This window comes from Podarcis gaigeae, assembly GCF_964106915.1.
Source record: "Podarcis gaigeae genome assembly, chromosome: 8".
Lineage (NCBI taxonomy): Eukaryota > Metazoa > Chordata > Lepidosauria > Squamata > Lacertidae > Podarcis > Podarcis gaigeae.
In genome coordinates, this window is record NC_139684.1 from 62,421,068 (window position 1) to 62,473,232 (window position 52,165).

The 52,165-nt window shown below is 44.3% G+C and overlaps 3 protein-coding genes across 7 annotated transcripts; all 3 read right to left on the reverse strand.

The window, feature by feature from the left end:
- Positions 1–908: 908 nt before the first annotated feature.
- On the reverse strand, positions 909–14,771 carry HMGCL (3-hydroxy-3-methylglutaryl-CoA lyase). 2 transcript variants are annotated; one of them, XM_083751241.1, is made up of 10 exons: positions 14,624–14,771; positions 11,714–11,797; positions 9,620–9,727; positions 9,108–9,203; positions 7,557–7,705; positions 6,975–7,038; positions 5,682–5,870; positions 4,650–4,775; positions 2,333–3,618; positions 909–2,187 (listed from the first exon to the last, which is right to left on the reverse strand). In XM_083751241.1, the coding sequence occupies exons 1-9, from the start codon at positions 14,657–14,659 to the stop codon at positions 3,517–3,519; spliced, it is 954 nt and encodes a 317-aa protein (XP_083607367.1). In that variant the 5' UTR covers positions 14,660–14,771; the 3' UTR covers positions 909–2,187; positions 2,333–3,516. The 2 variants fall into 2 exon arrangements, with proteins under 2 accessions (XP_083607367.1, XP_083607366.1); XM_083751240.1 differs by lacking the exon at positions 14,624–14,771 and adding an exon at positions 12,850–12,992.
- Positions 14,772–15,638: 867 nt separating this feature from the next.
- On the reverse strand, positions 15,639–31,229 carry FUCA1 (alpha-L-fucosidase 1). 2 transcript variants are annotated; one of them, XM_083751239.1, is made up of 8 exons: positions 30,798–31,229; positions 27,371–27,505; positions 27,102–27,239; positions 25,940–26,045; positions 24,262–24,462; positions 22,788–22,978; positions 21,436–21,535; positions 15,639–18,248 (listed from the first exon to the last, which is right to left on the reverse strand). In XM_083751239.1, exons 1-8 carry the CDS (start codon positions 31,166–31,168, stop codon positions 18,108–18,110), a joined length of 1,383 nt encoding a protein of 460 aa, XP_083607365.1. In that variant the 5' UTR covers positions 31,169–31,229; the 3' UTR covers positions 15,639–18,107. The 2 variants fall into 2 exon arrangements, 1 of the variants encoding a protein (XP_083607365.1); XR_014567230.1 differs by lacking the exon at positions 15,639–18,248 and adding an exon at positions 20,842–20,951 and having other exon boundaries at positions 21,327–21,535; positions 30,798–31,213.
- A 3,004-nt stretch (positions 31,230–34,233) lies between these two features.
- On the reverse strand, positions 34,234–47,966 carry CNR2 (cannabinoid receptor 2). 3 transcript variants are annotated; one of them, XM_083751834.1, is made up of 4 exons: positions 42,552–44,859; positions 40,993–42,383; positions 40,497–40,576; positions 34,234–36,170 (listed from the first exon to the last, which is right to left on the reverse strand). In XM_083751834.1, the coding sequence occupies exon 4, from the start codon at positions 36,096–36,098 to the stop codon at positions 35,058–35,060; it is 1,041 nt and encodes a 346-aa protein (XP_083607960.1). In that variant the 5' UTR covers positions 36,099–36,170; positions 40,497–40,576; positions 40,993–42,383; positions 42,552–44,859; the 3' UTR covers positions 34,234–35,057. The 3 variants fall into 3 exon arrangements, with proteins under 3 accessions (XP_083607960.1, XP_083607961.1, XP_083607959.1); XM_083751835.1 differs by lacking the exons at positions 40,993–42,383; positions 42,552–44,859 and adding an exon at positions 46,860–47,966; XM_083751833.1 differs by lacking the exons at positions 40,497–40,576; positions 40,993–42,383; positions 42,552–44,859 and adding an exon at positions 39,139–40,482.
- Between the last annotated feature and the right edge of the window lie 4,199 nt (positions 47,967–52,165).

Below are 52,165 nucleotides of genomic sequence, written 5' to 3' on the forward strand. Positions count from 1 at the left end.
TGAATCCGTTGGTTCAGCTCCTACCCCCTGGAGCAGCAGAAAACAAGCACTGCTCCATCTTCCATGTGACAGCCCTTTAGATATTTGAAGATGGCTATCATATCACTTCTCGGCCTTCAGGATAAACTTACTCAACTCCCTCAGCTGTTCTTCCTAATGCTTTATTTCCACTTGCAGGTGTCTGGCCTGCCCAGGCGAGTTCCAGTCTTATCATGCTTCTTCCCCTTTTATCTCTGACCAGGAACTGTGTGACTTTGGTGTCTCCATATCCTGTTCTCTGAAGCAGGTTGGCTCCCAGTCATGTAACTGCACACCCACAGGGTGTGACTGTGTTTCAACATAGTACCTGCGATGGGGCCAGAAAGTAGATTGAACTGGCATGGATCTTAATTCTCTTGTTCCCTGCAAAAGCAGCAATGTAGGAATTGAGCCACCAACATTTTTACTGCCCTGCTCCTGCAAAAAAACCTAGCAGGTGTAGCTTTTCCAGACATAAGGATATACACAGAGATGGGGAAATCTCTGTTACATTCTGCTTTTCAGGCTGTTGTTAAAGGTGCAGGGGAGCTGACCTTGAAAACATTTTTTAAAACTGTTCCTCATAAGGCTTGGTTTCCAGACTCTTGATAATCTCTGCACATGTTTCAGCTTGTCAATATCCTCCTTAAACTGTGGCGCCTAAAACTGGACACAGTATTCCAGGTGGGGTCTGACCAAGGCAGAATAGAGCGGCACTCTATTCCTTGATCTGGACAACTTCTGTTGATGCAGCCTTGAATTACATTAGCTTTTTTTGCTGCTGCATCACACAGTTGGCTCATGTTAAGCTTGTGCTCTTCATTAAGATCCTGATATGCCCTCCATTCCACTCCCCTTGCCCATCCACAGCAATTCCAAAAAAGAACAGATTTTATAACTAATACTTTATTTAAAACATTTCTATACCACCTCCCACATCATCTCAAGGTGGTGTACAACAATATTAAAATACATATCAAAACATTAAAATGTGGGAAGGAAACACAACTGAAAATCTAGGGTAGCTTTATTCTGAGACCAAACAGCACCAGAATCCTGGGGGCACAACGTGGTTTTAAGATGTGCAATGTAATGAGGTTTAGGTTTAATAGTGTGGGTACCACCACTGAAAAGACTCTCCCTCCAGTGGCTGCAAACTGTAGCTCCATAGGCTGCAGCCCAACAGGAAGAGCCTCAGGTATCCTGGTACCAAGTTGCTTAGGGCAGTAGAAGTAATTACCAAAATCCTTGAAAGCCTGGCCCAGCAGCTTGTTTGCAGTCAGTGCAACTCCTTGGATTAGTGTAACATGTGCATGTTGCCCCAGCCTGCAGCTGCATTTCATACCAGCTGAAGCTTCCAGAACAGCTCCACATAGTGTGTGTTACAACAGTCCAGTCTTAAGGTTACCTATGCAGGTGTCACAGTGGCCAAGCCAACTCTGCCCAGGACCAGGCACAACTTGCTTATTTACCTAATAATTCCCTTCCCTTTACCTTCTATATAGAAAACCAGAACAACCCCTTTCCATATATTCTATTTCAGCCCTCCCCCCTGGGGCCAACCGAGTGCCCTCCAGATGTGCTGGACTTCAGCTCCCATCAGCGCAAGCCAGCATGGGTATCAACACATGTGGCTGGCATATTGAACACCACATGTACCTCTAAGGCAAGCATGGCCAAACTTGGCCCTTGAGCTGTTTTGGGACTACAATTCCTATCATCCCTGACCACTGGTCCTCCTAGCTAGGGATGATGGGAGCTGTATTCCCAAAACAGCTGGAGGGCCAAGTCTGGCCATGCCTGCTGTAAGGCATGGGCTGTCTGGGGAGTCCCAGAACTGAAGGGCCACAGGTTTGCTACCTTTGCTCTAACCAGTTCTGAAGGATTTCCTCAGCAACAAGAAGCTAACAATCATTTGGCACCAATTCCTCCAGCACAGGTATGTTAGAATTGCCAGAAAGCTATCAAGCCCTGAAGCCTTTGCTGTTCCTCTTCTTCAGGAAGACTTAAGAGCCTATGAAAGGTAAAGGGAACTATAAGCAGTGAAGGAACCAGGAAGCAAAAGGGTGAGCGCCATACGGACATTAGGATGACACAGAATCATAGAATTGTAGAGTTGGGACCCTGAGGATCATCTAGTCCAACTCCCTGCAATGCAGGAATGTGCAGCTGTCCCATATGGGGATCAAACCTGCAACCTTGGCATTACCAGCTGTGTCACCCATGGTATCATTTATTTATGGCTGGAAGTAAACATAGCTGGTGCAGATTTGTACCAGGGAAGGAAGGGTGCTATTGCCATTCTGACACCAACTCTGAACTGGCATGGATACTGGCAGCAGGAGGAGCTTGTGATGGGCTTGTTCTACAAGAGGGAGTCTTCATGGGACAGGAGTTGGGGGGGTCAGACCAGAATCCCACCCTCTGAGGCCCAACAAGACGATTTCAGCAAAGGTTTCAGAGAGGCTACTTGCTTTTAGATATAGAAAGTAGCATATGGGTGGGGTATAAATAACAAAATATTTATTATTTATTTAATTGGTCAATTCTTTTTTTGCAAGTTGGGCAACCTTGGGATAGGTGCGGTGAACAGAAGGCAAAATCTACTGCCTGTTTTGGGTTGCCCACTTATATCCCCACAAGTTGACTGCGAAAGGCATCCTGGTTGGGGGGGGGGGGAGGGTACTCCACAGTGCACTGTTGACGCAACCACAACGCCGCATTAGGAGACTCCGAATGAGAGAAGAGGAAAATATAAATTATGGCCCAAGCAAATGCAGGGTCCAAAAATATAAATAGGGATAGAGGTATATAGGAACTCAGGATGCTCCCATGAAGATGAATGTTTTAAAAAGCTCCAATTGATGCTGGAAGATTCGAGACAGGAAAAAGGAAGTTATTCTTCACAAACTGCAGTTTTTAAACTAGGGCATTTGCTCCCAAAATATGTAGGGACGACCCCCAACTTGGTTGGCTTTAAAAGGCAAATTCATGGTAGATAAGGCTATGAACCACTATGGCTAGGTTCTCCCTCCCCTATCAGAAGCAGTATTCTTCTGAATATCATTTGGAGGGACCCCCAGGTGAGGAGGGCCCCACTGCACTCTGGTCCTGCTTGTGAGCTTCCCATAGGACTCTTGGTTAGCCACTGTGAGAACAAAGTGCTGGACTATGATAGGCCTTTGGCCCAACCCAGCAGGGCTCTTTTTATGACCCCTTGCAACAAATCTGTTCCTTGGAGGCAAGTTGTGACCAGTGGGAAGGACTCAAGTTCTTTGCGAAGCCCAAGATATCCAACCAAGTGCAAATACAGTGCTTTAGACTACTTTTTTTAATGTCTCTTTTCAGGGTAAAATTTGGCTGACTCATCTTCCTGCTGTCGAGTCCGGAGAGTGCTTAAATAAAGTTAGGAGAGGAGACCAAGTGCAAACATGGCAGATTCCAGAGTGTCGCTTGTAGTTTTGCATCCAACAAGTCCCGTAAAGGCGCTGCTCTGCTTCACAGTTTGCAGGAGGCCTGTGCCACTTTTGAATTGGTCCTCCTGTTCAGCGCCTTGCAAATAAAGGTTCCTGCGTCCAGAAGTTTTGTGAGCTCCACACCCTTCATAGGGAAGAAGAAGAGAGACACAGCTGCTTACTTGTACATTCAAAGCTGCATTAGATGACGTCAGATCATTTGTCCATCTAGTCTAGTACTGCCTGCTCTTTGGACTGTCAGCTGTTATCCAAAGATTCAAACACTGGTCTTTCCAGCCCAGTAAACTGAGGTCCTCCCACTTTCTTTCTTTCTTTTTTTTAAAAAAAGGGGAGATGCAGAGAATTGAACCAAAGACCTTCTACACCCAAAAACATGTGCTCTTACTCAGAGGTCACATCCACACCATTAATTTAAAGTACTCCTATACCATGTTAACAACGATGGCTTTCGTCAAAGTATCCAGGGAAATGTAGTTTGTTAACAGAGCCCATTAGGAGACCCCTATTTCCCCCAGCATGAGAAGAGAAGACTCTCTGGAAAAGACCCCAATGTTGGGAAAGATGGAGGGCACAAGGAGAAGGGGACGACAGAGGACGAAATGGTTGGACAGTGTTCTCGAAGCTACCAGCATGAGTTTGACCAAACTGCGGGAGGCAGTGGAAGACAGGAGTGCCTGGCGTCCAGGGGGTCACAAAGAGTCGGAAATGACTAAACAACTAAACAACAAATTTCCCCCACAAAGCTACACCTGACAACTATGCACACCCCTAACAAAATTCAGTTCTCAGGATTTGTTGGGGGTGGGGATAGACTTAAAAGTGGCATAGGAATGCTTTAAATGGATGGTATGAAGGTGACCAAAGATACATCTCTTACTCAGAAGAATATAATTTTGAGGCAAGTCATGCAGTGACCTCATGCAGTGGAAAACTTCAGACAACCTGTTTCCAACACATATACAACTTGACACACAGTGGCAGATAAAGCTCGGCTGGATGCTCTAGTTGGGAGAGACATCAAATACAATAGCAGCTAATCAGCCAACGAGGGCCACAGACACCCATCTCTACCAAAGCAAAATAAAGACAAACGTGCCTTGTACTAACTCCCAAACCCAAGACAAGTGTGTCCCCCTCCTATGACCAAGTACTTACAGTGTGGATGCCAAGACCGTTGAGCATGTACACCATGTCTTCTGTGGCCACATTCCCAGATGCTCCTTGGGCATAGGGGCAGCCACCAAGGCCAGCGACTGAGGAATCGACCACATTCACGCCCATCTGTGAACAGAAGCAGAGCCGTTCTAAGGAAACGTCCTGCCTGGTCCGTCCAGTGAAATAGCCAACTTATGGGCTGATTAACTAGACCAGGGATGTGGAACTGGTGGCCCTTTTGATGTGGGTCTCATTAGCCCCAGCTAATGAGCTCTCATTAGCCCCAGCTAGCATGGCCAATGGCCAGGGATGAGGGGAGCTGTGAGCCAACAACTGGGAAAGCCACAGGTTTCCCATCACTGAATTAAGACTGAAAATCCAGGTAAGGGGTTCTGCCTGCCTTTTCTTTTGCAAAAATAAAATAAAATAGATCACCTCCCTTTCTTCCAGGGTATCAGAAATTCTTGTATGATTTGGGGAAGGTGGATGTATGCTGGAAAGACTCTTAAGAGCATTCCTTCTGCGTGGATCCTGTTTTATATGTAGTCCGAATGCCTTTTGTGGGGCCAAAACATGCCCCAGGGACCCTTTTATCCATTCCAGGTCACTGAGCTCTTTGGAGAGTCACTGTTAGTGGTCCCCCATGGCTCAGATGCACAGCTTATATGTGCCAGGAGCTGTGCATTCAGAGGACCCGATTTTATAGAACTTCCTTCCAGCTGAGGTCAGACAGGTCCCCTCTTTGTTACTACTTACTACTGAAGACTGCTTTTCATTCCAGGAGGCATTTTAACAGAATTCTAATCTTTTGTTTGTTTCAATTGATTTTTATCTGCACTGTACTAAGTTTCTTGTACATGGCTTATAGGCAATTCCAATTAAGCAATACATAAACTGTCAAAATAAAAATAAAATCTCTATCCCAGGCAAGATTGGCCAATGACCAGGGCTTGTTCGTGGCTAGCATGTGGATTGGGCGCCACCCATTTTAGTGAATTATGTCTTGAGCTATGAAACCAGCGAGGAAGTCACCTGAAGCGCTACCAGCGTGTTGGCGAGTGCCTGCCCGTAAGTGTCATGGCAGTGAACAGCCAGGGCTCCAAGAGGCACCTCCTTCATGACAGCAGAGAGCATGTCCTTCATGTTGCCGGGGGTCCCAACGCCAATGGTATCACCAAGGGAAATCTCGTAGCACCCCATGGCATACATTTTCTTTGAAACCTGCAGCAGAGAACAGAACATTTACAGAATTTCCAACACACGAAGCTGCCTGACACCAACTCAGACCACCGGCCCGTCTAGCTCAGTGTTGTTTAGAGCAGTTTCCCAAACTTACGTCTCCAGCTGTTTTTGGACTACAACTCCCATCATCCCTGACCACGGGTCCTACTAGGTAGGGATGATGGGAGTTGTAGTCCAAAAACTGCTGGAGACCCACATTTGGGAAACCCTGGTTTAGAGTGAGTGGCAGTGGCTCTACGGGATCTCAGACAGGGTTGTCCCCATTTACAGATAGGTAGCCGTGTTGGTCTGCCATAGTCAAAACAAAAAAAAATCCTTCCAGTAGCACCTTAAAGACCAACTAAGTCAGTTCTTGGTATGAGCTTTCGTGTGCATGCACACTTCTTCAGATACACAGGGTTGTCCCCAGACCTACTTGGAGAGGGTAGGGACCGAATCTGTGACTTTCTGCGCAGCAAAGCATGTGCTCTACTACTGCGCTTCCCATGCAGACCTACCATTTAAAGTTTGAGCTACACAATGTAAAGAGCACAGGGACAATGCAAAAAGCGAGAGCCCCTGGCTGAGTTCCATCTTCCCGTTGCATAACATATACTTCCATTCACCCCATGTCCTATTACAGTGTGCGTTTTCCTGCTCTTCACATTGTTGGCTGCTGGTGGTGAGGATAAAATACATGCAGCTGCCTTTTACTAAGTCAACCCCTTCTTTCACCTGGCCCAGTACTGGGCTCTTCCCATCCCTGCACTGCTGTCAGAACACAGTGCAAGGTGAATGGGGTGTGTGTGTGTGTGTGCCTATATCACATATATACACACACCAACTTAATACAGGGCTGCCATTTGGGATGGCAGCCCTATGCTCTTTGCAAAGTGCAATTCCTTCTTGAAAAAGGCGCCTTTTGCTTTTTTCACCTTGCACTGAGAACTGAAACGACGGCAGCTGCAACACGCAGTGCTGATGTGTGACTGAGGTTACCAAGAATATCAAAGATAGAAGGCCACCACCGCCCACAAATGCCTTTCAGTATTGATGCTGGGTGCACAATGGATGCCACAACATCCAACTGCAACATATACTCACTTCTGCTACTTTAGCAGGAGAAATCTTGCCTTCATATGGGCAGCCAAGGACACAGGAGACATACCTGCATGCAGAGGGGAAAGAACAGGCAATATTATACCCAATACATGCAGGAGTTTCAAATGCCTTTTACACAACCAGAACGGCAGCCTCAGACCACCGGCCTCACACGTGACCTATAAATCATTTGCAGAATAAGAATAGCTCCTAGGGATTTACGGCGAAGCCTGTGGAATGAAAACCTCACCACAGCCTGTTATATACACCAGAATCCTCACTCCATCACATAAAATGTGAAGAGCTCCTTTGCTCACCTACTGGGGAGCGTCAGCTGTTTCCTCACGTACATGGAAGACAGCAACCGATGGCCACACCCCCAATTATGGCTTATCAGGACTGCATTATGGAAAGCTCCTTCAGGCCATCTCAGAGACGATCCAGTATTTTGGTTCTGAATCCCCTCTCCTCTCCCAAGCTTCACCAGCCCATTTGTAAATGTAACAATAATAAATAAATCACGGTAGATTAGCAGGTAGAGAGGAACGCTCAACACCTCAGTTAGCACATGGCCCTAAAGCTTACCCTCGGACGGGGATACTGGTTTCTTTAGCTGCACTCAGGACGTCACTGAATCTGTCCAGACTCTCCTCAATGGAACAGTTGATGTTCTTCTTTGTGAAAAGTTCTGATGCTGCCCCGAAGATTGACACCTCCTTAGCTCCTGCTGCCACCTGCCAATACAGGGAATATACCCTATATATCACTCCCTCTGATAAGTGAACGCAGGTGCTGGTGAGTGACAACAATTTAATTTTCAAACTCAGGTGGTGACTGCAAGCAATCTTGATTTTCTGCTTATCTTTTAACGCAGGGGTCGCCAACCTTTTTGGATTGGGGGCACTTTTTGAATGTTGAGAAGCGCTGTGGGGGGCCAGTCACAAAATGGCTAGGGGCGGCGTGGCATAACTCAAAATTAGTTACTGTACTTTTCCGTGTATAAGACTGTGTTTATTTCTTTAAAAATCATACTAAAAAGTGGGGGTTGTCTTATACATGGGTAGTGCATAGGGTGGATGTTTGATTGGTTGCTGCCGCGGCTGTCAGTCACTATTATGCATGTTATTGGTTGCTACTGTCAATGGGCAGTGTTGATTGGCTGATATCTTGGCAGCTGGGTGGGTGATTGGCAGCTTCTGCTGGTGATGGGACAAACGGGAGGCTGACTTCGCATCGCGTGTGGGTGAGCGAATTTTGGCAAAAAAAGCTCAACAACTCTGAGCAATCTACTCCCTTTTTCTAAAATGTGAGGGGTAGTTTTATACACGGGGGCGTCTTATAGAGGAAAAGTATGGTACCTCCCCAACAACCTTATGCTAACCATGGGACGTCAGCTATGTCCGGCTGCTCCTGGTTGTGGAAATCACATAATATTGATTCTACACGTATAAATGATGTTGCATTTCGCAGCACCAGGTGGCAACATCACACTCGCTCTCATTTCACAGAAATTGATTAGAAGGTACCTGAACATTTTGCCCCAAAACTTTCTTCCTATGAGGAATAGAGACTGGGTTGTTGTTGTTTTTTATAAAAAAACTTAGTCTCTGGGACACCTGCCTGGGGCAGCAGTGAAAGCCTTTGCAAGGTGCAGGGTAGGGGACCTCTGCCTTAGTGGGATGGATCTGATCTATTATACGTGTTATTGGCACAAGCACTTTACCTTTACCTATTCTTCTTTTCACTTGTTTTTAAAGTTCCTATTTGTAAGTCACCCTGAGTTCACCTTTCTGGAAAAAAACTGACTAATCAATACAATCAACAAATAAATAATGTACAAAAATTGTCCCAAAATGGGTCTAGTTGACTCGATTCAAGGCTACATTCAGCTAATTGAGATTCCTGTGATGCTGGAGAGGCTTTTCCCAGCATGGCCTACAGGTTTTTACATATACAAGCACCTTCACTGAGTTCAATTCGGGGGGGGGGGGGAGATGTGCCTCCTGTATTTAAATAAATGAGCTGCCTGTCCAGGTGCACCATACCTGGAACAGGATATGAAATTATAGTCATAGTTGTGTATTTCTCCCTACTAAAGCCATGACCTCAGAGCTCCTGCACTGCCATCTTCCTTACCGCTGCTTGGAAGCCTTTGAGGTTGGGAGTCAAAACAGGGTAGCTGATCCCAGGAACTTTCCGAATCCCTTGCATGACTTCAGTATGATCAGCCATCTAAGTTGCAAAACGAAGAACGTAAAAGACAGGATTTTAATTTTCCACTGTAAAAGAGGGGAGCACCTTAAAGCTTCCAAACCCTCGCAGATCAAAATGAGAAAAAGAAATAGGATTGTTAGGCGGCAAATGAAAAGTATTTTTAAACTGTTGACAAGACTTTCCTCAATGAAAAGCAGACTCCTCTTGCAAGCTCTGCTTCCATTATTAGCTGGTTTTTAAAGGGGGACTCTAGCTTTCTGAACAACGTTTTACAATAACAGGCGGCTTTGAGAACAATGCTCAAACTGAGACACAGTAATTTATCTAAGCCACCCAGCAAGGTTACGGGAGAAGCAGGGAGCCACTCTCTTTACTGCAACCCACTATGAGACTCACACGTCAGCAACGTGAATTTGAGGCTCACCCATACTGACCTGAGGAATCCATTTGGGAGACACAAAACTGGTAGCTTCTATGACCGAAAGACCCGTTTCCGACAGCATGTTGATTAAGTCAATTTTCACATGGGTGGGGACGATGTTCTACAAAAAGAGAGAAACACATTTCCCACTTGTAACAATTCCACAATCCCTTCCAGAAAGTATAATCAAACCCTTCCCTGAAGTAGAACAAAAGTGGCTTCGAAGGGTTAGGGAAGGCCACTGAGGTGGAGGATCACAAACTGGAAGGCAAGAAGGATGCCTCTTATTGGAGACAAGGGAGTGGAAATGGCTGGGATCCTTATACAATGATCTTCTTATTGTTTTTTATAGATAGGTGAATTACCACAACCTTTTTGCATTTCTTTAATTTTTATACTGCATCTGACCTTGAGCTTTTGAGAATGGAGAAGACTAAAAATCTCCTATTATAATAAACAATAAATACGTAAGAACCAGCTACACTGAACTCAGGGGAGCTGACATTGTTAGTCAATTTTGCATCACTGTGAGTATTGCGCACCACACAGCCTGCCAGAGGGACAAAGATTTCCTGTTTTGCAACGTGGTAACGCTGGACAGACTTTGCAATGGGTAAACATTCACGTCAAGCCTTAAACAAACTCCCTGGCTCTGACTTTGTGTATTGGGAGATATTTTCCCCTCTCTCTCCACAGTTACCGTAGGTCAGAACTTGTACTGTTTTACCTAGTTGGCTACCTGCAATGATTAAATAGCTTTAGAAGAGGATCGGAGAAATTCAGAGAGGAGAAGTGGTCTATCAATGGCTGCTAGTCAAGATGCCAATAGGCAACCTTCCAGTTTAGAAGCATTATGCCTCTGAATACCAGTTTCTGTGAAGCAAAAGCAGCAGGAGAGGCCCATTACTCCCCCGTGGGCTTCTCAGGGGCACTGTGTTGGCCACTTGGGAATCTGGGTATGGGGCTAGACAGACCACTGGTTGGTATTCCAACAGGATTTTTCATTATGCCTTTATGAAGTCAGTATCTCTATGGGGTGCAGGTAAGAATGCTAAAATCCCCCAATGGAACTTCCAAGATATGGTTCACAGGCATAAACAAAACCATACACATCCTACAAGCTGCAAAGGCTCCCACTGAAGCCAGAGGCAGACAGGACAATTCTGACTCCAGGCCGGGCTCTTGCAGCTTCTCCTCCTAGTACAGAAATTCTTCGATATTTCTGAATTGTGCCATTTCAAGGCAAGAGCTGGTAAAATGTAGTGGCTAAGGAGCTAAGCTTGCTATGACCCAGGAAGTGCCCAGTTCAAATCTTGCCTCTGCTATGGAAGTAGCCTTCGGCAAACTATTCTCTGAGCCTCAATCTCCCATTTGCAATATGGGTACAACACCACTGACCTACCTTACATGTTTGCTGTTTGAACAAAGATAAGGTATGCAAAAGCATTTTGAGCAAAGAAAGAGGGACATAAATACTAAATGTTATTGTCAGCACCACTCATTAGGGTGCCAATCTCCTGATCACAATGCCACCTTAAATCCTTAAAAACTGAAACTATCAAGGTCTGTGTAATGCGGAGTGCTTTTCAACCCAGAGCGTGCAAACATTATACATACTACTGTGCATGCTCATATGAATCTGATGAAATGCAACAAAGATCACAAAATGTTAGATTAGAGCATGTTATGAAATGTTATCTCTCCAGGTGCTCCTTATGATGGTCCATGGCATCTTTGCATCATCTGTGCAGTAGGATGTACCGGTACCCATTTCACAGACTGATTCAATTTATATAAGCTGCTGTATTGAAATGAACAAATGAGAAATTGAGCAGCAGAGACTGCAGTTTGCCCAGCCCTAAGTCTCTGAGGTGAGTCTAATGTGACCCACCAGCCTGGAGTGATGCATTTCTAGTGATCAATATACAGAAATTGCCAGAAACAGACAAAGTAGGATGAAAGGGTGAGGATGGAATTTTTGAGCTGTGACCCATGTTCTAGTTGGCAGCAAAATCAAAATAGCGCAGATGTTGAAAGAGCAGGTTCATGAGAACAAATTATTGTAGATTTCAGGAACAAGACAAATAGCTTATCAGGAGTCATTTACCTTTTCATTTTGCAAGCCATCTCTTGGACCGACCTCAACTATTTTCACATATTTGGGAAGTGTACCAGCTGCTGTTGAGCTGAGCTGTAGAGGGGGGAAAATGATAAATTTATTTATTTACAACTGGGATGAACAATACATTTTCACAATGTTCTTATCAGTCAACATGCCTAAGGAATAATTAATGAAAAGAGATATGAAGTCCATCTTGGTACAGTACATAGCTAAACTAAAGGATGTAGCGATGGTCCCCGATTTGGATGGCTTTAAATGGGGTTCAGGACAAATTCATAGAGATTAAAACCAATTCACGGAGGGCAAAAACCAAAATATAGAGTAGATTCAACTAAGCTTGACATCTTGCCCTTCTAGCATTTTTGGAAGGGTGGGAAGAATGTAGACAATGATCTACAGTACTGATAGATCTCTGACAGATTTATAGTAGATCAGCAAGGACTCCCAATTGTTTCAGAACAGCAACAACAAAATGCCATCCCTTACATCCTGGAGAGGGGCGGGAATCCTAATATGCTGAAATGAAGAAAGCTTAAAGTGGAATGGATTTGTGCGTGGAATGACTATAAGCCCACCTCGAAATGATTCCTCATGCCTCACAGCACTTTATTCATGTATTTCCCCAGAGAACCCTGGGTAAGTGCATCATTTTTTTAAAAAACCTATATTCCTGTACATACATACATCCGTAAAACATGTTCTTATTCAGTGATTCACAAGTTAGTAAAAACCTTTGGGACTGGTCTTTGGTTTTCTGGAGAACTTGCAAACGAAACGGACCTCTACCATTCTCCGGCAAAAGTGCAATTGTTGCTCTCGCCAGTCTCAATCTGCTGCGAGCCTTTGCAAGTGTTTATCTTGCACACCAGGCTGCAGCTGGTGGAGCTCGGGAGGTTGCAGCGCAACAACTAACCTGAAGCGTGCCCTCCCCACAGGCCCCACAAGCAGCCTGTCTGGGGACGATGTAGAAAACATCTGGAGGTAGTCCCTGTCGTTCGCAGGCCACCCCATAGCAGCTGCCAGGGCAGCTTAGGGACACGGCTCCCCACAACCGCAGCGCCCGAAGCAGCAACGTCCCACTTCCCAGCCTGGACCCGCCCCAGCTCTGCTCTCCCGCTCACCGGCCGCAGCGAAGCCACCAGCCGCGGGAGCGCACGCTTGGCCGCCACCATGTCGCCGCTTCTCCAGCGAGAGTCCGCGACTAGAAGCAGGTCACGTGACGGCGGGAGGGCTTTGTTCCTCCACGTGACCCGCTTCCCTCGATGCGCGTGCGGCGGAGTGGGCGGCGCTGGCGCGTTCGCCTTGCTAGCAATGCGGGCAGGGCTTCACCTGGTGAATCTCTGCCTGACAAGTGGCCGAGAATGGGAGACCCCGCCACGGGAGGGGGGCGGTTTGTTTTATGCCCTTTGCGCTTGCGCCTGAGCATGTGCAGAGTGCCTCCCTCGCCCTTGGCGGAGTAGCAGTGGCTGGCGCCGCCGCGCAGCTGGGAGTGCGGCATCCAGAACCAGAGCTTGAGAGGACAGCATAAGAAGTGCTTTGATGAATTAGGCGAAATGCCCTTCGTGGCAGACATCCTCTTGGCCAGGCATAGGCAAACTCCGGCCCTTCAGATGTTTGGGATTACAATTACCATGATCCCTAGCTAACAGGACCAGTGGTCAGGGATGATGGGAATTGTAGTCGCGAACATCTGGAGGGCCGGAGTTTGCCTATGCCTGCTCTTGGCATTAGTAGCTGCCGCCTCCAAGTAGGCGTTGGCCCTGGGAGGCTTTCAAGAAGGGAATAGGCGCTTCCTGTATTTTCTGACCGGCTACAACTGTTAGAGCTCTGTGCCGGATTTACCTATAAGCTAAACAAGCTATAGCTTAGGGCCCCATTCTCTTGGGCCCCCCAAAAAAACTAAAAGGAAAAAACCCGATGTACATTTCCGAAGCATAAGTTAAAAAACAAATAAAATAGAACCTATAGCAACAGTGTTTTGTTTTGTATAGGCTCCTATTATGTGCAAATGGCTTTAGATACCTGTTAGGTCCATAAATTACCATATAGCATATATTCAACACAAAACACAGTGACAATTTGTTGTTGACAAAGGACAGCTGGACATACAAAGGGCCCCATTACCTTCAGTAGCTTAGGGCCTCATCAAACCTAAATCCAGCTCTCTCTATGTATAAAATGTCACCAGACTCATACAAGCGTAACAAGGATTGTTTTTGACAAAGGTAAGCACGACACACAAGCAACATGGATAAGATACTGCGCCATAAAATAATTCCTCATCAGTTTCACTTTTTTGCATATTTGAGGTATGCTTGAACCTCAACATCTGAAGCAAATCCCTCACCTTCAAAGCTCTTCCTGATCAAGTCTGATTTCCTGTTATCTCTTTTTTTTAAAAACTTTATTAGATTTTACCTGTTATCTCTCTGCCCCATAACTTTTCCACCTCTTAGCATTAGTCACATGGCTACTATGAAGTTTCCTGCTAACAATCTGAGCTTATGCACAATAGGGATGGCAGCCCTACATGGCTTTTGACGACTCCCAACTGCTGCTGTTCGTACCTGAAAATCCTTTCCAAATACTTGATGCCACCTTTCTGCCCTGCTTTGTGTTCTTCACAACTTACTAAAAGGCTGAAGAAAGCAATGTAATGACACATAATCAATTACAACTCATTTTGCTTGCTACACTTATCAACCTAACATATTTATAGTGGCCTTCAAAAAAAAAAAAAAACCCAACCTATACAGCATGGTACTATGCATCCTTATTCAGGGTAACCCAAATTCTCAAGTGTGCATGGAAGATACAAGAGATAACCATGATTTTTTCTAATAGCTGAAACAACTCATTACACATACTATTTGCACCCATTTTTGAAAAGTATACCTGTCCCATCAGGCTTCCTCTTCGTAAAGGTCCCATTTTGCACTCTGGTGTCTCCTGCTCACACAGACAGGGGTTTGACTTAGCTTGGCCTGCACGGGTGACTTGCAGCACTGCCCTATGCGCATTTATACCACTAAAGTAACAGAAGCCTGTGGCTCTGAGATAAGAGCTATTTGTTTTGGCTCTAAAACTGCCAATTTTGTTTACTTAAGATATTCCTTTCACCCAAGGATCTATGGAATGAAGCAAAAAGGTGTGTTACTATTCTCCTCCCTCCCAGCAAAGTTCACAATGGTTGCAACCCAGTGCCAAGAGAGTTTGTATGCCCAGTATATACTCAGCATTTTATCATCATGGCATTTTCCTCAGTATGTTGCAAGGGATGATCAATGCCAAAGGCTATTTGCCAATGTCCCCAAGCCAGGAGACAGATGACATCAATTGCATTTTTTGGATCCCCCTAACTGGCACTGAGCTTGAGCTTTTGAGGTTGACTGTTACTTCACAGCACTGCAATTAATGATTGAACCAGGATGTTCATTGGAAACCACCTTTGGAACACGCATAGGTCTTTCCCCTTGAACGTGTTAAAAATCATTTTAGAAATGATTGAAGGTAACTAAAGGGTTGGGAGAGGATTTCCTTTGCCTCAGAGGTAATGGATACCTCTGAAAAGTATTGGAGTAAAACAATGGCACCTCTCTGGTGTCTCCTTGGCTTTCTCAAGAACCTGTGTCCATGCTGTGAGCTGCTAAGTCCTAGATAAATCCCCTATTCTCTCATCCTATGCTTATCAATTATGGAGATAATAATACTAAGATGGTGATTAAATGTGGTATTATTATTATTCCACAGGATAACTGAAAAGCTGCATTTTATGTGCAGAAAAACTGGACACCACAAAGGGCATTCTCACAAGCCAGTTCTAATGGCTGCCTACCTCTTCCCAAGTTCTTACCCATTTTGCTTCCAAACCTCACCTGTTGCAATGCCATATATTCAGATCATGCAATGCTTTTGCTTCAATTCCAATGTTTTATTATTTTTGCAAAATCAACATTTGAAATCAGATATGAAAAACAGAAAAGGCACTGTGATCGATACATTGCAGAATAACACATCAGGAGGACCACACATACCACGTGGTTCAATCTAGCTGTTTGGTTTTATATATATATAAAAGATTTAAACATCTGATTTAAAGTCATTCGTTTACAGAGTTGCACCGTACGAGTTTCCCTTTGAAATATACTGTCTGTCGTATTTTGTCATGATAGGCCATATGATGGAGGTGAGGAAATCACCTGTTTTAGTTGCTAAGCAACTGCAACACACTCCTTAAACCTGCTGGGATCTACTGCATTGCTTGATCGTAGTCTAGAGGCCATAGTGGGGGTGGCAGAATGCAGTTGACTGCTACGTACCCCTTGGAGCAGAGATGGAGAACCTGTAGTCTTGCAGATGTTGCCCAGCTACAAGTTCCATCATCCTCAACTGGCTGGTGCAGATGGGAGCAGGACTAACATCTGTAGTGCCACAGATCCCACATCCATCAGGGATGTGGGTCAACATTTCAACCCAATTACTCATACCCTTCACTCAGAGCCACATTTGCCCTCAACTGCATGATTAGCTTGTACTTCCGGAGCACAAGAAAATCCCTCAAGCAACGGGGTAAAAGGTCCTGCAATCATATTCCCCATCTTGTATGTTTATTCATTTAGAAGGTAAGTTTATATGCTATGGAAGGGTTAGCCAACATGGTATCCTCCTGATGTTGGACTACAACTTCCATCAGTCACAGCTAGCATGACTGGTTGTCAAGGATGTTCAAGTCCAACATCTGGAGGGCACCAGATTTGCTACCCTTGACATAAGGGAAGGGACTAGCTAAGGAAAAACGGGGTGAGATGAGCAGCCAATGGTGAAAATTTCTACATTTTGCCAGCCATGCCTGTGGAAAAGGCACTTAATGCCATATGCAGCAATATGAATTAACTGGATGTTTCAGGATAGCATTAACTCTTCATCAATAGAATGCATGAGAAAGGCAAGTGAGGGACCAGCTACTTTTCTTATTTACAAGTGAATTCTTAATTGATTTGTAAGTCTAGACCTTGAAACCCATTCTAAGAGAGTCCTTTCCCTGTTCTACATGGGCTCACGTTCCACTTTTTGCAAGAGATGAACTTACACAATTCTGAAAACATGAAGGTCATATCATCACTGCCTTCCAAGAACAACGTTGTTTTGTTCCCCTCAAATCACTGCACCAAAATCTGGCATTTAATTATCTATTGCCCCACAGCTGTGATGTATTGATGGCTTGTTACCAGTGATTCTAGTTAATTCTGTGTTCCCTCCCATTGGACTTTGCTGGTTTGTGAACTTAGATACAAGGCCTCTCCTTTCCACTTCCAAGCAAAACACTTTTCAGAAGCTTTCAAAGTTCTAATTAGTACCTCATAATACTAATGGTCTATGTTTTGGACATATATTTTTGGTGTTCATACTTACTGGATGGGGCAGTTATTCATGTTTTTGAGTGATTTTTGTGAATGAACACTTAATATAGTTATTTTGTTTTATACTTCATATATCTGTTTCATTTTGATATTTTTTTAATTGTCGATTGTATGCTGTTGTCTCTGGAAACTGCTTTGTGACTCCTGTGTAAAGCGATACATAAATGGGAGACCTGCTCTAATTCAACTGAGATCAATTGCTGAGCTCTGCTCATTTTGCCTCTAATCAATGGCCTAAGTTTGCATGTCACAGTATACCAGGCAATGGTTTGCTGGAATGTGCTTTTCAGAACTGCTTTTGTCCCTTTCCTGCAAGTGGACCCAAACCATTATCCCTGGCGTAGCATTAGAGCAAAACAAACCATGACCCCAGATTTGGAGGTAACGCTAAGCCAAGAATCATGGTTTCTTTTGCTCTAACAAAGCATCATCAGTAAGCCAAGGACAAACCTTGGCTACAGATTGGGTATGCTGAGACTGAAACAAATCACAATTTCTGCTTCAGGTGTAATGTTAAGTCAAGGATCACAGTTTATTTCAAGCTAAGTGGCCAAGATCACAATAACTTTGGTGTTCAGTTAGCCACTAGGTATAGTTTCCCATAACATGTAAGTGAAGTGGAACTCACCACAGCCCAAGTTGATTTCCCCGAGAAGTTACTGGAGACAGTTCTCATTCTGTGCAAAGTATGCTCAATACATTACAGCAGAGTGCTTTTGGACATTTGTGTCAGGCAAATTAAATCCTGCCGGGAGAGTGCCCGTTCTTCGGTTTCTCCCTACTGAAATGCAACACCTGAGGATTGCTAACACATAAACACTGCATTGCATTGCAGACCCATCTTTTAAGCCCCAACCACCCATGATTTCAAACCCATTCATGCCACTAATCACACCAGCTTGAATGGTTCGTCATTGAGAGAGAAACCGACGTTCCTCAATTTCCTTCCAACTTCACCATCATGCCACTCCAACTAGCTTAAGAGTCCAGCCATGCTGCAGAGGGAGAAGTGAAGGAACAGCAGAGGGCAGCATGATCTTCAGTCCTTTGTCTGGGGCTACCTGCCATTTCAAAGGTTCAGAGAATCCCAACATAGTCACCTACAAGAAGGATACAAAAGTTGTTAATTTGTTACTTTATACAAAAGCATTGTAAGATAATTAGGCTGGTTCACATAGCAATCTCCATATTGGTCTTGCGGAACATGTGGAACCACCAAACGGCTCATAACCTGACTAGTAATGTATATTATGACTGCACATCTTTTCTCAGTGACATGGCCACCCCGCCGCAGCATCCTAGCTGGGCCATGAGCCCAAGCAGGTACTGTGTGTCAATCACATGGGGAGAACCAGTGAGGAGTAGTGGTTAGTGTTAGACTGGGAGACCAGGGTCCAAATCCCTACTTATCCATGAAGCTCACTAGGCGATCCTGGACCAGTAACAGTCGCTCAGTGTAACCTGTTGCTGTGAGGAGAAAATGGAGTGGGGGAGCACCATGTACACTGCTTTAAGCTTCTTGGAGGAATGTGGGATATAAACATGAGAAATATAAATAAACAGCTACTGCAAGAAGGATCCCCATTGCACTAAACAACTCGCTGTCTTCAAACCATTCAGAATTAGGGTGGAAGGAATGTTCAGAATAAAGCACAATGATTTCAGAAATATCCTCTGCTTCGTAAGAGTTTCCAAGAAAGGAAGAATATGGAAATGGCAAGTTTCAATTAGGGATAAGGTTTTCACTGTGCTCTTTAAGAGAAAACTGTACCACTGTAAAAACAAACTATACCAAGATTGTAAGGAGGGGACTGCCTTTATCAAGCTTGCTGCAGTTAAGAAAATACCAAGAATGAGAAAAAATAACTTTAAGGCACAGACATCTGCCAAGCACTTGCTTACTGGCTTAAGGCCTGAAGAGTCTAGGGATTGTGGGTAGCCTGAACTACCGCTCAAAACTACCACTGCTTCCTTCCCAACAAGAGGACACATTATCCATCTGCATAGATTGATCTCTTGTCAGAAATGAATAAGTAAAAAGTGATTGCAGAGCACGGGGTAGACGACATACACAGGATGCAAGAGGAAGCAAATAACATTCTTATAAAATGGCATTTAAAGATGTGAATTCTGTTTTCAGATGGCATTTTGCTGTTTAAATCTATTGCAGAACATTCTGGTAAGTATTTAGCTACAATTGCCTATTGAAGGGAGGAGCTTCTCTAATTATTTGCAGCAATCGAATTTTCTGAAGAGTCACAGGGCAATTTTAGGGGTGAAAACCTGCGGCTGCCACATGGCGCAGCAAGATGGGAACATGTGCCAACTCTGAAAGCTCTACACTGCCTGCATGTGTGCCACCAGGTTTGATTCAAGGCGTTAGAGATGGCCTAAAAGCCCTAACCAGCCTTGGGCCCAAATATCTGCCAGAGCATCTCCTCCAATGCCAGACAGCTTGATCTTAAGATCAGCCAGTGGGGAGGTGGAGGGAGCAGCTCTGTTCACAGCCCCTGCCAGGATTCAGGGTGAGGGGATGTATAGAAGGAACTTATCTGTGGTAAGACCACATATCTGGCATGCTCTCCTCTACATGTGAATTTCAGTTCCATTTATTTATGCAGTCTGATAATAGAAGATTTACCCTTAGCAGCAATATAAAGTGGAACCTCAGGTTAAGTACTTAATTCTGGAGGTCTGTTCTTAACCTGAAGCACCACTTTAGCTAATGGGGCCTCCTGCTGCCACTGCACAATTTCTGTTCTCATCCTGAAGCAAAGTTCTTAACCCAAGGTAATATTTCTGGGTTAGCGAAGTCTGTAACCTGAAGCGTATGTAACCTGAAGCGTATGTAACCTGAAGTACCACTGTATGTGTTTTAATTAGCTGTTACAATTTCCACCCTCATTTGAATATGCTTTAGTTATATTTGCTGTATTTTTGTTGATATGTTTTGATGTATATGATCCTGAGCTCTTTCTGAGACAGGCTAATTATAAATATCCCAAATAAATTAATCTCTTGGAAATACTCAGCAACTAGATTGACCACTGACAGGCTGCCTTCCTACACTGTAGTTATTACTTCTCCTGCTGCCCACCTCACCAAACTGCATTACTTATAGGGAGCAGAGGCTACACCTCTGTGTTAATTTGTGGCCTCCTCGCAAAAGGAAGAGAATCTAGGAAGGCACGTGACTGACAGGGAAATGCAAACAATGCACGCCTATCATTTTCTGGTGTGGGCATCATAGTGACCTGGAGCTGGAAGACCAGCAAATCTGCAGCCCTAAAGTGGGCAAGAACAACAAGAGCAGTGCATGGGGTGGGGGAGATGGAAGGAGCTACTTGCCTTCATGCTGGGCAGTTTCCCCTGCCCCTCAAAGGTTAAACCCAGCTAATCAGATAACTGGGGAAGTGCCCTAACAGCATGGAGATGCAGGTTCAACTCCTGGTATTTCCAGTTAAAAAGATCTCAAGAAGCAGAGCTAGGAGAGAGCTTTGCCCAAGACCATCAGCAGCCACGTTCAGGATCAGGAACAATCCAGTCTCCTCTTGGACATTCAGGGTTTAAGTTGCCATCATTTAGCAATGATGAATGGAGTACCCATTAATGGAGCAAATATGCATATGAATCTGATATGGAGATTCCGTGGTGCATTTCCTTTCAAGCGAAATCTAGCACAACTTCTACTGTATGTTGGCAAAGGTAACTGAGAGGGCGTTTATTTGGTCATGCCTCGAATAGACAAACCAATAGCCAGACTAAGGTAATTTCATATTGAATACGGGGTATTCACGTTCCTACTAAGGTAAAGGTAAAGGTACCCCTGCCCGTACGGGCCAGTCTTGACAGACTCTGGGGTTGTGCGCCCATCTCACTTGAGAGGCCAGGAGCCAGCGCTGTCCGAAGACACTTCCGGGTCACGTGGCCAGCGTGACATCGCTGCTCTGGCGAGCCAGAGCCGCACACGGAAACGCCGTTTACCTTCCCGCTGGTAAGCGGTCCCTATTTATCTACTTGCACCCGGAGGTGCTTTCGAACTGCTAGGTTGGCAGGCGCTGGGACCGAGCAGCGGGAGCGCACCCCGCCGCAGGGATTCGAACCGCCGTCCTTTCAATCGGCAAGTCCTAGGTGCTGAGGCTTTAACCCACAGCGCCACCTGCGTCCCACGTTCCTACTAGAGCCATTAAAACTATTATTTGCCATACCAAAGGCTTAAGAAATCTTAAAAATTACTTAGATGCCAGTAGACGCAATTTTCAGGCCTACTTTCCCTTCTTTCCTTACTTTGGTAGTTGCAGATGAGACAGGTGATGGAAGAATCAACACACTGCTTTCTGGCCAGGTCAAGAAGATGGCATAGACTGTTGCTCCCTTTGAAGTGTACCTAAGAAAATACATAGCAAAGCAAAGTTGTGGAAAGAAACACAAAAATTCCAAAGCAAAGAAAAAGCATCCATCTTTTGCAGGAGCAGAACATCTGTTTCGGAAATACCTTCCCTTGCTGATGTTTGCAGGATCTAGTGCTTGTTCCACCTTCTCATGTTGTGGCTGCGTGGCCAAGAATGATGAAAGCCTCAAAGTCCACCTTTACACTCACACCCCCTAAAAGCAAACATTGCATGACAGTCTGTCCTTGCTTTTCAACTGCTGCCGTCACCAACATGGAGGTGGGTCTGGCAGGGGCCTGTGGAAACTTTCCATTAGAGTTCTATGCTGGGCCATTCTCTTTTAAATGTTCTCTGCTCCTGAAAGACTTTCAGAATTGGCATTCTCTCATCTCTCCCTCTACGTAGGATTTAGCGCACCACCATGTCATAGCTGATGTACGCAGGGGAGCTCTTAATAGCAAAAATTATTCCTGCATTGAATGAGGGATGACCCTCGAGATCCCTTCCAACTCTTCAATTCTGTGATCTACGAAAAGCTGCCTTGGAGATAACTGGTGAAATGGCAATGTGTATCTTTTAGATAAATAAAATAACTACCCCCAATGTAGCAAATACCAAAAAGTCAACCAAGAAGATTTAAAAGTGTAACCAGCATTTAAACAAAACAAAGCCATTTGTGGTTTCAGATGTTAAATCTAACACAAACCTTCTCATTAAGTAAAATAAAGCAAAGCACAGTAAGAAAAGAAAGCATTAATCTGAATAGCAAACCTTCATGGGCTTTGGGTGCTAAAAGAGTAGAGAAGTGCAGTCCAATAAAGTACTTTTGACAGCCTGAGTCACCTGTGATTGACAATACTTTATATCTTTTTCTAAGGTGAGGCCTCTTGCATTTCAGTTTCCTTTGAACTACTGCAGCACATGCAAAAGGTTTGCCCTTCTTACTACCTCAGTAAAATAGTGTCTAGGTAATAAAGGCTTATAGAGACTAGATCTTCTTTCACACCTGAATTCGTGTAAGATACTACAAAAGGAATTTTGTGTAAGTGTGCTCGTTCCTAAAGAGGTTCTAACACAGTTTACTCATCACATTAAGGCCAACACTGCAACCAAATATCCATGAAGAAACTGTGACATCTCCTCTTGTTGCTATGCAAATAATGGTTAACTATAGGTAGCTGAAGCATTAGAGGATAGCTTCCTGAATCTTCAAGAAGAAGCCCGCTTTTGTATTAGTTTTTGCCATACCATGTGCTACAAGTGCAATTCTCCTTTTGTATTCTCCATGGCTTTGATTCATAAATGGCCTCCCCATTAATGCCTAGCCACTTCCCAAGGGCTAGGAGCCTCTCTTGGAAGACTGGAGCAATCACCCCTTCTTTTGTGGGTCCCACATTGAGAAGATAGTTTCCACCATAGCTCACAGTTTGCACAAGTTCCTGTGGTAAAGACAGAAACAGAACATATAAACATTTTTAAGTCAAGAGAGAAAGAAAGCCATCTCCCAAAGCAGCAATAAAATTGCAAGTGCCTGTTTGAGTCAACTAGTCCAGTCCTTTACATTGAGAAAGGATACTCTGGAACAGGGGAGATAACATGGTCCACAATACCTCAAAGACTGCTTCTGCCATTATGAACCAACCGGGACCCTGCACTCATCCTCTGAGGCCCTTCTTCATGTGCCTTCTCTGTTAGAGGTCTGGACAGTGGCAACATGACAAGGGGCCTTTTCTGCAGGGGCTCCCCATTTGTGGAATGCTCTCCCCATGGAGGCTCTCCTGGCACCTTCACTACATATCTTTAAGTGCCAGGCAAAAACAGGTCTTTAACTATCTGTGACCTTTTAGAAGTGAATGGGATGTTTTAATGTCCTTCTCTTTCCTCTTGGTTTTAATGTATGTATGTTGGGTTTACTGTCTGTTCACAAGTTGTTTTGGGTTTCATTGAGCAAGATAAAGCAACTAACAAATGTTCATAATAATAATAGTAGTAGTAGTAGGAGCAGTCCAACATCTGGGGGGACAACACATCAGCCACCCCTGCTGTAGAACAACCTACAGACACCTGCCTCCTTTTTCCTGACTTAGGAAATTCCATAACCTCACAAGTATCCAACATTATAGTAAAATATTCTCATTGCAGAATGTATCCTGCTGCTCTGGCAGTAATTTCAACAAACTGACTCTGAGAAACATACAAAGCAAAATTTTCACCAAACATAAATATCTTGCATGCTCATGTTTGATGCCTCGAACTTTTGTGGGGGATTTAAGTATAAGTTGGGAAGAAGGAAAAGGGTCTGTCTGAGCAGGTGTGGTGGTGGCATTTCATGCCAGTTCTTATCCTCTCCTTCACCTTTTATCTTATACAGTCCCTTCAAAAGTCAACAAACAGGATGAATGCTTATGGTTTTGCATGGTTTGTTCTCTTTTCAGGTATTCATCTGCGGTTGTAGGAGGCAGTTGGTTTGGGGAAGATTGAAAAAGTCTTCTTCTTTTTTTAAGATACTGAGCTTGTCCAGCACCATTTACATGCGCTTAAGCTGAAGTACAAAAGAATCTAGCATTTTCCTAAAGAATGTGGCCTACTTTAACTAGAGATGAGGCTCAATTCAAATCTCTGCTCCGGCTGTTGCAACCTCCAGGCAAGTCTCTGCAAGCTTTTGCAACATCATTGCTGGATGGCCAATCCTTGGCCTTTGTTTACACTTCAAAGCGCTCACCTGAATGATGCTGGATTCATCCATGAGTTCATTGATTTGCATGTTGCTTCGATACCCCCAAGATCTTCTGTCAATAGAGCTGCACATCTCCCACTTGTGGTCTGGCAGAGTGCCAGGCTCATATTTATCTTGACAGTTATAGAAACCTCCATGGTGGCAAGAGCAATTGGTGCCCCATCGATCATTCACCACTACAGTATCCTAGAGGGAGAGATTCATATGAAATAGCTGCAGCTGTTTTGCCTTATGCTACAATCTTCAATAATTACAGGTGCGTGTTAAATCCTCCAGATAAAACAGAGCTTAATATTTCAGGATAAAAATGGAAGTATCCAGTGTGTTCTGCTCGTCCACTTTGCTTTGGATCAACGACAGGGGACAGCAACACGTGGCCCTATAGATGGCTGTAGAATCCCTATTAGCACTCTGAAGAAAGTGGCCTCATTCACACAAAACCATAACTTGTGCCGGAGCTGGAACGAGCCTTAACAAAGGCTTGGGCTTGCACCCAGCTCCCTGACAGTGCAGTGCGGAAAAAGACTTTGCTACAGTTTAGTTTCAATGTCACAGAATCCTGCCTTGTTGTGTGCCCATTCCCAGATGACTGCAGCATTGGGTGGCAATCTGCATGTGGGAAGGAGCCAATGCTGATGGAACTTCTGTATCATCTCACCTTACTCAAATGCCTTTCAGCTGAGTTTGTACACACATTCAGCTGCCTGGTTGCAGTGACAGACTGGATGAGGGGGCTGGATGGGGATAGGCTGTCTATGCTCTTGTAACATCGCATTAAGTCTAGTATTATAGGTGTTATATGTAGGGCTACCTTTGAAGAGGCTTCATGAACTTCAGCTGGTGCAAAATCTGGCTGCCATATTTATAAGTAGAACTGGGATGATGAATAATCTAATAACAGCGCCAGCCATCTGTACGGGCTTTCAGCTGATTTCCAGGCCAAATTCAAAGTGCTAATTTTAACCTATAAAGTGTCATATGGATGAACACTCTATTGCCTTAAGGCTTATGCGGTGTCTCTTCCCTTATGAACCTGCTCAGAATGCCCTGGTCATCTCTGGAGCCCTTTTCTGAATACCATCTCCAACAGCGGTGCAGAGGGTCGCCGTGTGAGAAAGTGCCTTTTCTCTTAGAGGCTCTCTGCCTTTGGATTACCTTCCCCAGAAAGGTGCACCTGGCTGCAAATCTAACATCTTTTCACTGTCGGGTTGGTTTTTTTTATTAAAAAAATACTTGTACACCCCAATATTTGAATACTGACATCATTCTCTCGCTAGCTCAATGGAAGGTTTTTAGTTGCTTATGGTTTTACGGTGATTGTGTGTGGTTAATTTTATGGCAGGAAGTGCACTCTTGGAGGGACACAGTGTGATCTTTTTTAGTTATTGTAGTTGTAGGTTTAAATATTTGTTTATAAACTGCCATGAGACCTTTGGGTATAATAAAGCAACACATATATAATCATAACCATAAGCTGATCCTGCATCAGAAGCAATTCATACATCTCACCCTGGAGGAAAGGGAAAGGGGCAGAATTTACAAAAGAGCACAAAAAAACAACCCCATATACCAGAAACCATTCTAAGAGATTCATCTCAAATGCAAACAAGGAGATTACCCAGTTCTTAACCTTTTTAAGTAAACATGAAGGAAATTGAGATACCTTGACTGGACTGTCATTGTAAAGCCAGGCGAGGAAAGAGGTTGAGTTCCAGTAAGTATCTGGTGCCTCCCAGTCTCCATCAGACCAAATGAGATCTGGCTTGTATCTAAGATGCAAGTACCATTGCGTCATAAATCCGAGTTGGTCTTTCTGCAGAGTTGTGCCACTAATAGCTGCTCATGGTATTCAATTATTTTGTAAATGTATTACAACAATTTATACCCCACCTTTCTACATCAAGTGTGCTAATTGCACTTGTCTACAAATGACCGGGTGGACAGAAGCCTATTGTGCTAGCGGTCTGCATGCAAGAAACCTACATTCTTATTACAAAACCGGAGTTCTTTGTGCATGTTTTAGAACTGACAAAGTTATAGGGTTGCAAATGTACTGCACTTCCATAAAGCATAAAATTGGACACCAGGTACAGAACTTGAGTGGTTTTTTGGTGTTTTTTTAATGTTCCTAGCTCTCTCGTCTGTAAAGATATGCTTGAAAGTCTGTCAGCGTTGTTTGCTGAAAGTCTGGAAGCCACTGTGGGCAAAACAAAAGGGGTTGACCTTTGCACTCACTAAGACTGCAATCCTATGCACCCTTACCTGTGAGCAAACCCCACTGAACACAGTATGATTTCCATGTGAGTAAACATGCCTACAACAGAGCTGAAGGGGATGGGGCAAAGCTTGGCTACCATTTCTAAATAAGTAACCATGACAGGGCCTGAGAGGCACAGCTTCAGTGGCTTACCCAGCTATTTTCCCCTCTAAGACTATCAAAACAATACATGCATATGCATATATAGCCCTGGCATATATATCCTGCCCTTCCTCAAGGAGCTCAGGACACTGCTTATGAACTTACCCATTTCATCCTCATAACAACCCACGAAGGGGACACAGAGTGAACCATTTGAGATTTCATAGCTAAGTCATGGTTTCGCTGTAGGAAACATGGTGGTAGAATGTTGGGACTATGGCAGAGGCGGCCTATGTAACTTTATACAGCCAATTACACTCTGTTAAGTGTTGCATGAATAACAATCTACCACGGCAACAAGTAGCAAGGGGAAACCTCTGAGCAACTCAATTTGCTTGAAAGTCTCACTTTGTTCAATGGGGCTTGGTAGGGAGCAAGCATGTAAGTGGAGGTTGTTCAATCTTACCTCAAGACAAGCTCATAAAGCTCAGGCAGGATCTTGCCATAGACAAAAAACTGACTCTTGAAGCCATTTTTTTTGTCCAATAAATAGAGCGGGTTAAACCATTCGAAGAGGGAGTGGTACAGTCCATAGTGTATGTTCCTAAAGATTAAACAAAGGGGGAAACGCAGTAATAGTATTAGATAGGTCTGGATGTCAGCAGAAGGCTGTGAAGCCCAGGGCCCTGCACAGCAATAAGCTTCCACTCCCCACTTGTTAACCCACATAGATACCTTTCTTTGAGAGCATCCCCCAGTTCACCCACCAAGTCTCGATGGGGCCCCGTATCTACCGAATTCCAGTTCCATGACACGTTGGACCCCCAGTTGGTGAAGCCTTCATGATGCTTTGTTGTCAACACCACATATCTGTAGGAACCAAAGACACAGGATTAGAAGGGAAGAAAATTAACCAACAAGATTCCCAAATCTAACAGGGAGGATAGGTGAGAGCTGGAGAGACTAGACCAATATGGGCCTTCCCAACTTTGTTAAATCACTTCATTTTCTCTCACTCTGGCTGCACTTCCAGACTGTCACTATTTTCATGTGAGATTCAATCATGTACCAGCTAATTCAGGATGTAAAATTATAGCTGATTTGGAGGTCTCGCAGCAAATCCGCTTCCCCCAAAGGTCTGACATTTTGAGCTAAGCGACAGGAAAATGAACTGGAAAGTTGGGATAACATTTGCTTTGATGCAGTGGCATTTAACCATCCCACAAACAAATCAGAATGAATGCTCATTAAATAGCCAATGGCATCTAATCTCCCTGCAAGCAAATTAGGACAAATGCTTAACAAACAAGTTGGCCTGAAAGACACTTAAGTAATGCTTCTATTTTGCCTTCTCCCTGTGTACAGTACAGTACTCTTCAAGACACTGTAGAAACAACCATTACTCGTGTATTCTGTTATCTTCTGCAAAAACACAGGTCTCTTCTTTTATTTTCCCAGTTTGATGACTGAAATTCTCTTTGTACGCTCAGATTCACCCTTTCTCCTCCATTCTTATTTCTGGTGCCTGTACAGCTGGGTTTTTTCCATTTCTTGTTTTGCTGGCTTCTGTTTCTTCATTGCCTTGCATTTTGTCCAGTTACTACTTTTCTTTTTTTATTTTCATACTGTGGCCCCTTCTTATCTGTCTCTTCCTCTCTGCAAGTGATTGAACTTCTTCCCCAAAATCTTCGACCTCTTGTAACTTCTGCAATGACTTCCCCATTCCACTTCCTTTTGTATCCCTCCCCCTCCCTTTACTGTATTGTATTCTATTCTATGGATAAGTCCTTTTAAATCAAGGGTTGTATACAATGCTACTCCAACAGAGCAGACACAATGAAGATAATGAACATAACTGAAGTCCATTAACTTCAATGGGTCTACCTGAAGTAGGACTTAGTTGGATACAATTGTATGGCACATACCCAGGGGCGCCGACTTATAAAATATATTGGGGGGGCGGGGGCCCATACCGACTTATAAAAAATATTGGGGGGGCCCCCAAGACCTCCAAACCGCTGCTGCTGGGGGAACGAAAGGGGCGAGCCCCGGGCTGCCCCGACCTTAAGTGAACCTGTGAGGGCCCGCCCTTTGCGGCAGCCGATTGGCTGCCGCCGTGGGCGGTGAATATTAATGAGCTAGGGGGAATCCCCGCTTCTCGCGGGGCTGACGCCAGCCCCGCAAGATTGTTGATGGGTCGAGAGCCCGCAACCCCACCCCCTCTCTAGATCGGGAGTGGCTTTGTTTTAACTCATTACTGAATGTATTTTAAAAGGTAACTATCGTCAAACAAGGAAAATAAAAAATAACAACATAATTTTGTGATTTTACAAAGCATAATATAACTAATAATTTTCTTAAATTATTGGGGGGGCAGAGCCCCCCCAAACGAATTTTTGAGGGGGCTCGGGCCCCCTCAGGCCCCATGGAGTCGGCGCCTATGCACATACCTTTTGAGGTGTTTCCTCAATAAGTCTATAATTTTAAATTAGACCATCCCAACAGCAATGTCTGGAAAATGGCTAGCCCAGCTTTGTAAGAAGCCTCACCAAGAGATAGGGTGTGCTAGCTGGTCAAGAACTGAATGACTGAGGGAGGACTACAGCAAAACCTTTTGCACCCCAACTGGATAAGACTAATTGCCTATCTAGTTCAGCATCCAGTTTCCCACAATGACCAACCAGATGCCTCTGGGAAGTCCCCAAGCAGCACCTGTCTGAAGGCAATAGTTTTCTCATTACCACATCTTTCAGCAGGAAATTTCAAAACTTAATTATGTGTCTTAGTATGTATTTTACATTTTTGTAAGTCCAAAATCCACTGCATGTCGATTTTATTGGGTGATGCTGTGACAGAATTTAGGAAAGGGCCATAGCTTTGCGGAGCATTTGCTTTGCAGACAGAAGATCCCAAGTTCATTCCCTGGCATCTCCAGGTAAAGCTGGGAGAGGAAGTGACACAGTTCAGTGCAACACCTTCATTCTTCTGCAGGTTAAGACTGTACTCAAGCTAGACTCAAGCCTAGAAAATATAAAAAAGGTAAAAAGGTAAAGGTACCCCTGCCCGTACGGACCAGTCTTGCCAGACTCTGGGGTTGTGCGCCCATCTCACTCAAGAGGCCAGGGGCCAGCGCTGTCCGGAGACACTTCTGGGTCACGTGGCCAGCGTGACAAGCTGCATCTGGCGAGCCAGAGCTGCACACGGAAACGCCGTTTACCTTCCCGCTAGAAAGCGGTCCCTATTTATCTACTTGCACCCGAGGGTGCTTTCGAACTGCTAGGTTGGCAGGCGCTGGGACCGAGCAACGGGAGCGCACCCCGCTGTGGGGATTCGAACTGCCGACCTTTCGATCGGCAAGCCCTAGGCGCTGAGGCTTATAGCTATATACTAATAATTATGAATGCTATAACAGTTTTGCAAGGATTTAAATTATGAAGGAGCAATGGTGTGTAGTAACAATAATTTTCTATGCAAGAGTATTTTATCAATCGCAGAACAATGAAAATGCCACGCAATAAAAAATATTGTAACATAAATGCAATGAATTACTCGCAGCATTATCCTTTCCAAAGATGCTGTTTAGGAATAATTTGCTATGCGCTACATCATTATGCCAATAACAGATTATACACAGCATAACCACATAATAAAAAGAAAACACTACTGTGCAGTTACAAGCATTCCATACCAAATTATTACAAACAGCATTATTACAGCTAAGCTAAGGATAAGGTAAGGCACATAATTCTTTATAAAGTACACCTCCACACAATGCTAATTATTCGTCCATCTTTAGTTGCAAAAATGCTATGAAGTCCTAATAAGATCCGATATCATTCAATGCGTTTTCATGTTAACAGCTATATATATATATTCCATATATATATATATATATATATTCCTGATATTGTTTCTGTGACTGCTGTTTTAAACTGATTTCGATGTTCTTTTTTATGTTGTAGCCCACCCTGGGACCTCAGAGTGAAGGGCGGGAAATTCATAACAACAACTGCGATTAACACAGTCCGCGCGGTGCTGTTTGTCACATGGATTATTATACACCATTATTATTATTATTACTACTGCTCAGTCGTGCTAAACCCTATGCCGGCCGCTATGCAGAAGCGGCCTCTGCTGCCCGCTCCGCCCGTCTGCTGCTGACCTGGCGCCGGCCTGCTGGAAGAGCCGCGCCCACTGCCGGGGCTGGAAGTCGTGGGCGGTGAAGCGGGGGGCGAAGTCCGCGTAGCTGGTGCCTGGCGGGAAGCGCGCCTGGACGAAGCGGTCGAAGTCGGGCTGCTTCTCGCCCCGCCAGTGCCACCAGAACCACTCGGAGCCCCAGGCCGGCACCGAGAATACCCCCCAGTGGACGAACACGCCGACCTTGGCGGCGTCGAACCAGCCCGGCAGCGGCCGGGCGTCCAAGCTGGGCCAGTCGGGGGTGTAGCGCTGAGGGGGCGCCGAGGCAGAGGCTGCCCCGACGAAGCAGAGCCACGCCGCCGCCGCCCGCAGGAAAAGCCACCGGCCCGTCTCCATGTCTTTCCCCTCACAAACGCCGCTCAGAACGGTGCTCGCCAATTAGCGCCTGTAAGAACTTCCCTCGGCCAATCGCAGCCTCGCTCCCTTATGTAATCATGCATAATAAGCGCGCGACCTGCCCGGGGGATGAGAGCGAGCAGCTGATAGCCCGAGGGAGTGTGAGCGGCATATAGCGACAGAAGCGGAACTCCAGCAGTCTCCCAAGGACTTGGGTCTCGAGAAAGGAAGTGGGCGGTGTGGCTTGTACAGTAGTTCATTTTTTTTAGAAGACTCGCTAGACGGAAGTCTTTTCCAAGGCGGTTCCATACGAGGTTAAAATAGAAAGGCGTACTAACAGTCAAAAGGGGGGGAAAGCTGTCGCATAAACTCTGAATGGTAGCTCCAAAGGCAAGCCGGATGCACTGACTGCAGTACCAGATCCGAGTTCAAATCCTCAGCGCTAGATGCACTAGATCAGTGTTTTTCAACCACTGTTCCGCGGCACACTAGTGTGCCACGAGATGTTGCCTCGTGTGCCGTGGGAAAAATCGAAAAATTCGAAAGATTTTTTTTTTTAAATGTCAAATTTTCACCCACTAGGCGGGTGCCGGACTGTGTCCACCCTATTTTCCATCCATCCTGGGTGGGGATCAGATCGGATGGGATCGGATGAGAGCAGACAGGCGGTCCGCTCTCATCCAATTCCCCATAGAGAGCAGCAGGGCTCTGACATCTCCCTCTCCGCACACAGTGCAGGGACGGAGCTGTCATCCGCCGGCTCAGCGGGGATCAGCGGATCGATCCCCGCTGAGCAGAGAACGGTCCGCAACGTTTTTGTTTGCCATTAAAGAAAAAAATATTAAACATTTTCTAATGGTGGTGTGCCTTGTGATTTTTTTCATGAAACAAGTGTGCCTTTGCCCAAAAAAGGTTGAAAAACACTGCACTGGATGACTTTGGGCCGATCACCAACTCATAGCCTGACCTAGCTTGAAGGCTTGTTGCGAGGATTAAAAAATAGGGAGAATCATGTATCCTGCCTCAGCTTCCTCATACATGAGTATAATAATAAAAGTAGCAATAAAAAAAATCCAGCTGGCTTACTAATACCATTTCAGAGCACATAAACCTTAAAACTATTATAACACACAACTTCTGTGCCAATGCCATCTGAAACAATGTCCTCAGTGCCTATATGTGTGTGTGTGTGTGTATATATATATATATATCCCAGGAGGGAATTTCATATTCGGGGTTTTGTTTTGTTTTGTTTTTGAAATAGTTTTTATTAAAGATTTTCATGAATTACAAAAGAATGTGCAGTGTCTCTTTTTTGTTGTTCAGATCAGGGAATTTCATAGTTGTACAGTGGTACCTCTGGTTACGTACTTAATTCGTTCCAGAGGTCCGTTCTTAACCTGAAACTGTTCTTAACCTGAAGCACCACTTTAGCTAATGGGGCCTCCCGCTGCTGCTGTGCCGCCACCGCCACGCGATTTCTCCTGAAGCAAAGTTCTTAACTCGAGGTGCTATTTCTGGGTTAGCGGAGTCTGTAACCTGAAGCGTCTGTAACTCGAGGTACCACTATAGTAGGATGATCACTAAAAAGGCAGGTCATATCTGCCAGCCGAACTGGTTGTATTTGTTGGTCTCTTCTGCAGCTTATCTTAAATAAAAATCAGACTGTGACGAGAACTTGCTCGCCATCAGTAAGAATCAGTCTCACACAGAGATGGGTTGAAGAAATCTGGCTGCCTTAGAGCTGCTGCAGCACAGCCTTTATTGTGTAAAGTCAGAAAGATACAAAATACAAGGAATGCAACTTGTTCTCAGCCAGCAGATAAGGGCCATCGCACTAGACCACGCAGACGATCAGGCTATGTTACGTGGACCAATCATTTGGGACAACACGAGCTATTCACGCGCTGTTCATGCTCCAAGGATGCTTTTAGCTATGAAATCACCCTGCAATAATAAGAACTTTGCTCATGCTCTTATGTACAAGCAATCATTTCCCCACAAGACTGGTAGAGCTGGAGGCAACCTGGATCCAAATAGTTTGACAGCAGGCTCTTCTTCCTTCTCACACAGTTAGCATGAAGCCTGGTATTTATTTTTTTTGGGGGGGGGGAGATTGATTTACTGCTTAACTTTGCTTACCCCTGGGCTGACGCTCCACATGACTGGTTCAGCCATGACTGCTTCCTCCTTCAGCCATGACAAGTGTGACATTACTATGAATTCTTGGTTCTGGCAAGTGTCATAGGGCAGTGTGTAAATGCTACTCATGTTTATTTTAATATAACTACATTTATAACCAACCTTTTCTCCAAGGAGCTGTTGTATATGGTTCTCCCCTCCCCCATTTTATCCTCACAAGAACCCTGTGAGGTAGGTTAGCCTTCATAGCTGAGTGAGGATTTGAACTCTGGTCTCCCAGGTCCCAGTTCATCCCTCGATAACCACTGAAGGGTGCAACCTTCACAGGTAATCAGTTTTAACTTGCCTGGCATCTTGTATAAGACACATGGAGACACATGGAGCTGAATGAGAGGATAGAGATTGTAGGGGTCAAAATGGGCCGCACTACTGCAGGTTGGTCACATTTTTGTGTCTTTCTGGATATCAAATATTCACAACCAGCCCATGTACACATGATTGCCAATTGAACAGGGGGGACAAACCTGACTGTTCATTTATTTTGCTTTTGGACTTGTTTTCAGAAAGGTTCTTTAAAAAGGTTTTTTAAAAAAACTTTTTAAAACTAAAGCAGTTTTTTTAAGCTGTACGTCCAAAGCAGCAGCTTTCTTTTCTCCGTCACCTTAAGTCTCACCTTAAGCCATGCGGCACCAACATGATGCCCCAGGGAGCAAAGGTGCCCATTAGGTCTTCCCCTGACACCCGTTAAGCCTCAATACTATACACACACTCCCTGCCCACCTTGGCCATTTGTTGATGAGAAGCGTTATCCTTCATCTGGAAATCTGGAAGCAGGAGTTAATATGTGTTCTTTTAAGTATAGGAATCAAGAAGTAAGATGGTTTAGATTCTGTACTAAAAATAACAGAAAAGTCTACAGCCAGCAGAACATAATTTTCTTTTATTTTGCACATTGTAGTTCGTTCCAGCTGTTGCTTGTTGTGGATGAAGAGGGACAGGAAACTATTCAAGGTGAGGCTCTGCCCACAACCACTGGAAATTGCATGTAGACCTCACTCTGGATTCAGACATGCCTGCACAAATTTATCACATACTGCCAAGCATATTTTTTTTCAATCATAAGGACTAGATACCTTTTATTAATTAAATAAATCTACACAAAATGAAAGCAGAGATTCTTAGGAAGCCAATTTTTGCACACGGTATTTCTTTATTTGTGTATTAGCCTCCCAAACTCTCTTCAGCTAAGGTCAGCTCCCAAAGTGTTACATTCTGCCTTTTTTTCTGCTCTGCCACATAAATATGACATCTGAGTAGCCCTGATTGTGTCCAATCCTGGCCCACAATAATTGGAGTTTGTGTTTGCACAGTGTAGAGAAGTGCTCCCACTTTACTTTTTATTAAATAACAAATAAACTCTCCAGATGCCACCCTGTTGTTGCAAATGGTCAGACCTGTTAGTCGGTTCCAGAGGTGGACCACTTTGATGGCCCTGGTTTCATACTGTCCTTGACATCCATTGCTGGTGATTTGATGGTTTGTATGGAGTTGTTCCTGCGATCTATAAACTGGGAAATCATTGCAACTGAAAAACTGCTACCATACTCAAAGGGCAAGTCAAACTCATGTAGAAAATAAGCTCTAGAGTCCTTTCAAACAAAGTATAAAACATCAGTTTCTATGTATGAGTTTTGACGCCATTTGGAGTGCAGACCTTCATCAGTTCTGCCCCTGTTCCAGCGACAAATTAATCGCAAATTGTTTCGATTGGGCAGGACTTCTGAGTGCTCTCCACTTCTGGGTTGCTCTCAGATACACCCAGCAGTCTACCAAAACAGGAGCAGACTCTCTTCAGGGAGGAGCACAACTCCCTACTCCTTAGGGCATAGATAGCGGGGTTCACCATAGAGTTCACCAGACAGAGTGTGCTGCAGAAGGCAAACGCTTGCTTCACGGAGTCGTCTAGTTCGGCAAAGATGCTGTAAGTCATGAGGGCCAAGGCTGGTGACCAGCACATCACAAGAACCACCAGGACAATCACTAAGGTCTTGGCAAGCGTGACATCTAGTCTCACCTTTGTGTTCTGCTGGCCTGTTTGAATGTGGTACTTTTCCATGTACACCACATGCTTGCGGGCCTTCCAAAGAACATTCATGTAGGCATAGACAATAAATGCCAGAAGGAAGGCCACCAAGACAATCCAGCTTGAGAGATATTTGTTGTCGACGAAAGGAAACAGCTCGGAGCAGGGGGAGCTGAGGTGGCAGCAGTTCCATCCCAGCAACGGCAGGAAAGCAATTAGCATGATGATGAGCCACAGCATCACCAGGGCCACCACAGCTCTTCTGCTCGTGACAAGGACTTTGTACTCTGTCGGCCTGAGGATACAGATGTACCGGTCAAAGGCCATCAGCAGCAGGCTGCCGAGGGAGGCTGTGAAAGACGTGTTGACCCCTCCAAGTTTTAGCAAGAAGATGTCCTTTGATGAATCAATCTTATTGAAAACATGGAAGTTGACAAAGCTACAGACAAATATCATGCTGGCTAGCGTGTCTGCCAAGGCCAGGCTGCTAATGAAGAGGTAGGAAGGCTTGTTCCGGATCTTGGGGGAAGAAAATATGAGGTATAGCACCAAACAGTTCTCCAAGATACAAAGGCTTCCAACACTGTAACAGAGCACGGCAATAACAGTCTGAGCTGAATTGTCAAGTACCATGTAGCATTCCATGGGCGTTGCACTGGAGCTGCAATGAGAGGTGCCGGCCGTGGTGTTCTTGCACTTCTCCATGCCGGTGAACTCAAGAGTGAGCAAGCTTTCTTCAGAAAGGCGTTGTCTTCTTTTGCAGTATTTATGGTGCAACTGCAAGAGAGTTGGAAATGAGAGAACTTAAATATATAATAGTGTACAAATGCCATCAATGTGTTCTGGTCAACTCTAGCCTGGATTTACTAAGTTCTATCTGCAACACCTCCCTTTTAGCTGCATAGTTTCCTTGATTGATTGATTGATTGATTGATTGATTGATTCCTTCCTCATTTTACTATATACAGTGGTACCTCAGGTTACAGACTCTGCTAACCCAGAAATAGTACCTCAGGTTAAGAACTTTGCTTCAGGATGAGAACAGAAATCACGTGGTGGCGGCGTGGCGGCAGTGGGAGGCCCCATTAGCTAAAGTGGTGTCTCAGGTAAAGAACAGTTTCAGGTTAAGAACGGACCTCCAGAACGAATTAAGTTCTTAACCAGAGGTACCACTGTACTGTACTGCATTTCATTTTCTTCATTTTTTTAAACGCAAAACTGCATTTTTAAGGATTGCCCAAAATTACTCAATCATATTCTTGTCTTCTATTACAGCAAAAAAGTGAGAAATGTATCTCAAAGATGCTGGAGAGGATGACTATTTTATTATTCAATTAGTCCAGCATGTTTTGGCTCAAAGGCTTCTTTGTTTCCTTTCAAGTTGGCATCTGGCTGTCTTGGGAGACAATGGAGGAGTGCGCCTTTGAGGGTGAAGTCAAACTGTTGGAGAGTTATAGTGTCTGCTGAAACTGATACAGGAGAGACATGTTTTGTTCCAGCTGGGGCAAATGAAGGCATTCGGTTGTGCTGCAGCAGATGCACCATGGCATTTCTTCTCTCTGCACTCCTCCCAGTGGTCATTTCTCCTCTGGTCACTACTGTGGTCTGTCTCCAGGCACTGTGGTCATCTGCGAGGGATTCCCACATGGCGGGGCTGATGCTGCCAGCCTTTATGTTTTACAAACTGCTCAAAAGTCATCCTGAGGCACTTTTGTCCTGCAAGATCTTTGAAATGGAGAATTTTAAGCAGTTTGTAAAGAAACTAGGAACACTTTCAAAAGGTACCTGAGCCAAAATGGAAAGAGCTAATTAAATGATAAAATAATAATCCTACCCAGCACCTTTGCAGTACATTTCTCCCTTTTCTTTACATCATTGGATGCTTCCTGGGTTTTGTATGTTAATGATTTTTTTTGAACAATTATGTAACTAGTTTTTAATGGGTTTGTTGTATTTTAAATAAACATTCTACACCATGGGTAGGCAAACTAAGGCCCGGGGACCAGATCTAGCCCAATCGCCTTCTAAATCTAAAACTTTTACACGAGTAGAATGTGTCCTTTTATTTAAAATGCATCTCTGGGTTATTTGTGGGGCATGCCTGGTGTTTTTACATGAGTAGAATGTGTACTTTTGTTATTTGTGGGGCATAGAAATTCGTTCATTCCCCCCAATATAGTCCGGCCCCCCACAAGGTCTGAGGGACCTTGGACCCGCCTCCTGCTGAAAAAGTTTGCTCACCCCTGCTACACCATCATGTAAATTGCTTAGAGGTCTTTTGCTCTAGTAAGTGGTATATACATTTTGTTAAAAGAAAAAGGCAGAATGAATGTTCAGTAACAAGGTTGTCTGGAAGTGTCCTACTCCTCCACAATGGAGTAACAGCACAGGTGTAGCACTGTAGCCTTTTAAGAATATGCAGGAAGCAAAGCCTCTTCATCTTTTCATGCACAATACTGGTGCATCTACACTGTCTTTAAAAGATTAAAAACAAGATATGCATTTCATTTATATGTTTTCTTTTCCTGTACATGCATGGTTATGCAAAACTGCAAGTTATTTATTGAGGCTGAGTGCATGCACATGACATTATGTAGTGAACTGTTTGCGCATTTAAAGTGACATGCTCTGTGCTCCTGTGTATAAAAGCAGCTAATGGGAAAACCAAAACAATGATATAATAGAAGCAGAAGTGCTAAAAGGCGTTTTCTTTCTGAAGAGGAAGTTGCTTCCATCATGTTTCCTGTTTTCACAAGCATACTTCTTTAACTAGAATACCCTTAGAAACCCTTTTGGGGGGAAATCTAGCAAAGAGAAATTAGGCAGCCTTTGATGCTACTAATAACGCTAAATTAAATGAGCTTTGAAGCCTTATTCCAAGCCCTGGGTTAGGGTCCGCAAGTACATGACATTCCCTATAACCTCTTGCCTCCAGAGCTTTTTTACAGCACCACATCTGCTTTCGCTAGCTCCTGTTTTCTAATGTTTGCTTCTGCCAAGCACACAGCATTCTGGATAGATTCTGGTCTGTGCTTTGGATTTTTGTAAACCTGGGCTACCTGACATAACTCCTTGAAACATCTAGTCATGACAGCTAAAGGAAACCTCCACACTCAAAGGCAACATAGCTAGGGAAGGAAGGCTCTGTCTATTTTTGTTTCCGCAGCTTCTTGTTTTTGCAATCTTATATTTAGTTCTCCACATTCGTGTAGCAATATGTGATTTTTAAAAAAAAGTCTTCAAGAAAAATATTCAGCATTTTAGTGTAAATCTCTCCTAATAACACCTTTTTCCATGTAGTTGTGACAAATTTACAACCTTTTGGTGAGCAATTTTTCCTAATATAATGTATTCTGGTAAGTTATTTTCACTAACACATTCATTTATATGCACACTTTCCCTTAACATACTCACTTTTTAAAACATTGGTTGGAGAAGTGCATTGCAAAATTCAGGTAAATGTGAATTTCAAATGATGGCTGTATTTTGGTTCTCATATTGTTTCGGAAAGTGTGAATTTGATAGATTCAGCTTCAAATGTGAACTGAATTGAATTCCTCTTCCATCCCTAAGTATAGGTACAGTTCCTGGCTCTTAGAGGCAAACAACAGGATATGGCTATCCCCTGCTTCTGAGCTTCTCGGGAGTCTCTTGCTAGCCACTTTTAAAGAGAAACCATTGAGACCAAAGCTCCATCTTAGCACATCAACATCCATTCACCTTCTTTCTAATTAGGAGAGAGGACCTTGCATAGGATAGAATCACACTTTGCAAAAAACTGTGTGACTGCAGCTGAAACCCCATGTTCTGACATTGTGTTGTTCATTGTCCTTCCTCCAACAATTTGAAGTGAGATGCAAAAGTGATAGAAGAAAGGGGAGTAAGGCTGCATTCACAATATACATTTAAAGGACATCCCCACCACCACAAAGAACTCTGGACGCTGTAATCCACCCCTCATATAGTTACAATTCCCAGCAGCCCTTAATATAACAAGCTACAAAGCCCAGAATTCTTTGAGGGAATTAATGTACTTCAAATGTGCTTTAAAGGTGCCATGTGTACACAGCCTTCTATATTACAGAAGATAATAATTTGATAAAGGCCAGCCATTTTCAGCATTTCTGCTAATGAGCTGTTCCACTCTTTACAATCCCACCCAATGAGAGATAACATTAGCGAGCATTTAAAAAACAGTGGGCTGCTTCAGGAATAATGCCCAGCTATGTTTTAGTATTAAATAAACAAGCCTGCCTGAGCCTCAAAACATGCATGCTCCTTACCTCACAATCTCTCCTCCTGCATGCTCAGTAGATCAGAAGCATTTTAAACTAACCAGAGTTCCCTATTATGTCCAAACTCTGGATTGTGTGCACTCTGGTTAGTGAACAAACCAGGATCACAAACCATGGTTTGCTCCTGCTTTGTTTGAGCTATCTGTAGTTTGAAGCAGGGATGGAGAATCTGTGGCTTTCCAAATGTTGTTGGATTCAAACTTCCATCAGCCCCAGCCAACATTGCCAATAGTCAGGGATGACAGGAGATGTAGTTAAGGAAAGCAACATCTGGCGGGTCAATTTAGCCACTCCTGATTTAAGGTAATCCCTATTCCATGGATTCTGACAGAGAACTGTCATTAATTTAAAATCGATTTTTTGTTCTCTTACTCCAGTACATTCTCAGTGTTCTCCCTTGGAGCACACCTGAAGCTTGAGCAGGCTTGTTCATATAAAGCTAAACCACAACTTAGTGTAACATTCAAAAAAGGCCTTAAAGACTTATTGAGATCCCTGAAATTTTCTCTCAATTTCATCTCACTCTCCTGCAATGAATTACTGCACATTTATTGACTAGAGAACTTGGATTATTTAGAAAGGCTCTCAAAAGCAGCGCACTGTACTCTGCAGCTTCCCAGATAAATGTGCAATTATCAAATGCAATTTTCTTCGTAAGGTTTTAATGTTGGTTTTACAGTATTCAAACACTTTTCATGTAAAAAAAAAATCATCAAAAGAGCCTTTTACTCCTTGCTTCCAACTACAAATTTCAAATGCAGGATTGTCATAATCACCGCTGTAAAATGAAATTTTGGGAATGACCTACCTGGCTGACTTCTTGCGATTTCCTCACCTGATCCGAAAGAGTTGCACAAAATCAGCCCGAATGTTGATCTCCGCGAGAGTCTGTGGGAAGAACAGATGTCTGGAGAGCTAAAACCACAAAGTAACAGCCTTTGCAAGAGAAGAACCACAGAAACCTGCAAAAGCTGAATCATGGCATGTTGGAGAGTAGAGGGATGTGGTGGAAAAAAGAAGACCATGTGAGATTCAGCGCTGGCTTGATCTGCGCTGGGACTTTCCAGGAGTCTGTGCCTGGCTTTCTCTGTGCGACCTTTGAAATGGAAGGAAAGCAGGCAGGCATCAGCTCTGACAGGAGAGCAGGTGGCAGGAGCGGAACAGCTCTCCAAAGGCTGCCACCGCAAAGGGCTTGTGGGGCAGAGATCTCTGTGTTAACAGTTGCCACCACCAGAAAATGTAAGTAATGTTGTAAAAAGAGCTCAAAGTTGTATGCAAAGAGCACTATTGTTTGTGACACTCACACTAATTTCATTTGACCCACTGTTGTCTCTCTTCTCAAGGAGGTTTTGGAGCCTGTATCAGCTCCAGAATTTGGGGAGCCCTTGGGCAAGATGGTCTCAGAGAACCCTCCTCCTGGGTTGTCCCCCTTGCTACCCTCTTCCTCTGGACCCAGTACGCACCACTGCCCAGACAGAGAACGCAAGGGAAATGGAGGCTATTACTCTTTCTCCCTGATCTTCTTGCACACTTTAGAAAGGACAGGTGACTGAAGAGGAGGAGGAGCAGGGTCGGGGGGCGCAGCTGGGGTGCTGGGGCATCACCAGGCACCTGACACTAGCCCTCTTTGAAACCCTGCAAAAACCTGTTGTTCCCTAATGAGGAGTAGGACAGAAAAGCAAACAAACAGATAGGAACATTAGAGGCAACAACAGTGATTCTGCCAGTAAGGGACATTTGAGCATATTTCTTATAAATGCCAATCTCGTGAAGATAGCTGTCTGGAAATTTGGGCTATGTTCACAGTCCTATTTACTGTGCACTTAGTGACTTTCCAGTGATTGGTCTTTAATCCATGTTCATACAAAGTTATTTGGGTATGTTCATACTGCTTACTCTGCATCTACTGCACTCCCACTGCTAATTTCTGAAGCCGCATTGACACAACATTAGCCACAATCCATATTGATCCTGCAGTTTTACAAATACTACCATCACCAGCAAAGCTTCCTGGCTGACAGGAATGCATCAAACTGCAGTATTTGTCAAACTACAGGATCAATATACATTTCCAACCTCTGCTTAAAACCTCCAATGAAACAGAGTACTATACACTACTTTCCCACTGCACCGTGTCAAGGAGAAACTTATCGCTCCCTTGCCTCCAGGGGTGGCTGGTGCCCACTGGGAATGGTGCAGCAGAAGGCAAGAAGACCAATAGCAGATGGAGTCAGTGTCAATGAGAGGAGCCAATTAATTCTAATTTGCCCCCATCCTCTCCTCTGCTGAGATCTACAAAGGCAACACTTGGGCTATGTGCACACCATACATTTAAAGCACAACCCCCCAAAGGAATCTTGGGAACTGTAGTTCCCCCCACAGAGCTACAATTCCCCAAACTGTTAACAAACTACAGTTGCCAGGAAGCTTTCTTTTGGGGGTGATTTAAGTGTATGGTGTATACCCAGCCTGAGAGGAGGAGGAAGCTGGTAGGCAATGCTGTCCCCTGGACTGGATGTAAGAAGATGGGCAGGTACAGGTGAGATGAGATGGACATTCTCTCTATGGTTTGGGCTGTGAGATGCACACCTGATGATGCTGTCATTAACCAATGCATTCACACATACGAACTGGCTGTTTCCCACATATCTTTTAATGTTTAACGGACTATTGTATTTTAATATTTTGTTGGAAGCTGCCCAGAGTGGCTGGGGAAACCCAGCCAGATGGGTGGGGTACAAATAATAAATTCTTCTTCCTCCTCTTCTTCTTTTTCTTCTTCTTCTTCTTCTTCTTCTTCTTCTTCTTCTTCTTCTTTGGGCCACACACCCATTTTCCTTAAGACAAATCTTAGAAGTTGAGCGTGGTGGCATGCTTGTGGTAGGTCTGTGTCACTTTGGGTGCAAAATCTAGAGGCTGACAGGGGCCCTCAGGTGATGAGGCAAAAGCTCATCTAAAACCCTGTCAATGTTTTTCACTGAAAAAAAAACAGGAACAGAGGAATCCAGGAACTGGAGCATCGTGGGAAAAGAACAAGACTGGTTATAAAAATGACAGGTTTACAGTCTCAGCTGTATTAAGAAGAAGGATTGCTTCTTAGCTGAAGAGAACATGGCTCTTATCTCGTGCCTTTTTGGAGTGGAAAAGAGAGGAAAAGTCAGCAAGTGCAGCTGTGTTTGCACACAGAGCAGAAAGAGATAACAGCAACATATTGCAAGAGAATCCGGAAAGATTAGCAGCAACGTACAGTGGTACCTCGGGTTACAAACACCTCGGGTTACAAACACTTCGGGTTATAGACTCCGCTAACCTGGAATTAGTACCTTGGGTTAAGAACTTTACCTCAGGATGAGAACAGAAATCGCGCAGCGGCAGCAGGAGGCCGCATTAGCTAAAGTGGTACCTCAGGCTAAGAACGGTTTCAGGTTAAGAATGGACCTCCGGAACGAATTAAGTTCGTAACCAGAGGTACCACTGTATTGCAAGAGAATTCAGTGCTCCTTTTTTCCTTCTGTGCCTGCATACCAAACAGTACCTGCTAGAGGAAACAAACCTCCTGAATCCTTTGAAGGCTCAAAGAAGTACTGAATGCAAGATTGTGTATAACTGCCCCAACACCATCATGAGCACAAATCATTATGAATGCACAATAAATGGGACGTCTGGAGGGGCCCTCAGATGGCTAAGAGTGGTGTAGCTGAAGCAGTGGAGGTCACTGACAGAAGCTGATCAGGATACAAGAGCAGAGAGAAAACTACTGTGGGGGCTACAGAGGACTTTGACAGGAAGGTCATGGAGCTTGTGCTGGATCTGGGAATGAACAGAAAGCCTTTGAGGGATTTGGGAAGAGACACATCATGTGATCAAAGCGATGAGAGAGGTGGATGAGTTTGGCTGCAGAATGCTTGTTAGACATGAGGGGGTCAAGATGGAAAGGTACCAGCTGCCAGAAGATGCCCAGTGGGGACACCAGGTCTAGGGCAGGGAGCTGAAAAGATGCGTAGGCTCGTTTCTCCCACAAAAATTTCTGGTTCTGAGAAGAGCTTCTGTAATAGATTTCATTTCACATCTCTTGTTAAGCATAATTTGGCTAAGATCTTGAAAAGCGAGGATGGAAGCACCTTTCCAAGTTATTTGTTCAATTTTGTGTAGCTTTTGTAAAGTAAGTTATTTAGTGGAAACTTTTTCAAACCTAGCAATTATATCGTGTGGATGCTCCCCTGCTTTAGGCTTGGGATAAAGAGCTCAGTGCACTCTTTTCATACCCTCTGATTTCAGATTTAAATCAGGAAGAAGGATATTAAGACAGTCAACAAAACTTTCAATAATATTATTATTTTCCACATTTTCTGGGGGCCCCTTCACCCAAATAGTTTCCCTTCTATTTTTGTCCTTGTTGTCAGCTAACATGCACCAGATTTCCTGTTGTTCCAAGGCAAGTGATTTTAGGACTGCTTTATTTTTTAAACTTGTTTCCTTAGCCTCCGGAGCGACTGAAGTTGTTTTTCCCCCCTCCAATTGAGCTATGGGTTCTCTGAGCTGATTTCTAAAGGGCAACAAAGGTTTCATCCCAGTCTTTCATTATCTGATCTAAGTTTTAAAGGAATCTCCATCGTGAAATCAGCATCTACTACTTTGCCACCTTTTCTCGACTTTTGCGCTGTGTTTGAACAAATCTCAGAGTTGGAAGGACCAGTGCTTGCCCAACTGCCACAAATGGCGAGTGCTGAGGGGGGCGGGGGCGGGCTGTAACTGCCATTGCAGACTGTTGCTGTGAAGCCAACTGAATTGAGACAGGGGTCTGTGCTCTACAAGTTGCCTTCTCTGCTCCCTTTCCCTTGATCTCTTCAAAACCCTTCCCATTTAGAGGGCAGCCCTCTTCTTTATGTTACAACTGCGTTAAAAGTGACTTAAGCCATTTGCTTTCTCCTGTAAGAAGCAATCTCTGAAGAGATCTAGAAGTCTTCACTTACCCCATGCTAACCACAGTAAATCTCTTTACAAAATAAATCAGCCCCACCCGTTTTTGTTCTAATTAGGAGCACTGTAACATGTCCAGACAGAATTCGCTATTTTAATAAGCGTTTTTTAAGATTTTGAGTTATCTAATGTAAACATCTGTGAGCCCTGGGGTTGGGGAGAGAAAAGCTATTCCGCCATCTTGTGGTGATGACGTCATCTGCCTAAGCATCCTCTTGCAAAACTGCCTCCCTGTGCTTAAGGTTTTCTTGGGGCTTTGCAAAATCTGTTGGGCAGTCTAGGCACCTGTCAGCCAGGAAGCCTTGCTGGTGATGGTGGCCATTACTTGAGTCTCCTTAAAAACAAAGCAAACCAAAACATCTGATAAGTCTTGGTCCTGTCCACCCCCCCCCCCTCTAGAACGGCAGAGCCTCAGGATGCAGTTAATATTGGGCCAGGCGGATCAGTGGTCTTACAGAACAAGGCAGCTCCCCTGCATTTCCCCAACTGCCACTCTTTTGCCTTTACTCCCAGTTCAGGAATTGAGAGTGATCCATCTCCTCAGTAATGCTGCAAATTCACCTCAGCCAGGCAGCAGAAGGGTGGCAGGGGGGCGCTGATGGTATAAATGACTATCAGACTTTGAAAAAGTGCTATCATTGGATCAAGCTCAATGTGTAAATAATTGCTACTATTTTGACTTTTATTGTGTTATCTTCCTTAGTGGGTTGTGGAAAACACTATTATGAATAATGCTTTTTATAGGGTAGGATAGTATGCACTGAGATGAGTTTATGGAACCAAGGGATCAGTAGCCTGGTAAAGTTTGGGAACTACTGACCTAGGGGGTTAAAACTTGCTGGGTCAGCCAGGCCAGCCATTCCAGGTCCTGAGCAGGCCTTGTCCAGTAAGGAAGGCAGAGAGCTCTTTCCACAAACTGGGAAAACCCAGCACAAAATAACTTTTAAATGCTCTGCCTTCTTTACCAGGCAAGGCACTCAGCATGTGTGCTCAGTGATGCTCTTATGAGATCTTGCAGGGCTGTCTGAGTTCTCGAGAGATCTCACATAAGCACCCCCAGGCAGGCAAGGCTCTGGAAGGGTGATGCTCACACGGGCACAGTTTGAGTATATGCATTCATAGATATACGTGCCATCCCTGGAATATAACCACCACACAATATAAGCTGCTGAAGAAGACCTCTGAGGTGTACTCAGTTAAACCTCTGCAAGTTCCTCCAGTGGATGTACCCTGGCAGAGAGTCTCAGGTGAAGCACTTCCACAAGCTGCTCAAGAAGCTGCTCAAGAGTGATTTTGGATGCTTGCTGGACAAGCACAAGACCTTCCTGTGATGCTATGATCAGCTGTATTCCACAAAGCCAAGATTTCCATTTTCTGAAAACCAGATCTGCAGGACCTTTACCTGGAAAGATGCTTTTGACAAGAGGTCTCTCTTCGTAGGATCTGTCCAACTTGCTTTAGCAAGTCTAGGCTGTGGGAAGACTCGTGTGTTGTTCAGTCATGGAGTGTTGGCTAGCATCATTAATAAAGTATCTTCAAAGAAGCCCTGCTTGTTACAACTAAGGGAAACTTGCCACAAGCACACTAAAACTGTAGTTCCAGTTCATGTTTATTATAATTTATATATCCCACTCTGCCATGGGGGCTTTCAGCCTGGTTTCAAACTCTCCAACATTCCTCAGATGAAAATAGGAACATTTCTCACTCCCCCACAACCGACCCTCATCGATCAATGGGGCTCACTCCCAGGTAAGTGCATATAGAATTGCAACTGCAGATTCTTTTTTAAGAAAGTAAATACAGTCTGTCTGCCTACAGTTCCCTACCATCATCATCATCATGATCATCACACTCACATGTTAAACACTGCTCAGCTAATTGTTGATCATCTCTCTATGCAGCACTTATTTTAAGTGTAAGCCAAATAATTCAAAGAAACGGGCAAATGATTTATGCAATGCTGTTGATGCACATGGCACTTTCCAAAAAGAAAAGGGCCATGCCCCAAGGAGATTCCAATCTACATTTCAGATAGGGAAGGCAGCAGAAGGAATGGAGGGAGGGAGGGAGAACCAAAGCAGTCAATGAGGCAACAGGGACACATCTCCACAAATGCCGTTACATGTACTTAGGCTACTATAAATGAATAAACATAAATTAGAGTCAGTAAACACTTTCATCTTATAAGTACCTTTTCTCCCAAGAAAGCTGGACCCTTTGGATAGCAGATCAAAGCTCCAGGTGGCTTTATAGATGGGATGCCCCGGTCTGGATGCTTTCTGAGGTCCTCTCCATTCCACCGTCTGGGTTCCTTATGTTGCCCTCCTTCAGCAACTGGGCACTGCACACCCTATGCCTCTTGTACTCATTGGCTCTGCCAGGGCATCCATTCCTGACTGGGTGGTAACTGGCCAAGGTTCACCCTCCTCTCCTAAGTAGAAATGCTCTGTTGTGCATCTCTTCTTGGAAGAAGCATGGGGGAAGACACGCTCCTTTCTGTTTAATCAGCACTCCAGTCAACCTCAGTTGTAGATCACCTTCCAGAGTTAGATTTTCCTCCGAGCTACAAGAAGTGTTTTAAGTTGCAAGCCAGAGCAGGGAAGTATTTATTACTTCTCCATCTCTTGACTTCTGCAGGAGTCTGTCAGCAAAGAATGAGCTCAGTCTCCTGTGGCCTTGCTATGCATCACCTTTGCTAAGAGCTCAGCGGTGTGGTTAAACTCTTGTGGTGTTTCTCTGTAGGTAGGAAGGCAGGCAGGGAGATTGTGGCGTTTGGAAGACTTCATAAGCCCCTGATCAGCATTATCTAACCATTGTATAGGGACTGATTAAACTACCCATTCCCATTCTCATTTCTAGTTCCCCACCTGTCTGCAGCAATACACACACACACACACACACACACACACACACACACACACACACACAGTGGTACCTCAGGTTACATACGCTTCAGGTTACGTACGCTTCAGGTCACAGACTCCGCTAACCCAGAAATAGTACCTCAGATTAAGAACTTTGCTTCAGGATAAGAACAGAAATTGTGCTCCAGCAGTGCGGCAGCAGCAGCAGGCCCCATTAGCTAAAGTGGTGCTTCAGGTTAAGAACAGTTTCAGGTTAAGTATGGACCTCCGGAACGAATTAAGTACTTAACCTGAGGTACCACTGTATATATAACCTTCTCACAAAAACATTGTGAGCATTCTAGAGCTTGTCTGCACCTAAATTTAATGTGTATTCAAATTTGTTTAGGTTCCCATTTAAGCCTGTGTACACACATAGCCTATGAATGCACAGGGACCGCCCCCGGAGTCTGCTTTTGTACATGGTGGCTTGCAATTGTACACACCTTTGCACGATAACGTCATCTACTATCCGTGTTGTCTGTATACACGTGGGCGTGTTTACAAACTAGTGAGTGTGTAATGGTGTTCTCTATCCACCTTCCCTCAATTAGTGTTTACACACACACACACACACACACACACACGGCTAATTTAGTGTGTTGCTTCCTATTTTGCCTATTTCATCCATAGGCAAGTTAAACATGACGTTGGGTGTGGGGCACAGTCCTGCAATGTCAGTAGGTCTGTCCCAGTGGGAGGGGGACCTGAGAAACCCCACTCTGTGTACACATGCACAAAAATGGAGTATATGTGCAGGAATCTGTGAGCTATGGAACAAGCCCAGTCTATTCTAGTTTTTAAAAGCACAAGATCCAATAGAATTATTACTATAAGCCATGATGCGTAAATGGAGCCTCCATGTTTTGAGGAAGTGTACTTAGGTCAGTGGTGTAGCGTAGGTTGCCAAAGCCTGGGGCCATGTGGAGGGGATGGGGTGGGAGGGAAAGGTACTCCGTACGCATGAGCATTTAACTGTCTAACGGCATCCGCGTCACCCAAGAGATCACAGCCACAGAGATAAGAAAAGAAGAGTCATTCCATTGTCTGAAGAGATCACTTCCTGGTTCACATGGAGAAGCCATTTTTAACATAGCACAGCGGCAGAAGCGTGCAGCTGTACTGAGGCAGTACTGGGTGTTGAAATTCTACACCACTAACACTGTATGCTTAAAGCAGAACAGCAATGACTGGCTGCTGCTCAATCACTTACGGTTAAAAGTCAAGAGCAAAACAATACAAAATGCTATATCTGATTTGGCCCGTGCCAATTTTTCCCTTTGTACAGTATTTTAATGTTTTTGTTTCTCTCATTCAGTTGCTTCTCTCTTATTTAAAACGTATTTAGCCCAACTCTTTACTGGTGTGCTGTACTGCCACCTGTTGGGGGGGATGTGCCATCACCAGACCATAGTTTATTATACTGTACAGTGGTACCTCAGGTTACATATACTTCAGGTTACATAAGAACAGTTTCAGGTTAAGTACAGACCTCAACCTGAAGCACCACTTTAGCTAATGGGGCCTCCTGCTGCTGCCGTACCGCCGGAGCACGATTTCTGTTCTCATCCTGAAGCAAAGTTCTTAACCCGAAGTAATATTTCTGGGTTAGCGGAGTCTGTAACCTGAAGCGTATGTAACCTGAAGCGCATGTGACCTGAAGCGTAAGTAACCCGAGGTACCACTGTAGTTGCCTATTATACAGTATCTTTAAAGCCCATGTTTCCTCCTTCAAAGAGTTCTGGGCATTGTAGTTCCTGAGAACTACACATGAAACTCTGTGAGGAGTAAACAGCAGTGTCCAGGGAGCACAGTGGAATGTTCTTTAAAGGTGTAGTGTGTCTTCAGCCTAGGAGGCAATACAGCCTATTGCTATGGCCCCAATAAGAGTCTGAGCATATAAGCAGCTGTATTGATCCATTATTAAATACACACACAAAAGAAGCAGGACATAGCATGATACCTGATTTATTAGGTGGCATGACTTCAATCCTATGCTGTTTTCTGCAAGCAAGCTCCAAGGAAATAAGAGTTGTTTACTTCTGACTGCAGGTTCAACATATACAGCACATTAAGCTTTAACAAAAGATCTTTATGCAGTTGAAATTCTCTGTTTAGTTTTTAATTAGAAATTCAAGCAAGCTTGTAAAGGGGTATTGCCATTTAAACTGCTACCACAAAGCAGGAACCACATCAAATTGTCCTCATTCTCTGACTTGCTCTATGCTAAGCTGTCACAACCAAACTCGAAAGCCTCCTTATCACCTCATTCACATGCCAGAGCAAAGACGGTCCATCAATTTCCCTAGCCCTCTAGTAGATAATGATATTGCTCCTGTGCTCTGGAAAAAATAGAATAACCCTGTAGCTACACACTCTTACACTTTGCTTTGCTATGCTACTATTCTGCTTCCCAGCCACTGGCCAGACCTGGACTAGAAGACTTGGACCCAGAAAGATCCACAACTGGAAATTATCTTTGGGTTCCTTGTGATTACTGATAGAACTGTTTGTAACCTAAGACAGCCAATGAGAGAGATAGACGGAGTCAGGTGTACAAGATGGAAGATAAGCCAGTGGAACACAATGTCAGGAGCTGCGGGGATCTGTGCACAGCTTGCCTCCTGTGGTGATCTGGTGAAGTGCAGGTAGCAACTTCTCAGCTCCTTTGGGTGTTGGATAATTCCTCCCATCCAGGCAGACCATTGGATCACTCTGGAAAAGGAGGAGTATAAAGGGCTTCCAGTTCCCACCAAGCCTTGTCTGAACTAGAAGGTCTTCCTGAGCTCTACTGTATTCCTGTAGCCGTTTCACTTAAGTAAAGTATTATTATGTGTCTGCACCCCAATCTTTTAGCAGCAAGAGTCTCCGGGGGCAGGTTTGGTTTCCAAATGATAAGTGGGTTTCAAATAATAATTTCTCCCTTTCCCCCAGATATGTAGGATGTGAGTTCTAGTAACACTCAGAGCATTTAATGGGCCTTATTCCCATAGAGATATATACTTACATTTGCAGCCTTTAGTGCCATTCCAAATGAGGAAAGAATTCTATGCCTTTACAAAGAGTAATTCAGTGAAGTCCATTCCTGCCACAAGGACAAATAAGTAGGGCAAACATATATTTTTAAGCCTGGGATGCATATAAGAAAGAAAGAAAGAAAGAAAGAAAGAAAGAAAGAAAGAAAGAAAGAAAGAAAATGAGAAATAACTAACGCATAAAGCCCCTGACAGAGAATTTAGGCTATAAAGCCAATGAAATATCTTTGGTGCTTGCAGCGAGTGCTGAGTCTCCTGGCTGCTTGTTCAGACTAATAACTCGGTAGCCATAGAATTAAGTAATGGAGGCCATTATCCTACACAGACCCAACCGTAGACAAAAATAAAAGCAGAGAGAAAGATAGCAGCTGACTAGGGAAGACAGGTTCCAGAAGATTTGTGCCAGTCTGCTTTGCAGCGGCGAGGGAGGTATGTGTGGGAAATACAGTACTTATAACACACTTATAGCCACTCTGGGCAGCTTCCAAGTTCCAACACATAAAACACATATAATTAAATAATTATTTTTTAAAAAACACCAAAAAAACTTTACAGGTATTGTTTATTAAAAGAAACTGGAACACAGTTAACTTTGGCTTTTCATTCTGAAGTAAAACCTGCACTGCAAACTACTCTGCAGGGTAAAAGCACCCCTGATTTGACCTTAAGGTGTGCATCATGGTTTCAAATAAAAAGGTAGATGCCAAGGCAAACAACAACAACAACAACAACAACAACAACAACAATAATTTATTTATTTATACCCTGGCCATCTGGCTGGGTTTCCCCAGCCACTCTGGGCGGCTTACAATAGAATATTAAGATACAATAATCTATTAAACATTAAAAGCTTCCCTAAACAGGGCTGCCTTCAGATGTCTTCTAAAAGTCTGGTAGTTTTTTTTCTCTTTGACATCTGGTGGGAGGGTGTTCCACAGGGCGGGCGCCACTACCGAGAAGGCCCCCTGCCTGGTTCCCTGTAACTTGGCTTCTTGCAGCGAGGGAACCACAGAAGGCCCTCGGCACTGCACCTCCGTGTCCGGGCTGGATGATGGGGGTGGAGACGCTCCTTCAGGTATACACGACCAAGGCCGTTCAAATTGTGCTTGGAAACGTACTGTAGGGAGCTGCCTGATCCCAAAGGCAGACCATTGGTCCCTCTATCTCTGTATTGTCTACTGAGGTTCTCCTGGGTTTCAGGCAGGATTCTTTTTCAGCTCTACCTGGAGATTCTGGGGGTTGAATCTGGGACCTTCTGCGTGCAGATTGGATGCTCTGCCAATGAACCGTGGCCCTTCCTCTCCACCACCACCATGCGTGCAAACGCAGGCATTTCCAGTTAATGCTGATATTATTTCTTTCAATACAAATTGGAAGTACGTTAGCATGGAGACATTTGCGGGCATGTCCACAGCCAAGTAAACTGTGGATGCACAGCGGTCTGTCTCCCCATTGATACAGAGAAAAGGACCAGGTAGGGCAAACTGGCTATAAGCTCCTCTCCTGCAGCTCATGTGTGTCCTGACAATGACATCATTGTTCCTGCTCTACAAAGAGGC

What these genes read in the sequence shown, in the direction of transcription:
- CNR2 (XM_083751833.1), bottom strand. Translation starts at nt 39,285, where the DNA reads ATGCAGCCTTACTCCCCTTTCTTCTATCACTTTTGCATCTCACTTCAA. An exon ending in GTGATTCTATCCTATGCAAG is followed by an intron (nt 36,171 to 39,138) that starts GTCCTCTCTCCT and finishes ACTCTCTTGCAG; the next exon opens with TTGCACCATAAATACTGCAA.
- HMGCL (XM_083751240.1), bottom strand. Translation starts at nt 12,900, where the DNA reads ATGGTGGCGGCCAAGCGTGCGCTCCCGCGGCTGGTGGCTTCGCTGCGG. An exon ending in ACCAGTATCCCCGTCCGAGG is followed by an intron (nt 7,039 to 7,556) that starts GTAAGCTTTAGG and finishes CTCTGCATGCAG; the next exon opens with GTATGTCTCCTGTGTCCTTG. An exon ending in ACGGTCTTGGCATCCACACT is followed by an intron (nt 3,619 to 4,649) that starts GTAAGTACTTGG and finishes TTCCCTATGAAG; the next exon opens with GGTGTGGAGCTCACAAAACT.
- FUCA1 (XM_083751239.1), bottom strand. Translation starts at nt 31,168, where the DNA reads ATGGAGACGGGCCGGTGGCTTTTCCTGCGGGCGGCGGCGGCGTGGCTC. An exon ending in CTTTATGAGCTTGTCTTGAG is followed by an intron (nt 26,046 to 27,101) that starts GTAAGATTGAAC and finishes CTTGCATCTTAG; the next exon opens with ATACAAGCCAGATCTCATTT. An exon ending in ACAATGACAGTCCAGTCAAG is followed by an intron (nt 24,463 to 25,939) that starts GTATCTCAATTT and finishes CTCTCCCTCTAG; the next exon opens with GATACTGTAGTGGTGAATGA.